Source organism: Silene latifolia, chromosome 3 (assembly GCF_048544455.1).
Source record: "Silene latifolia isolate original U9 population chromosome 3, ASM4854445v1, whole genome shotgun sequence".
NCBI classification, from domain to species: domain Eukaryota; kingdom Viridiplantae; phylum Streptophyta; class Magnoliopsida; order Caryophyllales; family Caryophyllaceae; genus Silene; species Silene latifolia.
Window position 1 is genome coordinate 147,199,472 of NC_133528.1, and position 72,089 is coordinate 147,271,560.

Consider the following 72,089-nt stretch of genomic DNA (forward strand, 5'->3'; position numbering starts at 1 on the left):
ATTAATATGCTCTCATGTCGTTAACTTGTTATCGAACAAGCGTTCGTGAAACGGAAAAAAAATCTTAAAAGGTATGCGGTAGGCGGTAGCAGCCGTTGAACCTTGTAATTAATTTGCGGCATAGGCAGGAGAGTCGTAATTTTGTACATAGTAATATACATGTGACACGTGATTTTATCGTTGTAAAGGTTGGTCAAAGCTTCTTTGATATCTTTTAAAAGAAAAATACTTTGTATCAAGTGGGAGGGTCGTAATTTTGCACGGAGTAATTACATAATGCGCATCTTTTTTCGGAATCACTTTTTTCATATACGGACTTTATTTTTTCACATATACTTTTTCATAAATATTCTGTCATACCCTTTTATCTAAAACAGAATCAAATCAACTCAAATTTATACTATCTTTTTCTCTAAAATCGAATCTAATTACTCTACAAACTTGAACAATTAGGGAAATTATTAGATTTATCAATAAGTGAAATTAATAAAATAAAATTAATTTGTTTTGTGTGCAGAATCATTTGCACAATGGAATCTGACTTTGGTCTATGCCTGCGTTGCCAAACTTTCTCATAATTTGAAAAATCATTTCCTTTGTCAATAAACTCCCCATTGCATCTGACGGATTCGTCGGATTTGTCTTTCTTGTTATGGGACAGCGGGATTGGGCGGTGTGATTAGGTGTGCGACAGTTTGAGTGGGTGGCGTTTAGGAGTCGGGACGGCTGGAGGATGGAGTGGGTGCGAGTGAGTTGTCACTTTGTCGGCTGCGAAGGGTTGGTGGTGGTTAGGTGGTGGTGGTGGTGAAGGGAGATGAGGGGAGGGAGAAAAAAAAATAATTGGGTGAGGGGATGAATAAAATGACAAGGGCAAAACTGTAAAAAGCCTATATAAAAGAGTAAAATCCGTATGTGAAAAAGTACGTCACTTATTTTGGCCACTATTAGCAACCTAATAACCGGCAATACCTTAGATAGGGTCATAGGTTGTGTACCGGTTTAAAATCGGATCGACCGGACCTAATCCGGTTTGGAACGGATCAGAATCAACAAAAATTCCGGATCGGGACCAGGCCGAACTACAAAAATTCCGGAAATAGTCTGGACCGAAAAAAAATCCGGTCATAAGACCAAAATTTGTAATTATATGCCCAAATTTTCAAAATCCAGTGCAAAGAATCCGGTCCTTTAGACCGGATTAAAATATAATTCTAAGAAAAAAAATCAAATAATAATAATTTCGTCTTCTCCGGTCCAAACTGGAAAAACCCGTCCTGGTCCGTAAACCGAATTCTTAAAAAACGTTGGACCACGGGGTGAATTCCATTTCCGATCAGTAGATTCCGGTGCGTTCTATAACAACTCGATCTGCCGCGACCGCCTTGTCTGCCTATGGTTCGAATGTGGTTGTGTGTTCTTAGTTCAATAATGTGTGCTTTAGCTTAATGATAAACATTGTGGTTATCTCTAAAATTACACTCATAATTGAGAAAGTACGCGATACTCCCTTCGTCGTATTCACTTTTTTTACCACTTTTTCTATTCTTTATAAATTATATTTTAGTGAAAGGTAAACAAAAGAGATAGGGTTATGCGCAATCATGAACATGATTTACTCAATCATGGACATAATTGACCATTTTACCCCCACTCAACATCCTTTTTTTTGTTTTCAATTTTCACAACTCTTCCTCCACTTTTTAACCATCGCCCGCCTCTATTACCACCCAACCACCACCGCGCCACCCTCACCCACCGCCTCTACCCCTATCCGCCCAGATTACCCATACTCAGTGCCCCTCCACCTTCCCTACATGTGCAACCATAATCCGACCTCCTTTACCACTTTCCCTCCCTCCCTTGACCACCGTGACACACTCTGACCACGCCCCCTCCCTCGACCACCCTGCCACCCCACCCCTTGCACGACACGACCACAGATAACTACGTTATCACCTCTTATTTGTGTCGAAAATCCTTGCTTTAGTCCTAATTTTGGTGCATCTAATTGATAATTACTCGAGTTTATGATTAATTTGCCTAAATGAGCTTCACCGGATAGTTTGCTAAGCTTTTTGTAGTGTTGTACGCTTTTCCATGCAAAACCGATCACCATTTGGAAGCTAAGGAACAAGATAACTCTAGCTTGTGTATCTCTCAAGCTCATCCACTGCATTGTGATCAAGAATGGTGTAACTATAGCCTAGCCGGTGTAACTCATTTGCTCTTGTCTGTGTATGTCCTTGCTCTAGCCGGTGCATTGTGATAAGGAATGATGTAACTTTGGCCAGCCGGTGCTTCTCCCATGCTCTGTCGGTGTAACTTTCTCCAGCCGGTGTAACTTTACACCGGTCGGCCTTGGGTTACACCGGCTGGAGTACTGTTGGGCATATTTTCGTATTTTTGAGTTACACCAGCGATTGAAGATTAATGATAACAAAGAGCAATCAAGAGAGAAAGAATTAAAAGGAAACAAAGATTAAGATTAAGATAAAAGAAAGGAATACCGATTACAAAATTCGATCCAAGCCAAAAGTTCTAGAGTAGGGTATAAGAGAGTAGAGAGGAAGACAACCTCCTTGTCTTCGAGATGATGAAGAAGAAGTAGTATCACGTACTACTTAACCTAATAAAGCTAATTACAAAGCCCAACTCGAATTAAAGCAAAAACACGCGTACAAAGGTAAAACCTCTCGATCGAGTAGATTGAAACCACTCGATCGAGGACAAAGCTAGAAATTCCTCTCGATCGAACAGACAAACCATTCGATCGAGGACCTCTTATATCAGCTATCTGGATCGAGCTTCAAAACAACTCGATCGAGTGAATCTTCAGTAGATAATGCATTCGATCGACTAGAAAAGTGGTCGATCGAGCTATATTAGCACGTAGAATTCCTTTGGCACCTTCCGAAGTCAGTTCACGCGTCTTTTAAGTGATAGATTCCGAACTCCAATTCCATATTCTCCACCAATGCATGCAAATGGGACAAGTTTAGGCTTGATTTATCTTCTTTCTGGTCCATACCTGCAATTTACTCAAGACAAACCAAAGTAGACTATTTGGGGGTATTTGTAGCTTGACGCCACATAATTAGTACAGAAATGCGTGTAAAAATGAGGTAAAAAACTTATATAAAATACACGCATGATATATATATATATATATATATATATATATATATATATATATATATATATATATATATATATATATATATATATATATATATATATACCCAAACATCCAATTTTTGTACACACTTCACATTAGACTTTGTTTAGATCAAAATTTAGGGTTTAAGCATTTGGTAGAGAGAATGGGATCCAACCTTATTCTTCAATTTTTCTCAAGCAATTAATGAAGTATTCTTATTTCCTTCATCTTTTGTTGGTAAATTTTCTTTTCCTTCTTTTAATTCCTTATTTTGTTTGTCAATTTAATTTCCTTAGTTATTGTTGTCTTAAATTTGAATTGTTTACACTTCTTACTTGTAGTTAAAGTTACCACCTTTGAGTTGAATTTCTTTTTAATTATTGTTTAATTAGTCACTTTTCGTCATCCAAGTTATTAATTGCATGATTAGTTGCAGTAATCAATTTCATAACATGTCACTTGCCAAAGTGCAACCTTTACCCGCGACCATTTGTTTTGACTTAATAGACATGATTAACCCCAACATGAGTGGTTTATTTGATTGATTCCTATAAAAATAGTTGTTGGGGAGGATTAATAAGGGTAGGCTAGAGGATTGATATGATGAATTGGTCAATTGTGGGTAATGTTGGTTTGTGACCCTTGTCCATCAACGAAAGTTGGGTAGGTCGGGAATCGGGTATCCAAAATTAGACCTTTTGCTAACCTAGGTTGAGACCGAAAGGGAGAATCAAGGGAGGGCACTTCCAGACTAGCATTTGAATTCGACCTTCGAGAGAAGGAGTTGGATGACCCGGAAAATGTTGAGGGCTTAATGGACTTAGGCCCTGTTCTTTCTGGCTTTTTAGAGCCGAATCGAATCGAATCGAATCGAATGGAGCCGAATCGAATCGAATCGAGCCGAATCGAATCGAATGGAGCCTGAATCGAATCGAATCGAATCGAATGGAGTGAGCTGGATCTGAATGAATCGAATAGAGAAATTGAATCGAATCGAATCGAATAATCAATTGAATTGAAAATCGAATCGAAATAATCATATTAATTAATAATAATAATAATAATATTTAATATTATTGTTATTATCAACTATAATAATAATAATAATAATAATAATAATAATAATAATAATAATAATAATAATAATAATAATAATAATCATAGTATAATACTATTTATACTAAAATTAATATTTTTAAGAAAAAATTATAATATTATACTCCCTCTGTCTCGGTAATTTGTTGTCCTATTCCATTTTGGGGTGTCTCATTCAGTTATTGTCCTTTCTATTTTGAGAATGAACTTGATGAACAATTTGATCATTCACACTCAATTTGGTCCGCTTGTCATTTTATAATTGGCCACTCCTCTTTCCTTGGTCTTTGTGCCAAAACCAAAGGACAACAATTGACCGGGATAGAGGGAGGAGTATATGAATAATCATAAATTATAATAATGAAAAAATAGTAATTTTTTACTAATAATATTCCTAATAACAATAATAAATAATAATGTCAATATTAATAATGATATTAGTAAAAATAATTGTTTCGAATAAAAACACTCAAGTAAGCGTTGCTCGAATCCGGGTCGGGTCAACGCGCTCCTCTCAGACGATGACACCTCGAACCTATGCTTGCTCTCTCTGGATGGATATTTCACGCGTAACAAATAGGGCCTCAGAGGGTTCGCAATAGGTCCTTCTCTGATGCCTTACAGATCTTGTTGGATAGTTGGGACCTTGCTTGAAGCTAAGGTTTCCGTGCCCTCTCATAGTAGCTCGAATAGTCTTACTTCCAGAGAGAGGAAGTTGTTGGTGAGAAGTATTTTACCATTGATGGGTGAATAACGAGGTATTTATAGATTTCTATGTGTACCTCAAATGATGGCTGGCAAGCATAGTTACCATATTCGCTATGAATACGCCTTATCGATTCGCGATTCGCTTATAGAAAATGTGTTATATGTATTTTTGTGTAATCAGTTGATATAATTCGCTTTTAACAATTCGTGATTCGTAGAGTATTAAGCTTAATCAGTAACCATGTTGGCAAGCGTGTTGACTTGTATCGATCCCGTATTGGCTCTTTGGGTCAAGTCGGTTGGGCGTTCCCCATCAATAATATTAATAGTAAATGTTATTAATTTTAATAATAATAATACCAATAATTATAACAACAACAACAATACTACTAATAATAATAATAACAACAATAATAATAAATAATATTTATTAACATTATTAACATTATTATTCATTTTAACAACAACAACAACAACAATATTATTCATTTTAATAATAATATTCATAATAATAATAATAATAAATAAATTATTAATAACATTATTATTAACACTATTATTAAATATAATAAATATAATAATAATAATAATAATAAAGAATAATATTAAAAAAATAGTATTATTGATAACAAAATTAATAATAACTTTTAAATTTAAGATGAGTAAGGCTGAAATGAATGAAATGAATGGAGTGAATCAATCGAATGGAGCCAGAGAATGAATCGAATCGAATGGAATGAGAATCGAATCGAATCGAATCGAATCGAATGGAGTGAATCGAATCGAATCGAATCGTAATCTGAATCGAATCGAATGAATCGAATCAAGTAGGTGAAAATAAGCCAGAAAGAACAGGGCCTTAGGCTACTTACGAAAGTGCACATTTCTAGGTTAGTAGGGTTTCAACCTTAGGATTCGGCCTCCGAGACCGAAAGTGCAATGGAATTGGAAGCACACACTACCTTGGAATTGCACGGTTTTGGAGCCTTTTTGTCTAGGGACTTTTGTCTTAGAGCATTTTTGTCTAGGGATTTTTGTCTTAGAAGGACACATATCAAGAGGTAAAGAGCAAACCAAAACCGAGGTCCACAATGCACAATTTTACAAGGGTAGCTCACAAGTCGTTTTCAAATTTTCTAAATTGTTCAAACCATCTCCAAGGACCCTTTTTGTTGCTCTATGGCTCTTATACTACTCATGGTCGGTCCCTTTGAAGCTCCCAAGAAGTCTCACCTATCACTAAATAAGGAGTCAAGGATGATTGTCTCAATAGTTTACTTTGTTTTGCTTTATGCTTTATGTCCTTGTCCAATTCAGTTTGTGTAAGCAATTGTAAGGCTTTTTCAGCCGTTTTTTTATTGTCCTCTTCCAGCCATTTTGTGACCCTTGGATGTAATATTTGATGTATGACTAGGATTAGATTGGAGTCTCTATATAAGGAGCTCTAAACTTGTGTAAAAATCAGATTATGTTGAGTTAAAATTAACTGAGTTTTCTACTTCTTTTCTTCTTGCTTAGTGCGGAAAACCCCTCATTATTTAGTGTTTGAGGAGTAATTTAGTTCATGCTTAGTGATCTTGAACGAGATTCCGAGTCTTGAGCCTGCTTAGTGATCTAGCTCAATTCATATCTTTGTTTACTTTCATTGTTTTCGTGTTCATTTTAGTCACAAATACAACCCATTTTTGAGTATAATTCTGTCCAAAATTGAGTCCTTGACGTTTTACTCTAAATTGGTTATCAGAGCAAGATTATAACCGAATTGGCCCAACCCGAAGCCGGGCCCGTTGACCCGATTTGGCAGGTGTAGTTATCGTTATGAATTTCTCGTAAATAGTTGTAATTCCATGGGCTCGTTTTGCTGTTTAAGTCCAGTGTTATTATATGTACACCAGGTATACCATTTCATCATACACTGAACCAAATCATGAGAATATTGGATTTGAGAGCGTTTTTTGTAATTAACTATGAAGAATCTACATATACCAAAAAAAAAAGAGAGAGACATCTAATTCGTCAAGTGTACCACATTACATTACATTCGCTGTACCTAAGAATTTTTCAAATGTACATAGCTAAATTATGAGTTGTACTACAATACTATGTATTGAGGGATATAACATATGATGAGGGTATTGGACCGTTGTATGTATACAAAGGTGTCGTATAAGTTTTAGTAACATACGGTGAGAAATTTTTTCGGTTATTGTCTGATGGCCGACTGATTTTGGTCTATTGATGTGTATATTATGTTTATTTACGAAATTTTATTTAAGTTTATACATTATGTCACCATGATTCTTTATGTTTAAGTGAAATAATGTTCCTCATATAATTTTTAAAAATCTGAAGAACTAGATGAGATAGAGAGAATAACATTTAGTATGATTGTATGTAAATCTTGTTTTTGTTCCCTCTCTGTTAGACTTTAGCATTTGTGGTTGAAATCAAATCTCATGAAATCGGTCTAGACGGCGTGTAGCTTAGTACTTAGTATTAGATAGTTTTACTAAGACTAGAAATTAAAACAGGATTATATAGGAGAAATGAAAATTACAAATTACTAAAAAAAATAAAATTTAAAAGTACAACAAACTAGTTCATCCCTGGATCAAATCCGGGATCAAAACCAAACCCGTCTTGAGAATTGAAAGGAGGAAATGAAGGATTTGAGCTGCCCTCACCTATTGACAAGTTTCTGAAAGTCTGGTAATCACCTGGTATAGGGTTGTTTCCCATGTACCCGCCTTGAGGATTTAAGGGAGGGGCCGAAATTAACAAGTTTTGGAATGTCTGGTAATCACCTGGTATAGGGTCGCTTCCCGTGTACCTGCCTTGAGGATTGATGGGAGGAGCTGGAGAATTTGAGCTTCCCTCGCCTGTTAACAAGCTTGTGAATGTCTGTCCTCGTATAGGGTTCCATCCCATGTCTGCTAGCATGTTATTTTGGCCGTCTAATGAGCCCGGGATAAGGTTAGTAGGCTCTTGAAAAGATGGTTGTATGTTTGAATTAGTGAATCCCGCATTCATGAGATTAATCATGGGAGTCGGGATCATTGCCATGGGAGTGATAAGAGATGGGTCTCCGAAAGTCGGAGGGGTGTGGCCGTGGACAAGGGTGGGATTAGGGGTATAATATTGTCCTACCAACAAGTTTTGGCCATGTAATATTGATGGCCTGGGATTCGGGGTAAGGTTTAGATTTGGTTGAGCCTGAACTAGATTATGACAATTAGTGTTGCTTGAATTTGTTTAAGCTCTGATAAGGTAAATATTTCAGCCGGACCTAAGAATTTTTGAGCCTCTTCGCTCAATAATTTCCTCTCCTTAAGGAGTTCTTCACCACGCTTCTTTTCAACGTCGATTTGATCCTTCAAGAGTGAAACCTCCTTATTGGATCTCAAGAGAGTCTCATTTTGAAAAGGTTTTGTAGAGACTCGATTATCTTGAGGCAAATTGTTATCCTCAAGCAAGAATCGATTGATAATGGCCTCCACCGAGGGATGGCCAAAAGCAAAGGTCTTCTTCGCAGGGGAGAAAACTATGCATAAAGCTTGCACACCGCAAAGGGTGCACAACTCGCTCGCTTTCTTAAACACGCCACCCCGACGCTTAGAGAATGTAACCAACCTATTGCTCTTCTTTTCCATGCGTTTCAAGGCGACCTTTTGTCTTCCTCTACTTTTCCTAGCAAGAGTGGCCATGGTTAACTTGATTTTTTTTTAATTATTTTTTTTTTTGACAATTATTTAGAAGTTTTAATGAGTAATAGAATGTTTTTTTTCTTTTTTTTTTGGCAAGAGAGAAGAGTAATTGTCTTAGTTATATACAAGACTTGGGCTGTATTTATATAGAATAAAATGAAAATTTGAAAATTTCGAGATAATTTTGTTAATTTTTTAGACTGGAAAATGTAGGTTATTCTTTGGTGTACACCCTAATTTTTTACCTAGTTTATTCTTTTGTATTATTTTCCTTATTATGATTTAAAGTTTTTTCGGGATATTTTCGTTAATTAGTTGTTACGGTAATAACACGTATTCGTGACGGGTGTAGGCTTTCACATATATAGGTTTTTGAGTAACAACAGCTACTTCTATTTACAAACAAATACTTCTAAATGTGGTTATTAAACCCAAAAAATGTCAACGGTGTAGCTAACTTTTATGTTTTAACAGTCTAGACTCTTATTATATTGACATTTACTAATAAATAATAGCTTTCATAAGAGATAGTCTCTTATTAAGTTATTTACAAATAAATCATAGGATTCTGACTCCATTATTCACATAAGGAAAAAAATGGTTCCAATTTGATATTATAATTGAAAAAAATCTTTGCGATTTTTAACTAAACTTATATTCCGTATTTTCAATATTCGTGTTAGATATACATTTCATCTTCTAGTTTCACCTACGCAAAAACTTGAACTCTTAAGGATATTAATCACTCTGGACTATTGGATCCTTATTGTTCTTAATTTTTGATACTTTGTACTTCGTACTAAATTTGTTAAAGAGATGATTTTGCATGAATTAATACACTCATGTCGATAACTTGCTATCGAACCATGCATGTTCGTTTCATGAAAAAAAAAATCTTAAAAGTGCACGGTAGGCGGTAGCACCCAACGAACCTTGCTAATTTGTGGCATAGGCGGGAGAGTTGTAAATTTCAACGTAGTAATACACTCACGTCGTTAACTTGTGGACTTGGTAGGCCAGGCACGGAGTTAGCCGTGGACCTGCAAACCCACGCGTGGCGTGAGGTAGTCGGGTTGTGTACGCGTACGACGTGGGGTTAGTGTGTAGGTTCCTTTGTTGTTGCTTTTTATGTTGCAGGTGTTGTGGATAATATGTTTAGTATTGTTCCCTCCAAAAAAAAAATATATTTAGTATTGTTTTGTTATTCCTACCCGGCTTTTTGGTTGACATGTTTGTGTCTTGTGTCAATTGTAAACCAACTTTTTACTATCGGTGACCTAATACGATCCATTTGATGATTTCTGATCGAATGGGGAGTAGATAAAATTACTTAGTTAATCAGACTTAACATTTAAATGTTTAATTTATATTGTATTAGTCTTACATTTATTTAAGACAGGTTGAATTGTAATAAATGCCACTTAAGTTATTACTTAAGTTATTTACTTTAAGTACCTTTATATTGTTATCATTGTTATTTACTACCTCGGGCAACCAAGATGATAACAATTATATTTATCTGGGAATACCTTGCTAAAGACTCCTGGATAAATGGGGTTGTTACAGTCCGAGATTCGTTTATCGCGTACCAGCACCTTCAAATAAATGTCCTCTGTTACTTCCCGAAATTAGTGTGGTTGCTTTATCTGACCGGATGAACCATCCGTAGGATTTACATACATGTTATTTCCGACCCTGAAATCCCGAAAAAACTGTATTATATACACATAAATTGGAGCCATTTAAGAGGTCGTACCGGGTCATGTTTATTTTTCTACCACGTGTCTGGGCAATTCATGAGTTACCGTATTCGTTTTTCAGTCTTAAACAACAAGTATTGATCTATTTTTAAGGAATACCCGATTTTCGTCCGAGACTCGTTTATCGTGTACCCGCACCCTCAAATGTCCTCTATTGCTTCTCAAAATTTATGTAGTTGCTTTATCTGACCCGAGAAATCATCCCTTACGGACATTTTTGTTCCGGGAACCTAAAATCCCGAAAACCGTGTATTATACACTAAAATTTGATCCGTTTGGAAGTCATAACGGGTAATGCTTATTTTCCACCAAGTTTTACTACCATGTGTTAGGGGCCGTTTCATGAGTTACCGTATTTGATTTTAAACCCTAATTAAGAAATATTCATCTATTTTTAAGAAATACCCGATTTTCGTCCGAGACTGGTTTACCGCGTACCGGTTCCCTCAAATGTCCTCTGTTGCTTCTCAAATGTTGTGTGCCTACTTTATTTGACCTAAGGAACCGTCCGTATGATTTACAGACATTTTTGTTTCATGATCCTGAAATCCCAAAAACCGTGTATTATAGATTTAAATTTGAGCCATTTGAAAGTCGTAACAGGTCATGTTTTGTTACCTCCCAAATTTTCTATCACGTGTCAGGAGTCGTTTCATGAGTTAACGTATTCGATTTCATCTCTAAATAACAAGTATTCATCTATTTTAATTAAAGAGTTTCCGATTTTCGTCCGAGACTCGTTTATCATGTACCGACACCCTCAAATGTCTTCTGTTACTTTTCAAAATTTGTGGGGATGCTTTATCTGACATGAGAAAACTATCCGTATGATTTACGAACATTTTTTTTTCTGGATCCCTGAATTCCCGAAAGCCGTGTTTTATAAACATAAATTTGAGTCGTTTTGTAGTCGTACCTAGACCTGGCAAACGGATCAACCGGTTCGGGTTTGGGTCGCGCCAGTTTGGGTCGGCTCAAGTCAGTTTAGGTCTTCCAGTGATTTTGGGTTAATTCGGGTCGGGCAAGGTCATTTCGGTTTTCTGGTCTGTTTCAGGTTTGTTGGCCGGGTCGATTTCTCGTCAAGCGGGTCTGGTAATTTCGTGTATGGTCATTTTCGGGTCAATGATTAGGAGAGGAAAAGTGATTTGAAGTCATTAAGGTTCAATTAGACTTTTTTTTTGTTGGGTCATTTTCGGGTTGGATGGTTTTAGATCGGGTCACTTTTGGGTTGGGTCAGTTACGGTTTAATGAAGCTCGAATCATGTACGGGTCAAGTCGGGTCAATTCTGGTTTTCGAGTTACATTCTGGTGATGTAGTTCGGGTCAATTTCGGATCTCGAGTCAGCCATTATGAGCAGGGTCAATCGAGTCGGGTCGCTTTTGCCAGGCCTAGTCGTAACCGTTATGTTTCTTTTTTCTCCTAACTTTCTACCACGTGTTGGAGGTTGATTTATGAGCTATCGTATTCGATTTCAGTCTTAAATAACAAGTATTTATCTATTTTTAAGGAGTACCCATTTTTCATGAGAGACTAGTTTACCGGCACCCTCAAATGTCCTCTGTTGTTTTTAAAAATTTGTGTGGCTACTTTATCCGAAATGATGAACCGCCCATATGATTAAAGACATTTTTCGTTATGGGACCCTGAAATCCAGAAAATCGTGTATTAGTGGTATCTAGACCTGGCAAAACGGGTCAACGGGTCGGGTTCGGGTCGGGCCAATTCGGGTCGGGTCAATTCGGGTTTCTCGTTGAGTTCGGGTTAATTCGGGTCGGGACGGGTCTTTTCGGGTTTCGGGTCTATTTCGGGTTTGTTGTCGGGTCTGTTTCGGGTCAAGCGGGTCGGGTCATTTTGGGTCGGGTCATTTTCGGGTCAATGAATAATAGAGAAATAGTCATTTCAAGTCTTTTCGGTTCAATTAGAGTATTATTTTATCGGTCATTTTCGGGTTTAGTGGTTCTGGATCGGGTCATTTTCGGGTCGGGCCAGTACGGGTCAAGGAAGCTCGGGTCATGTTCGGGTCGGGTCGGGTCAATTCGGGTTTTCGGGTCACATTCGGGTGATGTAGTTCGGGTCACTTCGGGTCTCGGGTCAGCTTTTTCGGGTCGGGTCAATCGGGTCGGGTTGCTTTTGCCAGGTCTAGTGGTATCAGGTCATGTTTCTTTTTCGCCCAGTTTTGTACCACATGTCTGGGCCTTAGGGGTAGCTTCATAAGTTACCGTATTCGATTTCAACCCTAAATAACAAGTGTTCATCTATTTTTAAGGAGTATCTGATTTTCGCGAGAGACTAGTTTACCGGCACACTAAAATGTCCTATATTGCTTCTCAGAATTTGTGTAACAGTTTTATTTGATCCGAGGAACATTATGGATGATTTACAGATATTATTGTTCCAGGTCCCTGAAATCCCAATAGCTGTGTATTATACATTTAAATTTGAGCGGTTTGGGAGGTCGTACCGGATCATGTTTGTTTTCCTCCCAATTAGTTTACCTCGTGTCAGGGTGTTTTCATGAGTTATCGATTTACCGTATTCAATTTTCAACCTTTATTAAAAAGAATCCATCTAGCTTTAAGTAGACAAGGCAAAATGGGTCAAGGGGTCGGGCCAATTCAAGTCTCTCATTGATTTCGGGTTAATTCGGGTTGGGACGGGTCATTTCGGGTTTCAGATTTGTTGGTCGGGTCTGTTTCGGGTCAAGTAGGTCAGGTCATTTTCGGGTCAATGAATAATAGAGAAATAGCCATTTCAAGTCTTTTCGGTTCAATTAGAATTATATTTTGTCGGGTCATTTTCGGGTTTGGTGGTTTCGATCGGGTCATTTTCGGATCGGGTGAGTTACGGGTGAAAAAAGCTCGGGTCGGGTCGGGTCAATTCGGGTTTTCGGGTCACATTCGGGTGATGTAATTCGGGCCAGTTCAGGTCTCGGGTCAGTCTTTTCTGGTCGGATCAATCGGGTCGGGTTGCTTTGGCCAGGTCTAGTTTTACGGATTACCTGATTTTTGTCCGAACAATTATCACGTACTGGCACCCTCAAATGTGTTCAAATGTTTCTCAAAATTTGTGTGGCTGCTTTATGTGACCCAAGAAACCATCCTTACGATTTACGGAGATTTTTGTTCCGGGACCCTAAAATCTGGAAAACCATGTAATATAAATTATACACTTCAATTTGAGCCGCTTGGATGGTCGTATCGGGTCATGTTTCTTTTTCTCCGAGTTTTTATTCAATGTCTGAGAGGTCGCTTTATGAGTAGACCTGGCAAAATCAACCCGACCGGATTTACCCGACCCGAAAATGTTGACCTGAAACCCGAAATCGATCCGAACTGCCGCACCTGAATGACACCTGAAACCCGAATTAACCCAACCCGACCCAAAATGACTCGAGATTTAATGGACCCGTAACAGATCTGACCCGAAATGCCTGACCTGAAACCACTCAACCCAAAAATGACCCAACAAAATATAACTCTAATTGACCCCAAAAGACTTGAAATGCCTTTTTCTCTCTTAATCATTGACCCGAAAATGACCCGACCCAAAATAACCCGACCCGCTTCATCCGAAACTGACCCGGAATCCAAAATAACCCGGCAAGACCCGATCTAACCCGAAAATTTGAGAAACCCGAAATAGGCCAACTCGAACCCGACCCGTTAACCCAATTTGCAAGGTCTATGAGTTACCATATTCGATTTTAATCCGAATTAAGAAGTATTCATTTTTTTTAATGAATACCTAATTTTCGTCCGAGACTCGTTTATCGCTTATCGACATCCTCCATAGCAAAATTGACCCGACCCCAACAACCGAACTCAAGACCCAAACATGGCCGGATCCGAAGAACCCGACCCGAATGTTTAGTTGCAAATTGATTATTATCCACAAATAACTTAATAATAGCTAACCCGAACCCGAAACGGCCCGACCCGACCCAAATCCGAATGACATGTACTCTACAAACCCGAAATAAACCGACCCAAAATTAACCCGACCTGAAACCGACTCGTTTGACCCGTTTACCAGATCTACTCAAATGACCTCTGTTAATTCTCAAAATTTGTGTGTCTACTTTATATACAGACATTTTGTTTCATTACCCTGAAATCCAGAAAACCGTGTATTATACACTTTAATTTGAGCGGTTTGGGAAGCCGTACCCAGTCTTGTTTTTTTTCCTCCAGTTTTTCTACCACGTGTTTGGGGTCGCTTCATGAGTTAATGTATTCGATTTTCAACCTTAATTAATAAGTATTCATCTAATTTTAAGTCAAGAAAAAATGTTCCACTAGCCGCACTTAAAAGAAAGTTGGAGAAACGATCGATCGATGAGAATTCCGACGACAGTGAAAAATCGAAGCATATTGATGAAAAATTCGCGCTCGATGATGATGCTGCCAGCTTATAAATGGACTCTCTTTCCGCCGAACAAATCTAGCAGATGATCGAAGGGCGTGTCAAGTCTAAATTTGGTGGAATACCAAATGACAATCACATTTACATGAAGCCGTATATAAGACGAGTTGATGAACTCAAAACGCCTCTTGGATATAAGCCACCAAAGTTCCAGCAGTTTAATGGAAAAGGCAATCCAAAGCAGCACATCGCTCAATTCGTTGAAACATCTAGCAACGCGAGTAGAGAGGACGACCTTTTGGTGAAGAAATTCGTTCGTAGTCTCAAAGAAAGGGCGTTCGACTGGTGCGCCGACTTGGGTCATGAATTCCACGACAGTTGGGAACAAATGAAAGCAGAATTTCTCAACAGCTTTTACAGCACCCGTCGCGTGGTTAGCATGGTCGAGTATCTAGTTAACAAGCACCAAGCAAAAAGAAGGAGAGCTCGTCATTGATTTCATAAACCATTGGCGTTCACTAAGCTTAGAATGCAAGGATCGCCTCTCCGAAGTTTCAGCAGTGGAGATGTGCATCCAAGGCATGAACTTGGACTTGGTTTATATTCTTCAAAAAATTAAACCAAGGACATTTCAAGAATTGGCATGCTCGATGGGACAATTTTTGCTCTTCGTCTCCATTCTCCAAGGGTCAAGTTTAGTAGCACGTTTCAGGACAAAGTTGCAACTTACATCAAGTCTCTACAACCAGTCAAATTTTATATATTTTTGTATTTATTTATTATATGACATCTAGGATATTTAGTAATAATTATCAATAATCATTGTGATAATATATTAGATATTTTAAAAATCTTTATATTAAATTGCCCTCTAAGCCAACTACAACTATAAATATAACTATTGGTTTTAGGTTAGGGAGAGCAGATGGATTAAGTCAAATAACTTCGTCTCCCTACTATCATATTGTAGGTAGGATGGAATATGTAAAAAAGAGGACCACATCATCTTTCTACGAGATTAAGTCGATAACACCCTCGCAACACTATCAAAACCTTAAATCCCTTAGAGATGAAAACAAGAGAGTTACGGAAATTTTAACCTTCAATCTTTCAATAATAAAACTCTTATTTTGCGTATTATTTTTGTGCCTATTTATTTATTATTACAGGTTCAATTTTTATGGTTTACATTCGCCTTAAAATCTCTAACTATGAACTAAAAGGATCATGTGGCTGTTGTTTTGCTGTACCCTCTAATTTTTTTTCCTTTTATGTTCTTTTGTATTACTTTCCTTAATATAATTATTTCATTTTTGTATATTTTCATTATTTCGTTGTTAGGATAATAACACGTATTGGTGAAAAATTATACGAGCTCGGGTGTAGGTTGTGTCACTTATATTATTATAGAAGTTGCGAAAATCAAATTTGTAAGTGCATGCGGTTGTTATATATGTCCCGATTTTATATCATGTTTTTTTAGCAACACAATGGTCGCTCCTATTTTCAAACAAAAAGCTTCTAAATGCAGTTATTAAATTAAACGTAAAAAAAAAATGTGGAGATACAACTAACTTTTTTGTTTAAATTGTTAGACTCTTATAATATTGTTGTTTACGAAAATACTAGCTTTTCTAAGAGACCGTTTTTAATTAAGTTAATTAAAAAATAAAATCACTGGATTCTGACAACAATACAATATTCATGTTGAAAATATTGGTTCCGAATTGGCGTTAAAATTGAAAGAAATCATGGCTTCAAGATTCCAAGGGATTATCTATCGGAATTGTGATTTTTAATTAAAATCGCGGCTGTATTGTATGTATATTCCGATTTTCCATTATTCGTCTCAAATATACAAATAATAAATCCATGTTATTTTCCGATTTCACCAACCCAAAATACATGATAGGTAAGAGAGCATGATTGTGATTTTTAACTATAAATGAACATGTACATGAACTCTTAAGGCATACACTTAGTCTCCTTTATGACAAAAGTATTTGTCTTAACTTTATAACAAATGAAATATCATCATACTTAAATATATAAGACAAATCTATTATTTTCTCTTATATATTCTGCTTTTGTCTTATATACTATGTGAACCGTCTTAAAATTAAGACGAATACACTCATCTTAAATAATAATTTGGTATATGGATATTGATGAAATTTGATTTTATTGGATATTTATTGTTTTAAATTTAATACTTAGTTAATTACCAATTAGACCATATTGATATTACGTACACTTTACCCGTGAAAGTGACATCAGCTGTAAGTCATGTGACCCAAGACTAATTCGTGTAATTTATACGATTTGGCAAATGCTAGTTTGTGTATGACACACGAATGGGCCAAGTCGAAATTTTTTCGCTTCTCAATTCATTAAGGGGTTAATTTTTTCCGATTATTTGACTAATTGGCGTTTTTATTCACTGATCAAGGTGGTGGCATACATTTGATGACATAACAACCTTAATTAGGCTTATTTTAAAAGATGATGCGATAGTTTTATTTCCAATGTATTAAAGACGTTAGAATGCGATTTTGGTTCATTAAACAATGTTATATCGTGTTATTGGTTGATTACCGATGTTAAAATGAGACGGCAAACTGATGAAATGTGGTATTTAGTATCAAGGATTGTTAATAAATCGTCTTGGAAAGTTGTGTAGAGCATTCTAGTCAGAAGTAATTTGAGAATGTAACGTTTAGTATCGAAAGAGTTTTTTGCATGATCCTTTTAGTTCATAGTTAGAGATTTTAAGGTGAGTGTAAACCATAAAAATTGAACCTACAATAATAAATAAAGTGGCACAATAATAATACGCAAAACAAGAGTATTATAATTGAAAGATTAAAGGTTAAAATTTCCGTAACTCTCTTGTTTCCATCTTTAAGGGATTTATGGTTTTGAAAGAGTTGCGAGGGTCTTATCGACTTAATCTCGTAGAAAGATGATGTGGTCTTTTTTTACTTATTCCATCCTACCTATAATTTGGTAGTAGGAAGACGAAGTCATTTGACTTAATCCATCTGCTCTCCCAAACCCTAAAATCAATAGTTATATTTACAGTTGTAGCTAGCTTAGAGGGCAATATAAAGATTTTTAAAATATCTAAGATATTATCACAATGATTATTAATAATTATTACTAAATATCCTAGATGTCATATAATAAATAAATAAATAAATATATAAATTTTTGGTGTCTACAAATGCCCCCTCGAAACTGGTTGTAGAGACTTGATGTCGGTTGCAACTTTGTCTCGAAACTTGCTACTAAACTTGACGCTTGGAGAATGGAGATGAAGAGCGACAATTGTCCCACTAAGCGTGCCAATTCTTGATATATTCTTGGTTTAATTCTTGAAGAATATAAACCAAGTCCAAGTTCATGCCTTGGATGCACATCTCCACTGCTGAAACTTCGGAGAGGCGATCCTTGCATTCTAAGCTTAATGCACGCCAATGGTTTATGAAATCAATGACGATCTTTCCTTCTTTTTGCTTGGTGCATGTTAACTAGATACTCGACCATGCTAACCACGCGACGGGCGCTGTAAAAGTGGTTGAGAAATTCTGCTTCCATTTGTTCCCAACTGTCGTTGAGTTCATGACCCAAGTCGGCGCACCAGTCGAACGCCCTTTCTTTGAGACTACGAACGAATTTCTTCACCAAAAGGTCGTCCTCTTTACCCGCGTTGCTAGATGTTTCAACGAATTGAGCGATGTGCTACTTTGGATTGCCTTTTCCATTAAACTGCTGGAACTTTGGTGGCTTATATCCAAAAGGCATTTTGAGTTCATCAACTCGTCTTATATACGGCTTCATGTAAATGTGATTGTCATTTGGTATTCCACCAAATTTAGACTTGACAAGCCCTTCGATCATCTCCTGGATTTGTTCGGCAGAAGGAGAGTCGATTTATAAGCTGGCAGCATCATCATCGTGCGCGATGTTTTCATCATAATACTTCGATTTTGCACTGTCGTCGGAAATCTCGTTTATCGATCATTTCTCCAACTTTCTTTTAAGTGCGACGAGTGGAACATTTTTTCCTTGGCTATCCTTCTGAAGTTCTTCAATGGCCAACTTCATTTTTGCCAATTCTTTCTTCGGTTGAGATTACTCCAATCACCATCACGGAAACGATAATGTTGATTTGCGTCGCCAAGGGCTCTTTACTTGAGTCAATGAGTAGATCACCAAAGTTGTCATCAAGGGCCGTAGATATTTCGTCACCAGATTTGAATGTCACGACCTTTATCTTTTTGGCGGAATTCTCCATTGAAGCCATTGAAACAAACTTTGACGGTTTTTTATATGGAGAAAGAGATGAGCAATAGAGATGGTCCCACTAGGCGTGCGAATTTGTAAACCATAAAAATCGAACCTTCCATAATAAATAAAGAGGCACAAAGCTTTTTATTATTGAAAGATTGAAGGTTACAATTTCCGTAACTATCTTGATTCCATCTCTAAGGGATTTAAGGTTTTGATAGTGTTGCGAGGGTCTTATCGACTAAATCTCATAAGGAGATGATCTTTTTTTGACTTATTTTATCCTGCCTACAATTTTTTAGTAGCAAGACGAAGTCATTTGACTTAATCCATCTGCTCTTTCTAACCCTAAACCAATAGTTATATTTATAGTTGTAGCTGGCTTAGAGGGCAAGATAAAGATTTTAAAAATATCTAAGATATTATCACAATGATTATTGATAATTATCTCCAAATTAAATATCCTAGATGTCATATAATAAATAAATAATAAAATATATAAAACTTCGGTGTCTACAGAGATAATGTAATTGTTAATATATGAGGAGGAACAAATACTTTTATCGATTATTTGTTTGTTTCGGTAAATAATTGTATTCCAAACACATTAAAACAGTACTGTGAAATATAAATTTACATTTTGAGTAATAAAATATCTTGTTTTCACATTTAATTATCCTGATAAGACGTATGTGTGCTTCAAAAACTGAAATTTGAATTTTCAAAGTTGGCACCAAGCCATGAAAGGTAAAAAACTGAATTTCGAGCATTGGCGCGCCAACTCGAAAAATGAATATTCCTCTTGAAAACATGTTTATAATTGAAAGTTTGTCTTGGCGCCAAATCTAATTTTAAAATATTAATATTAGTTTTCATTTTCTATTTTTTAATTGTCATTTTCGCGCACGATTTCATGAATAACATTTTATTTACTTAAAAATTGGATACTTTTGATTTTTTTTTTAAAAGGTCACATATTATTAAACTTATTTTTAAAGTAATTTACAGAAGTAGAGAAAAATGAAAAAAAATTGTTGAAGTGGTTAAAAAATGGAACACGAGGTACAAAAATGACGGGAAAATATTTTTTTTATTTTATTCTTGTCACTACACCAAATAAGACCTTCAATAACGGTCAAACAATGCAATTACCGTTTTTAAATAGAAACACGGGACCGTTATTGTAATACTACGGTTTTATGAGTCTATGGGTACTCTATTGAGTGGGGCTTACTCTGTCGAGTAAGTAGTTTTTAACGCAAAACAGTAGTCTGCCCGTAGGGTACTCGATCGAGTAAGTTGGGTACTCGATCGAGTAGGGGGCACTCGATCGAGTAAGTGCCTTACTCGATCGAGTAAGTGTGTTTTACGGGTTTTTTTTTGACGGGTTTTGCTAATAACGCGAGATTAGTATAAAAGGCTTCTGTCATTTTCTTGAATCACTTTTCACCTCTCTAAACCTTTCAAAAGAAAAAGAAGTTACGTAGTTCTCTCTCGTCGCGTTGTTGGCAAATCCTAATGGCTAGAGTCATCGGATCGTTAAGTTCTTTACGCCGTTGAGACCGTTGTGTTATAGGTAAGATCCTTGTACCATTTTTATATTGTTTCATTGAGTTTGGTTAAAACCCTAATTAGGTAGATTTGGGGATTTTTGGGGTTTTATGATTGTATGATTAAGGTAGTATTTGTATGAATGTATGTGTAGAAAGAGGGTTCGTAGAAGAGAGGTTTTGAGACAGCTGTTGAGATCGTCTGCTTGTGTCTACATTCCAGGTAAGGTTTCCCTACTCAGTATTAGTCACATAATGTGGTTTGTTGTTGATTGTGATTGTTGTAAAGTATCATATTCGTATTGTGACGGTTGTTGGATTTGGTTATTGTTGATTGTTGTTGATTGTATCTGTCTGTGTTCTTCGGGGTACGTCCTTGGCTGAGAGGAGTCACTTGCGGGAGTGGCTTTACGCCCATTATTCGCCTTCTGTGGAACCCGCCACAGAAGGGATGTGCACATTAATGAATTTGGGTTTATCGCTCGACGGAGATGAGCGGGGCTTAGGTGGGAACGGCTGCGGTCCCCCACTGGCGGCGAGGAGTAACCTATTGCGATGGGTACTCTGGCAGGGCTACACACTTTAGTGTGTAGTCAGTATTGAGGAGTTGGTGATGGAGTTCGGGTTGATGTAACGATTGAGCTGTGTTGATTTCAGTCTTATTGTGATTATATAATTGTGTGATTAGTACTGACCCCGTCTTTGTTTTGTAAAACTGTGGTGATCCATTCGGGGATGGTGAGCAGTTGTTGAGCAGGTTTGATATGGTGCTTACGGGCTAGTTGGGACGAGTCGTGACTTGCAGTTAGAAGAGTCTTCTGCTGTTGTCAGACATTGTTGTTTAGTTATTAGACTTTTTTAGAACACGTATTATACTTTTATCAGTTTGGATTTGGACTGTAATCACTTTAACCTTTATACAATTTAAATAATGTTTCGTTATTGTCATTTGATTATCATTGCCTCGGGAAACCGAGATGGTAACATTTCTATACCTGAGTGGTCCTGGTAAGGCACTTGGAGTATGGGGGTGTCATAAAGTGGTATCAGAGAGACGATCCTGAAACCTGTAACCAATGAATCTAATGAACATAGGGAGTCAATTAAAATGAACCCGGAGAAGAAGTTGTAGGAGCTAATGCAAAGGCTTGGGAGACGTCCTAAAGTCGCGAAACTCGCCCTACAATTTTGAACCGGTCACATGGGTTATGAGTCGGGATCGCTATGTGTTTACCTTCTGTGTTGTGTATCTATATAGTAAGGTGTTGTATGAATCGATGGATGCATGCATGTGGAGGATGTGAGATGTGTAGTGAAGAATAATGATGATATGATTATATTTGTCGTTGATTGAATGCATGAATTGCATGATAGTTGGTTTACAATGTGTTTTGAATTGGTTTAAAAGTACATGAGAATGATGAATGATGTGGTGGAAAAAGGAAGTAGTTCATATATGATAATATATGATGAATAATGACGTTGCAGGATGAATGATTTATAATGTGTCTATGATGAATAATGACGTTGCAGGATGAATGATTTATAATGTGTCTATACTAGTAACATGTGATTAGGGGATTTGATATGATTTTACATAATTTTGTTTGCGTAAAGTTATATAATAAGTTCATATAATTGTCTACTGAAAAATCATATGCACTTGTTAGATGGAGAATGTGATTGAACTAGGTGAATTGATTGGAAAAGATGAAGTAGCAATTGCATAAGAATATGAATTTCGTGATTATGAATACACGTTTAGGTGACAAAGTGGATTTGTAATATATAGGAGAAATGGAAATTTCAAATTATTTTAAAAAATAAAATTAAAAAGTACAACAAACTAGTTCATCCCTGGACCAAATCCGGGATAAAAACCAAACCCGTCTTGAGAAATAAAAGGAGGAAAGGAAGGGTTTGAGCTGCCCTCACCCATTAACAAGTTTCTGAAAGTCTGGTAATCACCTGGTATAGGGTTGTTTCCCATGTACCCGCCTTGAGGATTTAAGGGAGGGGTTGAAATTAACAAGTTTTGGAATGTCTGGTAATCACGTGGTATAGGGTCGCTTCCCATGTACCCGCCTTGAGGATTGATGGGAGGAGCGGGAGAATTTGAGCTTCCCTCGCCTGTTAACAAGCTTGTGAATGTATGTCCTCGTATAGGATTATTCCATCCCATGTGTGTTAGCATGTTCTTTTGGCCGTCAAATGAGCCCGAGATAAGGTTAGTAGGTTCTTGAAAAGATGGTGGTATGTTTGAATTAGTGAATCCCGCATTCATGAGATTACTCATGGGAGTCGGGATCATTGCCATGGGAGTGATAAGAGATGGGTCTCCGAAAGTCGGAGGGGTGTGGCCGTGGACAAGGGTAGGATTAGGGGTATAATATTATCCTACCAACATGTTTGGTCGGTTCAAGAATGGATTTTGTTCTAATAAGTTTTGGCTATGTAATATCGATGGCCTTGGGTTCGGGGTAAGGTTCAGATTTGGTTGAGCCTTAACTAGATTATGACCGTGTGTAAGTACATTATTTTTCAAAGCAATTAGTATTGCTTGAATTTGTTTAAGTTCCGATAAGGTAAATGTTTCAGCCGGAGCTAAGAATTTTTGAGCCTCTTCGCTCATTAATCTCCTCTCTTTAAGGAGTTCTTCACCACGCTTCTTTTCAACGTCGATTTGATCCTTGAGGAGTGTCACCTCCTTATTGGATCTCAAGAGAGTCTCATTTTGAAAAGGTTTTGTAGAGACTCCATTATCTTGAGGCAAATTGTTATCCTCAAGCAAGAATCGGTTGATAATGGCCTCCACCGAGGGATCGGATGGCCAAAAGCAAAGGTCTTCTTTGCAGGGGAGAAAACTATGCATAAAGCTTGCACACCGCAAAAGGGTGCACAACTCGCTCGCTTTCTTAAACACGCCTCCCCGACGCTTAGAGAATGTAACCAACCTATTGCTCTTCTTTTCCATGCGTTTCAAGGCGACCTTTTGTCTTCCTCTACTTTTCCTAGCAAGAGTGGCCATGGTTAACTTGATTTTGTTTAATTATATTTTTTTTTGACAATAATTTAGAAGTTTTAATGAGTAATTGAATAGTTTTTTTTTTTTGGTAAGAGAGAAGAGCAATTGTCTTAGTATATACAAGACTTAGGCTCTATTGATTTAGAATAAAATGAAAATTTGTAAATTTCGAGATAATTTTGTTAATTTTTTAGACTAGAAAATGTAGGTTGTTCTTTGGTGTACATCCTAATATTTTACCTAGTTTGTTCTTTTGTATTATTAATTTTCCTTATTATGATTAAAGTTTTTTCGGGATATTTTCGTTAATTAGTTGTTAAGATAATAATACGTATTCGTGACGGGTGTAGGCTTTCAGATGTATGTGTTTTTGATTAACAAAAGCTGCTTCTATTTTCAAACAAATACTTCTAAATGTGGTTATTAAACCAAAAAAATGTGTAGCTAACTTTTATTTTTTAACGTCTAGACTCTTATTATATTGACATTTACAATAAACAATAGCTTTCGTAGGTCTCTTATTAAGTTATTTACAAATAAATAGAATTCCGACTCCATTATTCACATTAGGAAAAAAATGGTTCCAATTTGAGGTTATAATTGAAAAAAATCATTGCGATTTTTAACTAAACTTATATTCCGTATTTTCAATATTCGTGTTAGATATACAAGTAAGGCAAAGTAATAATCTATTTCAACTTCTAGTTTCACCAACGCAAGATACATGATAGGTAAGAGAGCACGATTGTGATTTTAAACTATAAATGATCACATTCTTGAACTCTGAAGGATATTAATCACTCTGGACTATTGGATCCTTATTGTTCTTAATTTTTAATACTTTGTACTTCGTACTAAATTTGTTAAAGAGATGATTTTGCATGAATTAATACACTCATGTCGATAACTTGCTATCGAACCATGTTCGTTTCATGAAAAAAAATAATCTTAAAAGTGCACGGTAGGCGGTAGCACCCAACAAACCTTGCTAATTTGTGGCATAGGCGGGAGAGTTGTAATTTTCAACGTAGTAATACACTCACGTCGTTAACTTGTGGACTTGGTAGGCCAGGCACGGAGTTAGCCGTGGACCTGCAAACCCACGCGTGGCGTGAGGTAGTCGGGTTGTGTACGAGTACGACGTGGGGTTAGTGTGTAGGTTCCGTTGTTGTTGCTTTTTATGTTGCAGGTGTTGTGGATAATATGTTTAGTATTGTTTTGTTATTCCTACTCGGCCTTTTGGTTGACGTGTTTGTGTCTTGTGTCAGTTGTAAACCAACTTTTTTACTATCGGTGACACTGAAATCCCGAAAACCGTGTATTATCGATTTAAATTTGAGCCATTTGAAGGTCGTACCATGTCATGTCTCATTACCTCCCTATTTTTCTATCACGTGTCAGGGGTCGCTTCATGAGTTATCGTATTCGATTTCAGCCCTAAATAACAAGTATTTATCTATTTTTAATGAGTTCCCGATTTTCGTCCGAGACTCGTTTATCATGTACCGGCACCCTCAAATGTCTTCTATTACTTTTCAAAATTTGTGTGGATGCTTTATCTGACCCAGGAAAACCATCTGTATGATTTACGGACATTTTTTTTTCTGGATCCCTGAAATCTCGAAAACCGTGTTTTATAAACATAAATTTGAGTCGTTTTGTAGTCGTACCTAGACCTCGCAAACGGGTCAATCGGGTCGGGTTTGGGCCGCGCCAGTTCGGGTCGGCTCAAGTCAGTTTAGGTCTTTTAGTGATTTTGGGTTAATTCGGGTCAGGTCAGGTCATTTCGGTTTTCTGGTCTATTTCAGGTTTGTTGGCCGGGCCGATTTCTCATCAAGCGGGTCTAGTTATTTCCTGTCTGGTCATTTCAGGTCAATGATTAAGAGAAGAAAAGTCATTTGAAGTCTTTAAGGTTCAATTAGACTTATGTTTTGTTTGGTCATTTTCGGGTTTGGTGGTTTCAGAAGGGTCACTTTTGGATCGGGTTAGTTACAGTTCAATATAGCTCGAATCATGTTCGGATCGAGTCAAGTCCATTCTGGTTTTCGAGTTACATTCAGATGATGTAGTTCGGGTCAATTTCGGGTCTCGGGTCAGCCTTTTCGAGCTGGGTCAATCGAGTCAGGTCGCTTTTGCCAAGCCTAGTCGTACCGGGTTATGTTTCTTTTTTCTCCTAGCTTTCTACCACGTACATGAGGTGGATTTATGAGCTATCGTATTCGATTTCAGTCTTAAATAACAAGTATTTATCTATTTTTAAGGAGTACCCACTTTTCATGAGAGACTAGTTTACCGGCACCCTCAAATGTCCTCTGTTGTTTCTAAAATTTGTGTGGCTACTTTATCTGAACTGAGGAACCGCCCGTATGATTTACATACATTTTCGTTCTGGGACCGTAGAAATCCAGAAAACTGTGTATTAGTGGTATCAGGTTATGTTTTTTTTCCGCCCAGTTTTTGTACCACATGTATGGGTAGCTTCATGAGTTACCGTATTCGATTTCAACCGTAAATAACAAGTGTTCATCTATTTTTAAGGAGTACCCGATTTTCATGAGTGACTAGTTTACCGGCACAATAAAATGTCCTATATTGCTTCTCAAATTTGTGTAACAGTTTTATCTGATCTGAGGAACATTGTGGACAATTTACAGACATTATTATTTTGGGACTCTGAAATCCCGATAACCGTGTATTACAACATTTAAATTTGAAAGGTTTGGGAGGTTGTACCGGGTCATATTTATTTTCTTACCAATTAGTCTACCTCGTGTCAGGGTGTTTTCATGAGTTACCGATTTACCGTATTCAATTTTCAACCTTTATTAAAAAGAATTCATCTAGCTTTAAGTAGACCTGGCAAAACGGGTCAACGGGTTGGGCCAATTTGGGTCGGATCAGTTCAAATTTCTCATTTATTTCGGGTTGATTTGGGTCGGGACACGTCATTATGGGTTCCGGGTCTTTTCGGGTTTGCTGGTCGGGTTTGTTTCGGGTCAAGTGGGTCGGGTCATTTTCGGGTCAATGAATAATAGAGAAATAGAGTTATATCTTGTCGGGTTATTTTCGGGTTTGGTGGTTTCAGATCGGGTCATTTTCGGGTCGGGTGAGTTATGGGTCAAGAAAGCACGGGTCATGTTCGGGTCGGGTCGGGTCAATTTGGGTTTTCGGGTCACATTCGGGTTGTGTACTTCAGGCCAGTTCAGGTCTCGGGTCAGTCTTTTCGGGTCGGGTCGCTTTTGCCAGGTTTAGTTTTAAGGATTACCTAATTTTTGTTCGGAACAATTATCGCGTACCGGCACCCTCAAATGTGTTCAAATGTTTCTCAAAATTTGTGTGGCTGCTTTATGTGATCCGAGAAATCATCCGTACGATTTACGGAAATTTTTGTTCCGGGACCCTAAAATCTGGAAAACCGTGTAATAAAATTATACACTTAAATTTGAGCCTCTTTGTAACACCCCGGTTTATGAAGGAGCCTTTAGCAAGACATTCCCTAATAAACCGGACTGTTACCATCTCGGTTTCCCGAGGTAGTGAATAACAAATTAAACTCCAAGGCAAAAATTATATAATTACTTTAACTTAATCATTACAAAACCTCTTTTACGTCAAATTACAAAGAACTAACATAAATAAAAGTGAAAGTCTTCTAGATGATGATCTAGCTACTAAGTCTTCTGATCCAGTGTCTCACGCCCACCAAGCTCCCGTTCTATCTCTTAAACTGTCAAGTCGCTCGCCAATATTTGGGTCATCACGGTGTTCACGAATACATGTGGGGTCAACCACGAGGTTGAGTAGGGAAAACAATGAAACAACAAAAAAATATGATATGCATGCTCCTCCGTCACCTCCATCTCCATCTCAACTCATATCTCATAACAGTCTCATAACTCATTACCCGGAACGCTTGACCATACCGATCCCCGATAGACTATATATATCGACCGTAGCCGATCTCGCCAACTCGCATTTGAGGACACCAGGGCAAGTCTGCGAGAACCGGTGGGCCTTATCACAACATCATCATCACCACACCACATCACCACAACATCCTCCATCTCCAATGCATGTGAATGCTCAAAAGAAATTAATGCAACACAATATATATATATCATTGAACTGATAAATCTTAAAATCATGCCGGTTACCCGATGTTGTGATATCATACTCAATACGATCAATTCAGTCAATCACCTTCCCGTATATGAATCATAACGTAAATCAACAACCATGAATCAAGTCAACACAATTGCAACAACAACGATAATAAGTCAAGTGTATTTCCCTACCTCAAAGATAGCAGCAGACAGATAAGTAGATGCTCAATAATATTCCACAACAAATTCGCCCTCTGAAAGATAAATAATGATAAATGATTACTTAACTATTCCCGTTCCCAAAATATAAAGTTACTAAAAATAGAACTTCTTAAAATGAAACTTTCCCGATATAGTAGCTTTTCCATTTTAACAAACCCGACTCATAACCCGTTTCTAATTATTTCAAAAGACTCGGGAATAAATTATTTAAATGACTCGGGAATTAAATTAAATAACTAATATGATAAATTAAAAGATTCTAACGATTAAACTATGACAAAATCGTTTCAAAGCTAAAAACAACCGTCGTCAACCACCGTCCCCTTCACCCGCTCTCCCACGCGCCACCTCTCCACCGTGTCAGCCACCAGTCCAAACCCCCACTCTGACCCAGCCACCAACGACCACCCCCACTAGGGTCGACTGTCGCCGGCGAGTCAAACCAGGGCCGTCTTTTGGCCTGGTTCAACACCGAGCCTCACCAACCACCCCCTGTTCTCACCTTACCACCACCGCAGCCAACACCTATCCCCTGCCAAACCACCACAGTCCTGCTCGCCGTCAGCCCACGAACCCAGACACAGTGGCACCGCCGTTTCGACCTCCCCGAAGTCCACGGTGGCGCCACCCCAAACCTACCCATCTAAACTCGCCTGAAAACCCGTATCTTAACCCGTTTGCTACCCCCCGCCGCCGCCCTCTCCCCGCCAATATCACCACCTAAAACCACCCCAACAACCACCACGTCACTCGTCACACACCACCCTATTCCTATACCCCGTCAACAACCACCAGAAACGCCTCTATAAGACACGCAACCACCAACAAAACTGATAGAAATGCGAAAACAGAGGAGGAGGGTTGCTCTTACCTTTTTCTGCCACCACTACCGCCACCAGAGTCGCCTATAAACGTCGACAACCGCCCCTAGCTCTTCCCTGCTGTGCCGTCAACACCCACGACCACACACACTCTCTCTCTCTCTCTCTATGCGTGAAGGCTGAGATTGGTGTTGATCAAGAAGGGAGGCGGGTGAGGGAGTAAGAAATGAGGGAGGCGGGTTGGGGTAGGGTACTATTAGGGTTTAGGGTTAATTGGGCTGGACATGTTATTGGGCCAACTCAAATGGGTCGAGGGCAAATGGGTTAGCTCACATTTCGAATTCCGTAAAAACCCGTCTCAATTAACTTAGATCGATACAACGCGAGTTAAGTAAAATAATTAACGTAATTATCAACTCAACAATTAACCCGACTTAATAGTAATATAAAATGTATAATAACTAATATATAATAATATCCGTTTAATCGATTATATAAAATACGGGGTATTACAGTCTTACCCCCTTAAAATGAACTTCGTCCCGAAGTTCGCTCCCGTACTCAAACATCAGAAGGGTATTGTATATCTTACATACGGACGTCACGCATTTCTAACACAGTTAACACACACTTTTGACACATCAATTAAACATAACAGACACGAAATGTTACACGCTTAGATGGTCGTATCGAGTCATGTTTCTTTTCCTCCTAGTTTTTCTACCATGTGTGAGATGTCGCTTTATTAGTAGACCTGGCAAAATCAACCCGACCGGATTGACCCGCCCCGAAAAGGTTGACCCGAGACCCAAAATCGATCCGAACTGCCGCACCCGAATGACACCCGAAGCCTGAATTAACCCGACCCGAAAATGACCCGAGCTTTCATGGACCCGTAAAAGACCTGACCCGAAATGCCTGACTCGAAACCACTCAACCCGAAAATATAACTCTAATTGACCCCAAAAGACTTAAAATGCCTTTTTCTTTCTTAATCCTTGACCCGAAAATAATCCGACCCAAAATAACCCGACCCGCTTCACCCGAAACAGACCTAAAATAGACCTGGAATCCAAAATGACCCAGCAAGACCCAAGCTAACCCAAAAACTTGAGAAACCTGAAATGGCCCGACCCGAATTATTGGCCCATCTCGAACCCGACCCGTTAACCCGATTTGCTAGGTCTATGAGTTAACGTATTCGATTTTAACCCGAATTAAGAAGTATTCGTTTTTTTTAAGGAATACCAGATATTCGTCCGAGACTCATTTATCGCGTATTGACACCCTCAAATGTAGACTTAGCAAAATTGACCCGACCCCAACACCTGAACTCAAGACACGAACATGACCGGACCCGAAGAACCTGACCTCAATGTTTATTGTTGCAAATTGATTATTATCCACAAATAACTTAATAATAGCTAACCCGAACCTGAAACGACCCGACCCGACCCAAACCCGAATGACCCGTACTCCACAAAGCTGAAATAACCCTACTAGAAATTAACCCGACCTGAAACCGACTCGTTTGACCCGTTTACCAGGTCTACTCAAATGTCTTCTATTACTTCTCAAAATTTGTGTGGTTACTTTATTTACAGACATTTTGTTTCACTATCCTGAAATCCCGAAAACCGTGTATTGTACACTTAAATTTGAGCGGTTTGGGAGGTCATACCGAGTCTTGTTTCTTTTCCTCCAGCTTTTCTATCAAGTGACAGGGGTCATTTCATGAGTTAATGTATTCGATTTTAATTTCAACCTTAATTAAAAAGTATTCATCTAATTTTAAGTCAAGAAAAAAATGTTCCACTTGCCGCACTTAAAAGAAAGTTGGAGAAACGATCGATCGACGAGAATTCCGACAACCGAGAAATATCGAAGCATAATGATGAAAACTTCGCGCTCGATGATGATGCTGCCAGCTTATAAATGGACTCTCTTTCCGCCGAAGAAATCCAGTAGATGATCGAAGGGCTTGTCAAGTCTAAATTTGGTGGAATACCAAATGACAATCACCTTTACATGAAGCCGTATAAAAGACGAGTTGATGAACTCAAAATGCCTCTTGGATATAAGCCACCAAAGTTCCAGCAGTTTAATGGAAAAAGCAATCCAAATCAGCACATCGCTCACTTCGTTGAAACATGTAGCAACGCGTGTACAGAGGACGGCCTTTTGGTGAAGAAATTCGTTCGTAGTCTCAAAGGAATGGCGTTCGACTGGTGCGCCAACTTGGGTGATGAATTCAACGACAGTTGGGAACAAATGGAAGCAGGATTTCTCAACCACTTTTACAGCACCCGTTGCGTGGTTAGCATGGTCGAGTATTTAGTTAAAAAGCACCACGCAAAAAGAAGGAGAGCTCGTCATTGATTTCATAAACCGTTGGCGTGCACTAATTAAGCTTAGAATGCAAGGATCGCCTTTCTGAAGTTTCAGCAGTGGAGATGTGCATCCAAGGCATGAACTTAGACTTGATTTATATTCTTCAAGAAATTAAACCAAGGACATTTCAAGAATCGGTGGGACAATTTTCGCTCTCCATCTCCATTCTCCAAGGGTCAAGTTTAGTAGCAAGTTTCGAGACAAAGTTGCAACCGACATCAAATCTCTACAACCAGTCTCGAGGAGGAATTTGTAGACACCGAAATTTTATACATTTTTGTATTTGTTTATTATATGACATCTTGGATATTTAGTAATAATTATCAATAATCATTATGATAATACCTTAGATATTTTAAAAGTCATTATATTGCCCTCTAAGCCAACTACAACTATAAATATAACTATTTGTTTTAGGTTACGGAGAGCAGATGGATTAAGTCAAATGACTTCGTCTTCCTACTACCAAATTGTAGGTAGGATGGAATAAGTAAAAAAAGACCACATTATCTCTCTACGAGATTATGTCGATAAGACTCTCATAACACTATCAAAACCATAAATCCCTTAGAGATGGAAGCAAGAGAGTTATGGAATTTTAACCTTCAATCTTTCAAACTCTTGTTTTGCCTATTATTTTTGTGCCTCTTTATTTATTATTGCAGGTTCAATTTTTATGGTATACACTCTCCTTAAAATCTCTAACTATGAACTAAAAGGATCATGCACAAAAATTTCGATACTAAACGTTACATTCTCAAACTACTTCTAACTAGAATGCTCTACACAACCTTCCAAGACGAATTATTAACAATCCCCAATACTAAATATGGACAATTCACGTGGTATCCTCGAACTTTGCCATTTTGCACATGGTACCCAACTTTTTAAGTTTGTGTACATTATACTCTTCATGTTTGATTTTCATGCACAACATATCATTTTTGTCGCTTTACAAAAATTCAATTGCGCATAAATCCTAGATCAGAATCCAGAATCGGCCAATTTTTTTCGTTGAATGATTATCTCGTCATAATCTACAATTTGAGAAAAAAAATTGGCGACTGACATTTTATAGGTTTTTTTTAATGAAAATCTCAAATCAAACATATCTTCGATCATAAATTTCCGAATTACCAATTTCGTTTTATCAATTTATAGAACTAGAAGAGTTAATCAATTTGAAAAAAAAAATTATTCAGTTCCGATTTCTGCTCTATAATTTATGCTCAATTGGAAATTTTTAAAACGATAAAAAGGATACATTATGCTTGAAAATCAAATTTCAAGGATATCATGTGCACAAATAAACTTAAACAGTTGGGTACCACATGAAAAATGACAAAGTTCGAGGGTACCACGCGAATTTTCCGTACTAAATACTACATTTCATCAGTTTCCCGTCTCATTGTAACATCGGTAATCAACCAATAACACGATATAACATTGTTTAATGAGCAAAATCGCGTTCTAACGTCTTTAATACATTGGAAATAAAACTATCGCATCATCTTTTAAAATCAACCTTATTAAGGTTGTTATGTCATCAAATGTACGCCACTACATTGATCAGTGTATAAAAACACCAATTAGTAAATTAATCGGAAAAAATTAACCCCATAATGAGTTAAGAAGCGAAAAAATTCCGACTTGGCCCATTCGTGTGGCATACACAAACTAGCATTGGTCAATTCGTATAAATTACACGAATTAGTCTTGGGTCACAGGACTCACAGCTGATGTCACTTTCACGGGTAAAGTGTACGTAATATAAATATGGTCTAATTGGTAATTAACTAAGTATTAAATTTAAAACAATAAAGATCCAATAAAATCCAAATTCATTAATATCCATATTGATATACCAAATTCTTATATAAGGTGAGTGTATTCGTCTTAATTTTACATAGTATATAAGACCAAAGCATAATATATCAGAGAAAATAATAAATTTGTCTTATATATTTAAGTATGATGATACTCCCTCCATACCACACCAATGGTAACATTAACTTTTTCACACTTGTCGAGACACGTTTTGCAACGTGAATATCTTTAGTTACACATTATTAAAAATTATCAAAATTTGATATTCTTATATCATTCATGACGATAAATCAAACAAGATCTCACATGACTATATTTTGGATTATAGATTAAGAATAATATCGAAGATTTCCTACGATTATGAATAGTGTCAAGATTCTCAATGTTACCATTAGTGTGGTATGGAGGGAGTATTTGATTTGTTATAAAATTAAGACGAATATCTTTGTTATAAAGGAGACTAAATGTATGCCTTAAGAGTTCATGTACATATTCATTTATAGTTTAAAATCACAATCATGCTCTCTTACCTATCATGTATTTTTGGTTGGTGAAATCGGAAACTAACATGGATTTATTATTTGTATATTTGAGACGGATATTGGAAAATCGGAATATACATACAATACAGCCGCGATTTTAGTTAAAAATCACAATTCCGATAGATAATCCCTTAGAATCTTGACGCCATGATTTCTTTCAATTATAACACCAATTCGGAACCAATCTTTTCAACATGAATATTGTATTGTTGTCAGAATCCAGTGTTTTTATTTTTTAATTAACTTAATTAAAGACAGTCTCTTAGAAAAGCTAGTATTTTCTTAAACGTCAATATTATAAGAGTAACAATTTAAACAACAAAGTTAGCTCTATCTCGACATTTTTTTTTCGTTTAATTTAATAATTGGCATTTAGAAGCTTTTTGTTTGTAAATAGGAGCGACCGTTATGTTGCTAAAAAAACATGATATAAAATCGGGACATATAACAACCGCATGCACTTATAAATTTGATTTTCGCAACTTCTATAATAATACAAGTGACACAACCTACACCCGAGCTCGTATAATTTTTCACCAATACGTGTTATTATCCAAACAACGAAATAATGAAAATATACTAAAAAGAAATAATTATAATAAGGAAAATAATACAAAAGAATATTATAGGAAAAAAATTAGAGGGTACAGCAAAACAACAGCCACATTTTCCACCCACATATTTTTTTGTATAACTATAAATACACCCAGTCTTGTAGTCCATATAACTAAGACAACTACTCTTTGCTCTCTCTAAAAAAAAATATTCCATTGCTCAATAAAAATTGTATGTTATCCATGGCGACTCCTGTTCTGAAAAATAAAGGAACACAAAAGTTCACCATGCAACGCATGCAAAAGAAGAGCAATAAGCTGGTTACGTTCTCTAAACAAAGTGTGCATATATAGCTAGCGAGCTATATATGCACACTTTGCGGTGTACAAGCTCTATGCATAGTTTTATCCCCCGCAAACAAAGTCTTCGCTTTTGGCCATCCCTCGGCAAAGGCCATTATCATCCGCTTTTTACCCGAGGATAACAATTTGCCTCAAGATAATCGATTTTCTATTCATTTTGAAGAGGTTCAGTGGAGACTCGATTATCTTGAGGCAAATTGTTGTCCTCATGCAAGAAGCGGTTGATAATGGCCTCCACTGAGGGATGGCCAAAAGCCATGGGCTTATTAGCAGGGGAGAAAATTATACATAGAGCTTGTACACCGCAAAGGGTGCATAACTCGCTTGCCTTTTTTAGTATTCCCTGGCTACGCTTGGAGTACGTAACCAACCTATTGCTCTCCTTTTCCATGCGTTCCAGGGCAACCCTTTGTTGCCCTCTAGTTTGTCTACCAAGATTGGGCATGGTTAAGAATACAAGTTTTAATGAGTGATTGAATTTGTTATTTTTTTATTTATTTTTTAAGAGAGAAAGAGAGGGAAGAGTAGTTGTCTTGATTTTACACAAGCCTTGGGCTGTATTTATTCAGGAAAAAAAAATGAGTATTTAAAAAATTTTTAGTTTCCGGAAAATGTAGGCTGTTTTTTTTTTTGTCTACCCCTAATTTTTTACTTAGTTTGTAAATTTGTATTGTTTTCCTTTATGATCAATGTTTTTCGTTATATTTCATTAATCCGTTATTCCGTTGTTAGGATAACAACACAAATTGTCGTATTCATGAAAAGTATGCATACGGTTATTATATCTTCCGATTTCATGCATGTTTTTGAGTAACACTAACGGCCGCTCCTATTTCAAAACAAAAAACTTCTAAATGCACTTATTAATCCAAAAAAGAGTGCCAACAGTCAATGGTACATCTAACTTTTATATTTTAACCGTCTAGATTCTTATACTATTGACATTTAAGGAAATATATATATCTTGAGAGACGGTCTATAAGTAAGTTAAAAATAAATCCATATAATTTTCTACGTGCAATATTCACTTTAGAAAAAATCTTTCCGATTTGGTATTATAATTGGAAAAAATCACAACGGCACGATTCTAATGGATTGTATATTGGAATTGCGATTTTTAGCTAAATTAATTATTTTATTGTATATATTCTGAATTTCTGATATTTGTTTCCAGCTATACAAGTAAACTCATTTCATTATCTAATTTAACCAACCCAAAATACATGAGAGGTAACAGAGCACGATTATGATTTTAAACTATAAATTAAATTAAATGAACATGTACATGATCTCTTAAGGACATTAATCACTCTGTACATCATTGGATCTTTATTGCTCTTAAATGTGATACTTTGTACTTAGTATTCCCTCTATTTTTTTATATATGACTTTCTCACATTTCGAGACATTTCCTTCTCTCTTTAATATCTCTTAAAATATAAGATTAAATATTATGATATGTATACTCATATGAAATAGTTTTTCGTAAGGAATTTAATAGTACCATTTTTATATTTTTTGAACAAATATATTTTTGTAAATATTAAAGTCAAAGACTTACCTCAAAAACGCAAAACGTCATATATAAAAAAATGGAGGGAGTAGTAATTTTGTTAAAAGTAATGATTTTGCATGAATTAATATGCTCTAATGTCGTTAGCTTCTTATCGAACAGCGTTCGTGAAACAGAAAAAAAAAAAAATCTTAAGTGTGAACGGTAGGCGGTAGCAATTAGCTGCCGTTGAACCTTGTAACTAATTAGTGACATAGGGCAAGGAGCCGTACATTTAGCCGTAAAATCCCTGAAAATTGCGCGCGCGTTACTTTTATTTCGAACCCTTAGATTTTATATTTCCGCTTTTGTATTTTCATTTTCGTTTTCATTTTCGTTTTGTACTTCAAGATTACTTCCTGCATGTCGAATCTTGGAGCTAGATTCTTAGTTTAAGTTATGTTTTTAGGCGCTTAGATTTCATATCGCTATTCTGCACTTTCAATATATCCTGCTACGAGGACCAAAATATCAAATTTGCCTCTATGAGATGTGCTAGTCAATAAAAACCGCTTCTCATCTTTAAACTTGATATTGCTTATCTCTTGCTTACAAATAATCTTATTGCTTACTTTTACTGCATTCGTGTGCCAGACTTTAATAATCGTGACTAAGATTCCCGACACACACCCGAGTCCCGAGAAACGTGCTAGTGGGCGGTCCCTCACTAGTTCGAGACCCTTGTTGCTTGCATTCTTACCCTAAAGTTGGGCAAGTATGCGCACTATGATCCGGCGCATAGGCAGGAGAGTCGTAATTTTGTACATAGCAATATACATGTAACACACTAACACGTGATTTTACCGTTGTAAAGGCTGGTTAAGGCCTCTTTGATATCTTTTAAAAGAAAAATACTTTGTATTAAGGAAGTGGGAGGGTCGTAATTATGCACGGAGTAATTACGTAATGCGCATCTTTTTTCGGAATTATTTTTTTCATATACGGACTTTACTCTTTCACATATACTTTTTCATAAATATTCCATGGCATACCCTTTTATCTAAAACCTAATCAAATTAACTCAAATTTATACTACCTTTTCTTTAAAATCAAATCTAATTACTCTACAAACTTGAACAATAAATCTCTAATTAGTGAAATTATTGTGTTTATCAATAATTAATGAAATTAATAAAATTTATTTGTTTTGTGTGCACAATCATTTGCACAATGGAATCAGACTTTGGTCTATACCTGCGTTGCCAAACTTTCTCATTGTTTGAAAAATCATTTCCATTGTCAATAAACTCCGCAGAACATTTGACGGATTCGTTGGATTCGTCTTTCTTGTTATGTATATATGAAATTTCACATTCGTTTATGTCTTTGCTGTGTATATGGGACGGCTGGATTGGGCGGTGTGATTAGGTATGCAACGGTTAGAGTGGGTGGCGTTTAGGAGTCGGAAGTCGGAACTGATAGATGAACCAACTCAACCAAAACCCTAAGGTGATGATTGAGGCCCAACTATTATATATAATTATTCCTATTACGCTCCCTCACTCAAATGCCCATTGGGCTTGAAGAGTGGTTAGTTGTGCACCGGCTCCCCCGTACCGTGTGCTGGAATTCCACTGAGAGTTTTTGAGGAGTTTTGAGGTTGCCAGGATTCGAACCTGTGACCTTTTGATCACATTGGCTCTGATACCATGATAGATGAACCAACTCAACCAAAACCTTAAGGTGATGGTTGAGCCCCAACTATTATAATTATTCTTATTACGCTCCCTCACTCAAGGAAGCGAGACTTGTGAAGTGGTTTGGTAAGGGTGTGCAAGCTGGTGATTGCCATTTATGTGTTGTATGTGAATAGTGCCAAGACGAACTTGCTCTTTGACAAAATGGAAGGCAAAGGCGACATGCTAGCTTCATGCGAGAGTGGAAAACGGGGTTGGCTGAGTAGTGCGCTGCGCTTAGATTATCACAGTATATACTCGGTGCCGGAACATGAGTGACTCCAAGCTCGTGAAGAAGAGACTTGAGCCATAAAATTTCAGAGGTTGTGTCGGCTATAGCACGGAACTCAGCTTCTGTGGATGAACGAGACAAGGCTCATTTGCTTCTTTGAAGACCACGAAATGGGGTTATATCCCAAGTAAACAATGTAACCGATGAGTTGAGACATAGTCGGAGGGGTCGCCTCTTAAATCGCATCACAAAATGCATGGAGACGAAGAGGGGACGAGTTAAAGAGGTGTATACCGAGGTGAATGGTCCCTTGTAAGTATCGAAGTAGGCGTTTTAGGACAGTCCAGTGGGTGGAGGTTGGGTGAGTAAGAAACTGAGCTAGCTTGTTGACGGGAAAGGCGATGTCAGGTCTTGTCAAGGAGAGGTATTGAAGACTCTCGATTATAGCTCGATAGGTTGTTTCATCTTCAGATGGGTGAGTGGGTTCGGCAATAAGTGGAGAATAAGAAAGTATTGGAGTCGTTGCGGGTTTACAATCTTGAAAGTTGTGTTTGTGAAGGAGGTCGGATAGGTACTTAGTTTGGTTTAAGTGTAAGCCATTGGTGGTGGGCGTCACTTCAATACCAAGAAAATAGGATAGCGGGCCAAGGTCTTTGAGAGAGAACTTGTGAGAGAGTTGAGAGATGAAGGTCGTTATGCGGGTTGTGTTCGGACCTGTGACGATTATATCATCGACATAGACAAGAACATATAAGCGGTGTTGCGGTGTTATAAGAATAAAGAGAGAGGGATCAGAAATGGAATTTTGAAAACCGTAGTGGATGAGGTAGTTTTTAAGCTCGGTATACCAGGCTCTCGAGGCTTTTTTGACGCCATGGATCGCTTTGTGTAATTTGCAAACATGGCCGGGTTTTTCGAGGTCAATGAATCCTGGTGGTTGGGTCATAAAAACGGAGTCAGTGAGACGCCCTTGAAGAAAGGCGTTATTAATATCGAGTTGGTGGAGATGCCAATGTTGAGTGACAACAATGGTTAAGATGAGACGAATGGTTGTGAGTTTGATAACGTGGCTAAAAGTTTCCGAGTAGTCGATGCCGGGTCTTTGATGAAAACCTTTGGCAACAAGTCTCGCTTTATGTTGCTTTATACTGCCATCGAGATTGTATTTCACTCGATAAACCCATTTGCATCCAACAATATTTGGGGCTTGGTTACGAGGCACAAGAGTCCAAGTTTGGTTTCGTATAAGAGCTTCGTGCTCATCGGTCATGGCCCCTCTCCAACGAGGGTCAACAAGGGCGTGTTTGGTGGTGGTTGGGGTGGGATGAGATGAAGATAAGGTGACTGTTTGGGCATACTTTGGATTGGGTTTGACTATGTTATTGCATAGTCGGGTGACTGCACGACTGGTGGGTGGAGGAAGGGGTGGTGGTGGAGGTGAAGGTGAGCTGTGAGGAGTGGTGGAGACAGGAGTGGTGGTGGTTGAGGGTGGGCTTTGCGGAGTTGATGGTTGATGAGTAGCATTTTGGTCGCATTTTACCCCACATTTATACCTTATTTCGACTCGATTTTGCGTGCTTAGTTGTCTAATAAACTCATTTAATTACTAATTTATAATAATTAGCCGTCTTAGTCATATTTGATAATTAGTCGGTTTTGTGGAATATTAATAAAACTATTGTTTTGTTGTTTATAAATTTGTAGGTGAGACGGAATAACAAAGCTGAAATTTGAGATTGAGTCGATAAAGACGAAAAATAGAGAGGCTAATGAGCAAGACGGTTTTAAACAATCAAGTGAAGTAAATGAAGGAAAGTTGACAAAGTCAAAGTCAACCTTTGACCCGTCTCCTAAACCCACACCATTTCTCATCATCAATTCACTACCCTGCACACCACCATCAAGCTTCATCACCATTTTTGACATCACCATTGCTGATTCACCATACCCAGCAGCAACAACACCAACGAACCACTCCGCAACAACCGTAATTTCCTCCATCAATTCAACTCAAAATCAGACCACCATCACCTTCACATCTCGTCTCGCTTCCAGACCTGCACCACCATTGCCATCGTCTTCATTCATCAATCACCAACCAAATTCCGCGACACCACTCCAGCCACCGAGCACCACCACAAACTCAACTCCACCTCAACCCAGAAATCCTCCGTCCTCATCACCTGCATTACCAATCAACTTCATCACCACCAACTCACCATTATACATTCATTCAACCCCCACCAACACCATTAACCAGCTCATCCCGACATCAATACTCCCGCCACCTGCACCAAATCACCATCAACCGCCTTCGAGCACCGTCGCATGCCCATCTGCTCAACCAACAATTCGAGATAAACAAGGACCACCACCATGAATGACCACAACCCGAGGCCGAACGTGACAGTAGCCCGTAATCATCTCCACTGATGCGCATAATTCAATCACGGTTTCATTGTGATTTTTGTTTGAAGAACCCAGGTTATTAATTGGCTGAGTTTTGAGGAAAAGTAGAGAATAAGACAGAAGTAAGGAAAAGACGTCCGTGCCCTTTATTTTCATTTTATTTGAAACCTGCGTTTTGTTACAATGGGGATGTCGTTTCAATTATTTGGCTGCACCTACTATAAAAACAAATGGGTCAGCAACTTTTAGAACTCTAATAGTTTAGACGCAGCCTTCAGCCAATAGAATAGCAAAACCCATCTCATTTTTCCTCTCAATTTCTCCCTAATTAAAGTTGTAATCTTTCGTTTGTTCTTAGTATCCAAATTTCTCTCATTTTATTAGTTTACAATTAGTTTTGGGTTGTAATTTTGGAAGACAAGAAGACATTCATCCTCCATTTTTCAATCGAAGTTTGCTCCTTTAATTTAAATTGGTATATTTCTTATCTTAATTTCACTCTATTTCAATTATTTACATGTTTTTAATTTCATCTTATATTGTTTGTTTAATCTTGTTGCTAACCATGTTTGGCATGGTTAGTATTGGTGTAGTTGTATTGCTTGTGTTAACTATGTTTCAATAGAATTAGTCTAGGGTTAAAGGGAGGGTTTGGGTAAACATCAGGGATGATAATGAGTTGTTTACATTTGAATATGGGTTAAAAATCGAGTCTTTACGTACTTGCATTGAAGGTGTTCGATGAAATGGGTGAATGAAAGTTCATACCTTTCTTTGAATTTTGCTTAACATTTCTTTACATGAGAGTGAATAAGAGTGTTTGATAGCATGTATGTGATGAGTTTGACATAATATGAAAGTTTTATGGTGAGCTTAAAGTGACTAGGAAACTAGCTTCGATTCCTTGACCGAAACCGTGACCCAATTCTCGTAGACTTTTGCATCTCCCTCTCCTTACCTAGACAAACCCGAAAACCCTAGCTTTTTCCTCTCTTGTTTCCGTCTTTGTGTGTGTGTGTTTACCTATTGTTTTAGCCTAGTTTGTTAGCGTATTAATCATTCACATGTTTTGCATCCGACTAAACTAAAACTAAACAATAGACTTGTAGCCTAACCCCACCATCCTTGTGATCGACCTCGACTTACCAAACTTTACTAGTTAGGTATCGAGCTTTATAAATTTGTTTTTGATAAGGGTGTGACGACTTTACCCCCAGTATCAATGGTGAGGAGGGAGTAGTGGGTGATACGGGTTGAGATGTAGCCGGAGTAGGGGTGGGTTCAGGTTGGGTGGCAATGGTGGAGGCAGGGAGGTGGGAATAAGGATGGGAATTGGGAGATCACACCATTGGTCCTGAGAGGGTAGTTTGGAGATGGAGGTACGCGTGAGGGTGAGGTATGAAAATTCGGTTTCTATGCAGCGAACATAACGCGATGTGTACAATTTGTTCGTGGTTGGTTCGAAACAGAGGTAGGCACTTTGGATGGTGGAATAACCAACAAAGACACACGGTTGAGATTTGGGTTCAAGTTTGTGTTGGGTATATGGGCGAAGCCAAGGATAGCAAAGACACCCAAACGGTCGTAATTTGTGATAATTTGGATGGGTATTGAACATGATTTTGTAAGGTGATTGATTGTCAATGGTAGACGACGGAAGTCGGTTGATAAGATATGTGGCCGTTGAAAAAGCATATGGCCAAAAAGTGTTGGGCATTTGAGCTTGAGTGAGAAGAGCAAGTCCGGTTTCGACAATGTGACGATGCCTTCGCTCAGCAAATCCATTGTGCTCGGGTGTATGAGGTGGCGAAGTAAGGTGGGTAACACCGTCATTTAGGAGTGTATGGGTCAATTTTTTTGTACTCCCCCCATTGTCTGAATAAAATTGTTTTATTGGTTTTTGGAAGAATTTCTCAATGATGGCTTTAAAACGATTGAACGCGACTTCTGTATCAGATTTCTTTTTAAATGGGTAGAGTCAGAAATAGTGAGAATGATGATCCACAAAAATCACGTAATACTTATACGAGTCATAAGATGAGACGGGGGCGGTCCAAACATCAGAAAATATGAGATCAAGTGGGGCGTGGGATTTCAATGTTAAAATAGAAAAGGGAAGCTTGTGGCTTTTATTAACTAAACAAGCATTGCAATATTGAAAATCAGAGATGCGAAAATTGAAACTAGCGTTTAACAATTTTAAAGTTGCGGAAGAAGGGTGTCCTAGTCGTTTGTGCCACAAGTTGCTGGATAGTTTGGTCGTGTGTGCCGAGGGCCGAGGTGAGGGTGGATGCCACTCATATGAGCCATCATGGAATTGCTCGAGAAGACGGTTGTCCCCCGTTGTAGTTTCCTTAAAACAAAAAGAGGTTTGTGAGAATAAAGCGGTAGCACGGTTGTCTCTACAAAATTGAGAGACGGAAAGTAAATTACGACAAATGGTAGGAACAACAAGAACATTATTAAAGACGAGTGTATGAGTAGAAGTAGAGATAAAATAAGAACCAATATGGGTAATAGGGAGAGACAAACCATCACCAATGATAAGATCGTCGGGTCCTTAATATGGGGTGTGCATTGGTAGTGTGCTAAGATCATTAGTAATGTGGTGTGAAGCACCACTATAGATTAGATAGGAGGAGGTGGGGTTGGTGGCAACAATGGCGGTGTGGGCATAGGGTCTATTCTGACGACTAGGGAGTGGTGGGAATACGACATTAGGATAGTCTCGTTTGAAGTCGGGACAATCGCTAATGACGTGACCAGTAGAGCGACAATACTGGCATTTTCCTTTAAAGGGTTTAGGTTGTGAATTGTCGCTAATGTACATGTAATACACTAACACACGATTTTATCGTTGTACAGGCTGGTTGAGACCTTTTCGATTTCTTTTAGAAGAAAAATACTTTGTATTCAGGAAAGAGCGAGGGTCGTAATTTTGCACGGAGTAATAAATATGTAATGCGCGTTTTTTTTTTTTTTGGTAGATTAGTATTTAGCAATGACTTATTTTCCATTATAATAAATTTATTTTGAAGGCATGAGATCCTAAAATTGAAAGAAATATTTTTGCAACTTTTATTTTGGCTACTATTACCAACCTAATAACCGACAATATTTATAGATGATTTAACTATTTATTGGATAATGATAAGTGGAAGCCTATCTTTTTTTTTTTGGCTTTCGCTTCAATAGTATTAATGATTAATGATTGTCATCATCAGAGAACACCTTCCATGCTACGAACAAGCGTGTGTTACTGAAAGGGAGACTCTAGGAATGATTTCTTTTAAAGTGATCTTTCCGTTTCCAAGGCAATGGAAGATTGAGAATGATCATATGTAGCGTTTGCTATCAAAGATGTGTACTAGGCATTACTGTGAGTTGTGACCATATTTTGACATGATATCGGCCGCTTTTATGGCACAATGTTCAAAATTAGGCAGCGGTGACGAAGATCAAAACCGAAACCTAGAATTAGTACTTAATGTAATACCATAATTTGGGCTGAGGGTTCGTTGTTTTCTCTTTAGGTATTGTATGATACGAACGAGCGTGGATGTGAACTTAATCTTGTTTTTTTTTTTTTTTTTTTTTTTTTTTTTTTTTTTTTTTATATAATTTTTTTTTTCGTAGAATAATGAGAGAATCTTCAAGTCTGCCTATGCTAACGAGTATTAGTTTTGTGATTTTTACCATCTGTTGTATATGCTACTTGCCAATCACACTTTCACATTTAGTTTGTCATTTGAAAATCGCGACACATGAATAACTCTCTATTTTGTTTCCTTAAGTTTTCAATCATCTTATGTAAGACTAATCTGATGTAGATGGGTTAGTGACGTACCCTCACATATTTCGTCATGCACTGGTGTCACTCTTTCCTATTGAAGCTCTAGTTATCCATTTTTGGGGGTGCATATATGGCGTTTACAGTTTATTTATTAGGCAGACATGTTTTTTTTTGCAGTTTTGGGTTACTTTCGGAAACCGATCTAGGGTTTCTCGACATGTTTTCTGTGGATGCATTACATCGGTTCATTCATACATAAAAATTCCTTACTGATTTCTGTGGATGCATTACATCGTTCTCATTATCATTTCATTTCATTTCATATACCTTGTTTTTGTTCTCTTTATTAGTCTTTACTCTTTACCATTTGTGGTTGAAATCAAATCTCATTAAATCGTCTGTACGGCGTGAAGTCTAGTAGATAGTTTTACTAAGACTAGGAAAAATGAAAATTGCACATTATAATTTTTTTTTTTAAAGTACATCAAAGTGATAATCTTGGGTAGGGGTATACGAAAAAAATAAAGAAAAAACAGACAGACATGAAAAGTAAACTAAACTACTGAACTGTGTCGCCTTCTGGGTTACTAGTCAGGACACAACCCTAAAGAAAAAAGAAAAAGGAAAGAAGAAAGAAACACTAATGAAGACATTGGTAAGATGGACAAACTAGTTCATCCCAGGATCAAATCCGGGACCAAAACCAAACCCGCCTTGAGTGTTGAAAGGAGGATTGGAAGGATTCGAGCTACCCTCACCCATCAGGTTTCTGAAAGTTTGGTAATCACCGGGTATGGGGTTGCTTCCCATATACCCACCTTGAGGATTGGAGGGAGGAGCTGAAGAATTCAAGGTTCTGTCTACCATTAACAAGTTTTGGAACGTCTCATAATCACCGGGTATAGGGTTGCCTCCCATATACCTGCCTTGAGGATTGAAAGGAAAAGCTGGAGAATTCGAGCTGCCCTCGCCCATTAGCAAGTTCGTGAAAGTCTGCCTTGGCATAGGGTTCCAACCCATGTCAGCTAGCATACTATTTTGCCCGTCAAACGAGCCCGGGTTAAAGTTAGTAGGCCCTTGAAAAGCTTGCGGTATATTTGGATGAGTGAATCCCGTATTCATGAAATTTGATCTCATTGCCAATGTGGGGTCATTCAAGGTACCCATGGGGGTTGGGATCATCCCCATCAAAATGTTGTCATTAGGGTCTCTCACCAAGGGAGGTGGCACCATTGTCATTTGTGTTTGGTCTCCGAAAGTCGGAGTGGTTTGACTTTCAACAAGGGTAGGATTAAGGTTATAATTTTGACCTGCCAACATGTTAGATGGGTTCAAGAACGGATTTTGTTGTGGAGAGTTTTGGCCATCTAATGTCGAAGGACCTGGGATTTGAGTCGGGTTGAGGCTCATATTTGACTGAGCCTCTAGATTATGACCATGCGTGAGTACATTATTTTTCAACACTTGAAGTGTCGCTTGAATTTGTTTAAGTTCAGAGTAAGAGAACGTTTCAGGCGGGGATAAAAATTGCTGTGCTTCTTCGCTCATTTCCTTCCTCTCCTTAAGGATTTCTTCGGTACGCTTTTTTTCAACGTCTATTTGGTCTTTTAAAAGTGACACTTCCTTAAGGGATCTCAAGAGAGGTTCAGTGGAGACTCGATTATCATGAGACAAATTGTTGTCCCCATGCAAAAAGCGGTTGATAAGGGCCTCCACTGAGGGATGGCCAAAAGCCAATGGGCTTATTAGCGGGTGAGAAAATTATACAGAGAGCTTGTACACCGCAAAGGGTGCATAACTCGCTTGCCTTTTTTAGTATTCCTTGGCTACGCTTAGAGTACGTAACCAACCTATTGCTGTCCTTTTCCATGCGTTCTAGGGCAAGCCTTTGTCGCCCTCTAGTTTGTCTACCGGGATTGGCCATGGTTAACAAGAAGTTTTAATGAGTGATTTGAGTTTTTTTTAAAGAGAGAGAAAGAAAGAGAAGAGTAGTTGTCTTGATTTTACACCAGACTTGGGCTGTATTTATTCAGGAAAGAAATGAAAATTTGAAAATTTTAGTGGAAGGAAAATGTAGGCTGTTTTTTTGTCTACCCCTAATGTTTTACCTAGTTTGTAAATTTGTATTATTTTCCTTATTATGATCAAAGTTTTTCCGTTATATTTTCGTTAATCCGTTATTCCGTCGTTAGGATAACAACAGAAATTATCGTCGTTTTCTATGTGCAATATTCATATTTAGAAAAAAATAGTCCCGATTTGGTGTTATAATTGGAAAAAGTCACAGCGGCAGGATTCTAAAGGATTGTCCATCGGAATTGCGGTTTTTAACTAAAATTGATGACTATTTTATATATATCGAATTTCTGATATTTGTTCTCAGATATACAAGTAAATCCATTTCATTTTCTAATTTCACCAACCCAAAATACATGATAGGTAAGAGAGCACGATTATGATTATAAACTATGAATTAATTAATTGAACATGTACGTGAACTCTTAAGGACATTAATCAGTGTCGACATCATTGGATCTTTATTGCTCTTAAATGTGATACTTTGTACTTAGTAGTAATTTTGTTAAAAGTGTTTGCATGAATTAATATGATCTCATGTCGTTAACTTGTTATCGACCATCGTTTGTGAAACGGAAAAAAAAAAAAATCTTAAAAGTGCACGGTAGGCGGTAGTAGGCGTTGAACCTTGTAATTAATTTGCGGCATAGGCAGGAGAGTCGTAATTTTGTACATAGTAACTCCGCATAGCATCTGACGGATTCGTTGGATTCGTCTTTCTTGTTATGTATATATGAAATTTCACATCCGTTTATGTCTTTGCTGTGTATATGAGACGGCTGAATTGGGTGGTGTGATTAGGTGTGCGACGGCTGGAGTGGGTGGCGTTTAGTGAGTTGTTAGTTTGTCGGCTGTGAAGTGGTGGGAGGGAGAAAATAATAATTGGGCGAGGGGATGAATAAAATGACAAGGGTAAAACTGTAAAAAAACGTATGTAAAAGATTAAAATCCGTATGAAAAAGTACGTCCCTTATTTTAGCCACTGTTAGCAACCTAATAACCGACAATACCTTATCTATAAATAGGGTCATAGGTTGTGCATTGGTTTAAAATCGGATCGACGGACCTAATTCGGTTTGGTACGGAACCAGAATCAACAAAAATTCCGGATCGGGACCTCGCTGAATTACAAAAATTCCGGATTTACTTGGACCCAAAAAAATCTAGTCCTAAGACCGGACCGGAATTTGTAATTACATGCCCAATTTTTCATTGTACATCGAACCAATTCAATGAGAATATTGGATATGAGAGCATTTTTCGTAATTAACTATGAAGAATCTACATATACCAATAAAAGAGATACATCTAATTCGTCAAGTGTACCAAATTACATTACATTGGGTTGTACTGCGATACTATGTATCGTGGGATATAACATAAGATGAGAGTATTCGACCTTTGTATGTATACAAAGGTCTCGTATAAGTTTTGGTGACATACGATGAGAGAATTTTTCTGTTATTGTCTGATGGCCGACTGATTTTGGTCTATCGATGTGTATATTATGTTTATTTACGAGATTTTATAAGTTTATGCATTACTTCTGTCACCGTGATTTAAGTGAAATATTCCTCATAAATTTTTAAAAATTTGAAGAACTAGATGAGATGGAGCGAATAACATTTAGTTTGATTATATGCAAACCTTGTTTTTGTTCCTCTCTGTTAGACTTTAGCATTTGTGGTTGAAATCACATCTCATGAAATCGGTCCAGACGACTTGTAGTTTAGTACGTAGGAATTAAAACAGGATTATATAGGAGAATTGAAAATTTCAAATTATTTAAAAAAATAAAATTAAAAAGTACAACAAACTAGTTCATCCCTGGATCAAATCCGGGATCAAAACCAAACCCGTCTTGAGAATTGAAAGTAGGAAAGGAAGGGTTTGAGCTGCCCTCACCCATTGACAAGTTTCTGAAAGTCTGGTAATCACCTGGTATAGGGTTGTTTCCCATGTACCCGCCTTGAGGATTTAAGTGAGGAGTTGAAATTAACAAGTTTTGGAATGTCTGGTAATCACCTGGTATAGGGTCACTTCCCATGTACCCGCCTTGAGGATTGATGGGAGGAGCGGGAGAATTTGAGCTTCCCTCGCCTGTTAACAAGCTTGTGAATGTATGTCCTCGTATAGGGTTATTCCATCCCATGTGTGTTACCATGTTATTTTGGCCATCAAATGAGCCCGAGATAAGGTTAGTAGGCTCTTGAAAAGATGGTGGTATGTTATTCATGAGATTACTCATGGGAGTCGGGATCATTGCCATGGGAGTGATAAGAGATGGGTCTCCGAAAGTCGGAGGGGTGTGGCCGTGGACAAGGGTGGGATTAGGGGTATAATATTGTCCTACCAACAAGTTTTGGCCGTGTAATATCGATGGCCTTGGGTTCGGGGTAAGGTTTAGATTTGGTTGAGCTTGAACTAGATTATGACCGTGTGTAAGTACATTATTTTTCAAAGCAATTAGTGTTGCTTGAATTTGTTTAAGCTCCGATAAGGTAAATATTTCAGCCGGAGCTAAGAATTTTTGAGCCTCTTCGCTCATTAATTTCCTCTCCTTAAGGAGTTCTTCACCACGCTTCTTTTCCATGTCGATTTGATCCTTCAGGAGTGACACCTCCTTATTGGATCTCAAGAGAGTCTCATTTTGAAAAGGTTTAGTAGAGACTCGATTATCTTGAGGCAAATTGTTATCCTCAAGCATGAATCGGTTGATAATGGCATCCACCGAGGGATGGCCAAAAGCAAAGGTCTTCTTTGCAGGGGAGAAAACGATGCATAAAGCTTGCACACCGCAAAGGGTGCACAGCTCACTCGCTTTTTTAAACACACCTCCGCGGCGCTTAGAGAATGTAACTAACCTATTGCTCTTCTTTTCCATGCGTTTCAAGGCGACCTTTTGTCTTCCTCTACTTTTCCTAGCAAGAGTGGCCATGGTTAACTTGATTTTTTTTAATTATATTTTTTTTTACAATTATTTAGAAGTTTTAATGAGTAATAGAATAGTTTTTTTTTTTTTTTTTTTTTTTTGTTGGTAAGAGAGAAGAGCAATTGTCTTAGTTATATACAAGACTTAGGCTGTATTTATTTAGAATAAAATGAAAATTTGAAAATTTCGAGATAATTTTTTTAATTTTTTAGACTGGAAAATGTAGGTTGTTCTTTGGTGTACACCCTAATTTTTTACCTAGTTTGTTCTTTTGTATTATTTTCCTTATTATGATTTTTCGGGATATTTTCGTTAATCAGTTGTTACGATAATAACACGTATTCGTGACGGGTGTAGGCTTTCACATATATATGTTTTTGAGTAACAACAGCTACATCTATTTTCAAACAAATACTTCTAAATGTGGTTATTAAACCAAAAAAATGTCAACGGTGTAGCTAACTTTTATGTTTTAATGGTCTAGACTCTTATTTTATTGACATTTACTAATAAATAATAGCTTTCATAAGAGATAGTCTCTTATTAAGTTATGTACAAATAAATCATGGAATTCCAACTACGTTATTCACATAAGGAAAAAAATGGTTTCAATTTGATGTTATAATTTAAAAAAATCATTGCGATTTTTAACTAAACTTATATTCCGTATTTTCAATATTCGTGTTAGATAAACAAATAAGGCAAAGTAGTAATCCATTTCATCTTCTAGTTTCACCAACGCAAAATACATGATAGGTAAGAGAGCACGATTGTGATTTTGAACTATAAATGATCACATTCTTGAACTCTTAAGGATATTAATCACTCTGGACTATTGGATCCTTATTGTTCTTAATTTTTGATACTTTGTACTTCGTACTAATTTTGTTAAAGAGATGATTTTGCATGACTTAATACACTCATGTCGATAACTTGCTATCGAACCATGTTCGTTTCACGAAAAACAAATCTTAAAAGTGCACGGTAGGCGGTAGCACCCAACGAACCTTGCTAATTTGTGGCATAGGCGGGAGAGTTTTAATTTTCAACGTAGTAATACACTCACGTCGTTAACTTGTGGACTTGGTAGGCCAGGCACGGAGTTAGCCGTGGACCTGCAAACCCACGCATGGCGTGAGGTAGTCGGGTTGTGTACGAGTACGACGTGGGGTTAGTGTGTAGGTTCCTTTGTTGTTGCTTTTTATGTTGCAGGTGTTGTGGATAATATGTTTAGTATTGTTTTGTTATTCCTACTCGGCCTTTTGGTTGACGTGTTTGTGTCTTGTGTCAGTTGTAACCCAACTTTTTACTATCAGTGACACTAAAATCCGAAAATCGTGTATTATAAATTTAAATTTGAGCCATTTGAAGGTCGTACCAGGTCATGTCTCGTTACCTCCCAATTTTTCTATCACGTGTCAGGGGTCGCTTCATGAGTTACCGTATTCGATTTCAGCCCTAAATAACAAGTATTCATCTATTTTTAAAGAGTTCCCGATTTTCGTCCGAGACTCGTTTATCATGTACTGTCACCCTCAAAGGTCTTCTTTTACTTTTCAAAATTTGTGTGGATGCTTTATCTGACCCGGGAAAACCATCTGTATGATTTACGGACATTTTTTTTTCTGGGTCCCTGAAATCCCGAAAACCGTGTTTTATAAACATAAATTTGAGTCGTTTTGTAGTCGTACCTAGACCTCGCAAACGGGTCAATCGGGTCGGGTTTGGGCCGCGCCAGTTCGGGTCGGCTCAAGTCAGTTTAGGTCTTTTAGTGATTTTGGGTTAATTCGGGTCAGGTCAGGTCATTTCGGTTTTCTGGTCTATTTCAGGTTTGTTGGCCGAGCCGATTTCTCATCAAGCGGGTCTAGTTATTTCATGTCTGGTCATTTTGGGGTCAATGATTAAGAGAAGAAAAGTCATTTGAAGTCTTTAAGGTTCAATTAGACTTATGTTTTGTTTGGTTATTTTCGGGTTTGGTGGTTTCAGAAGGGTCACTTTTGGATCGGGTTAGTTACGGTTCAATATAGCTCGAATCATGTTCGGGTCGAGTCGAGTCCATTCTGGTTTTCGAGTTACATTCGGATGATGTAGTTCGGGTCAATTTCGGGTCTCGGGTCAGCCTTTTCGGGCTGGGTCAATCGAGTCAGGTCCCTTTTGCCAGGCCTAGTCGTACCGGGTTATGTTTCTTTTTTCTCCTAGCTTTCTACCACGTACATGAGGTGGATTTATGAGCTATCGTATTCGATTTCAGTCTTAAATAACAAGTATTTATCTATTTTTAAGGAGTACCCGCTTTTCATGAGAGACTAGTTTACCGACACCCTCAAATGTCCTCTGTTGTTTCTAAAATTTGTGTGGCTACTTTATCTGAACTGACTAACCGCCCGTATGATTTACAGACATTTTCGTTCTGGGACCGTAGAAATCCATAAAACTGTGTATTAGTGGTATCAGGTTATGTTTTTTTTTCCGCCCAGTTTTTGTACCACATGTATGGGGTAGCCTCATGAGTTACCGTATTCGATTTCAACCGTAAATAACAAGTGTTCATCTATTTTTAAGGAGTACCCGATTTTCATGAGAGACTAGTTTACCGGCACAATAAAATGTCCTATATTGCTTCTCAAATTTGTGTAACAGTTTTATCTAATCTGAGCAACATTGTGGACAATTTACAGACATTATTCTTTTGGGACCCTGAAATCCCGATAACCGTGTATTACAACATTTAAATTTGAAAGGTTTGGGAGGTTGTACCGGGTCATATTTATTTTCTTACCAATTAGTCTACCTCGTGTTAGGGTGTTTTCATGAGTTACCGATTTACCGTATTCAATTTTCAACCTTTATTAAAAAGAATTCATCTAGCTTTAAGTAGACATGGCAAAACGGGTCAACGGGTTGGGCCAATTTGGGTCGGATCAGTTCAAATTTCTCATTTATTTCGGGTTGATTTGGGTCGGGACACGTCATTATGGGTTCCGGGTCTTTTCGGGTTTGCTGGTCGGGTTTGTTTTGGGTCAAGTGGGTCGGGTCATTTTCAGGTCAATGAATAATAGAGAAATAGAGTTATATCTTGTCGGGTCATTTTCGGGTTTGGTGGTTTCAGATCGGGTCATTTTCGGGTCGGGTGAGTTACGGGTCAAGAAAGCTCGGGTCATGTTCGGGTCGGGTCGGGTCAATTTGGGTTTTCGGGTCACATTCGGGTGGTGTACTTCAGGCCAGTTCAGGTCTTGGCCCTCGGGTCAGTCTTTTCGGGTCGGGTTGCTTTTGCCAGGTTTAGTTTTAAGGATTACCTAATTTTTGTCCGGAATAATTATCGCGTACCGGCACCCTCAAATGTGTTCAAATGTTTCTCAAAATTTGTGTGGCTGCTTTATGTGATCCGAGAAACCATCCGTACGATTTACGAAAATTTTTGTTCCGGGACCCTAAAATCTGGAAAACCGTGTAATAAAATTATACACTTAAATTTGAGCCGCTTAGATGGTCGTATCGAGTCATGTTTCTTTTCCTCCTAGTTTTTCTACCATGTGTGAGATGTCGCTTTATTAGCAGACCTGGCAAAATCAACCAGCTGGATTGACCCACCCCGAAAAGGTTGACCCGAGACCCAAAATCGATCCGAACTGCCGCACCCGAATGACACCCGAAGCCTGAATTAACCCGACCCGAAAATGACCCGAGCTTTCATGGACCCGTAACAGACCCGACCCGAAATGCCTGACTCGAAACCACTCAACCCGAAAATATAACTCTAATGGACCCCAAAAGACTTAAAATGTCTTTTTCTTTCTTAATCATTGACCCGAAAATAATCCGACCCAAAATAACCCGACCCGCTTCACCCGAAACAGACCTAAAATAGGCCTGGAATCCAAAATGACCCGGCAAGACCCGAGCTAACCCAAAAACTTGAGAAACCTGAAGTGGCCCGACCCGAATTATTGGCCCATCTCGAACCCGACCCGTTAACCCGATTTGCTAGGTCTATGAGTTAACGTATTCGATTTTAACCCGAATTAAGAAGTATTCGTTTTTTTTAAGGAATACCTGATATTCGTCCGAGACTCATTTATCGCGTATTGACACCCTCAAATGTAGACTTGGCAAAATTGACCCGACCCCAACACCTGAACTCAAGACACGAACATGACCGGACCCGAAGAACCTGACCTCAATGTTTATTGTTGCAAATTGATTATTATCCACAAATAACTTAATAATAGCTAACCCGAACCTAAAACGACCCGACCCGACCCAAACCCGAATGACCCGTACTCCACAAAGTCGAAATAACCCGACTAGAAATTAACCCGACCTGAAACCGACTCGTTTGACCCGTTTACCAGGTCTACTCAAATGTCTTCTGTTACTTCTCAAAATTTGTGTGGTTACTTTATTTACAGACATTTTGTTTCACTATCCTGAAATCCCGAAAACCGTGTATTATACACTTAAATTTGAGCGGTTTGGGAGGTCGTACCGAGTCTTGTTTCTTTTCCTCCAGCTTTTCTACCAAGTGACAGGGGTCATTTCATAAGTTAATGTATTCGATTTTCAATCTTAATTAAAAAGTATTCATCTAATTTTAAGTCAAGAAAAAAAATGTTCCACTCGCCGCACTTAAAAGAAAGTTGGAGAAACGATCGATCGACGAGAATTCCGACGACCGAGAAATATCGAAGCATAACGATGAAAACTTCGCGCTCGATGATAATGCTTCCGGCTTATAAATGGACTCTCTTTCCGCCGAACAAATCCAGTAGATGATCGAAGGGCTTGTCAAGTCTAAATTTGGTGGAATACCAAATGACAATCACCTTTACATGAAGCCGTATAAAAGACGAGTTGATGAACTCAAAATGCCTCTTGGATATAAGCCACCAAAGTTCCAGCAGTTTAATGGAAAAAGCAATCCAAATCAGCACATCGCTCACTTCGTTGAAACATGTAGCAACGCGTGTACAGAGGACGACCTTTTGGTGAAGAAATTCGTTCGTAGTCTCAAAGGAATGGCGTTCGACTGGTGCGCCTGTTGGAGCTTGTGTCCTCCACAAATTAGTGTGATAACATTTGTAAATCTCTTACATGTTCACAAGGGTATACTTCGTATATTTAATCAGTTGATTAACGTTTACCTAATAACGGTTGGCTTGCTAGAAAGTTTGACGTTATTATCATACACATGGCGGTGATCAACTGGTCCCTAAAGGTCACACCTATATGATGTGTTTGAGAAATGTGGTTATAGAAATATAGTCACATTGATGCCAATATGACTAAAAAGTTAGTCAATGTGTTGATGAGATAATTATTTAATGAAAATTAAATAATATTAGTTGAGACGAATTAACTGTCAATTCGTAAATTAAATATAATAAGTTATATTTATTTAAATATATGTAATGTTAGCTTGGACGAATTAATCTGTTAATTCGTAATTAAATATAATCAGTTATATTTAATATCAACAAGATGAATGTGTCATAGTGGTAATAGTGAAGGTACACATACCAAGAGGTCTTGGGTTCGATCCTCACTAGATGACAATTCAACACACTTTATATATTTTTGGAAAGACCAAAAATAAGGAGAATATACTCCTTATTTCGGTCAGTTTGGCCGAAAATTAGGAAGGATTTTTCTTTCCTAATTGACTCCAAATTTGGTCTCGTATAAAAAGAAAGGGAGAGAATTATTTCTACCCTAATTCTTTTTCTTGACCTAGCCTCCTCTCTCATCAGAAAAAAACACAAAACAACTAAATTTTACAGAAAATTTTAGATCGATTTCTAGCATAATCAAAGGGAATATCTCATATCGTCTTGGGTGCAACTAATAGGCGAATATCAATTTTGATATTGTTCTTAGGTCAATTTTGCTAGGACCGAAGGTTAATTCTGAATCCTTTATACTTTGTTTATGTATTTTGTTTATGACCATTGATCATCATTGTTAAATTCGTTATAATCCTTCTAGTTTAAGGGAAGTATACAGATTATTTCCCACAAGTGGTATCAGAGCACTAGACCACGATTTTAATCTTGATGATTTTCATAAATTTGTATGTGAACAATGAGGATTTTAGAAAAATTTTAGGGTTTCGAAATTTTTTTGGTTCGGCAAATTTTTTTTTTTTTGCCGATTTGTTTTTTTTGTTTGTTTCTGCCGTTTTTTTTCTTTTAGTTTGATGATATTTTTCCATTTTATTTTTCATATTATTGTTTTTTAATCAGTTAAAATTATCATATGAAGAATTGGTAGTTTTTGATTTAATGCAGATTAAGTTAAAATTAAATGGAATCATCATGTTTATGATAAAAAGATTGTTTTTGCTATATAGTTTTTGGCATATAAATTAATCATGTTCATTATTTCATATGCTAATCATGTTCTAATAGCAAATGTAAACAATTTTGTCATCAAATCTTGTTTTAGGGCATTTTGCCGCAAAAGAAAGAAAAAAGGAGGACATTTTTTAGGGTTTGCCGTAAAAAAAAAAAATTTTTTTTTTTTTTTTGGTAAGCCGAGTAATAAAAAAAAAGGAAAGTTTTGTTTTCTTGTTTTTTTGCCTTATTGCCGAAAGAAAAAATATGGAAAGTTTTTCTTGTTTTTTTTCTAATTGCCGAATAAAAAAAAAAGGCTGTTTTTTTTCAGCCGTGTGGAACTGAAATTATAAAAAAAAATTTATTGTTTATTTTTTTTTTTAGCCGAGACCATATAGATTTTGGTTTTTGTTTTTTAATTTGGCCAATTAGTTATTGTGAATCGGTTCACAATTTAAAGATATCGAGTTATTTTAAAGCAGTTTAAAATTTTGACGGATAGAATTCATATTACAAGTTTAATATGGATTAAGAATGAAATTAATGTGATTAATTGCGGAATTGTCACTTAATTTAATTTAAATAGGTGGTTTGGATAAATTAATCAACATAATTAAGGAATTGTGTCATGTATGTTTAATTTATTTTTAGTTGATGCTTTTAATTTTGTTGAATGAATCGATTGAATGAAGTTTTATTTACGTATTTAATTTTGCAATCGGTTGTATATTGTAATACTTAGTGTGGCCTTAGTCAAAATTGTGTTTTCGTAATGAAGAAAACATGATTTTTTTATATAATTATGAGATCTCGAATCTCCCTTTATTTTAGTTTTGGGTTTTGAAATTAGAATGTAATAAATAGGTCAATTATGTAATTTTATGTATTGTAATTTCAAAGAAGACTAAAGATTAAGATTGGAGCTCACTCCCACTATATGGATCAAGATGGAACATCAAGACATGCTTCTCGGGTCCAAGGATGGATTCCAAACTTGTATTTATTGTTCATTTTGATAGGATAGGCCACACTAGGACTTTTACTGTTTTTACGTTTTTTCAATCTTATTGCTTTTCATTCACATGTTAGTTTATGCATCATATTCCGCCTAAAACCAAACCACCTACTACTAAAATGCATGAAAATTGACTCATATAGGTTGTATGTTAGTTTTCATGGACATGCGAGATGTCATGATCTTTAAGCCATCACCTTAGTTTATTCATTCTCGCATGCTAGATTATAGTTCACTTAAAATGAATTAATATAAAGTTGATGGGATCTTCCTCTAAAACGGAAATTGAGATTAGTCTTTATAAGGGCAAACATCTATGAATCCCTTCTTCGTCGGTAGGCCTAATATGACCCCTTCTACGTTGGGTAAGTAGTTGTGTTGACTTAGTTTACCTCAACATCATAGTCCGAAGAGTTTCTCGTGATTATGATGGACTATAGATAGAATTTACAGAAATTTATCGACCAAGAATTCTAACGGTAGAATTAGCTAAAAGGTTAGCTTATCAATTTACAGAGAATTGAGTCTTGGGGTCATTTATATAATTCTTGAGGGAGGTCAATTGTATAAATGTTTTTTGAGTCTTCGCGTTATGACATTAGTTCATTAGACTTAAAATTAAAACGATGCACATGCTTATTATTTTATTCTTCTTTCGCAGTGTAGAACACGTTTATTATCGATAATACTGTTACAACAAATGGCTGGAAATAACGCAATCCCAATGCCTAGTGCCACAATAGATCGTTCGTCCTGGCTAAAAATGTTCATGGACCAAATGAATCAGTCCACTCGACTGAAGAATGATGGGTCCAATTTTGCGGATTGGGAGGCGGCACTACGGAATGTCGCCCATCTGTGACGGTAAGCTCGGGTATTTAATCGAGCCAATACCGGTCACCCAGGCCCAAATGCAGGAGTCAACGAGTCACTCGCTTATAGTGATTTCGTTATGGAAGCGGGTGCGATAAAGAACGTACTCATCTTTGCAATGGAAACCAATTTGCAGAGACGCTTCATTGCCCAAGGTGCAAACAAGATTTTCACCACGCTCACTAAACGAGTTCTCAAAGGCACCGAGAATCGTTACATATGAGCATACCTGTCGCTTCTTTGATGCGAAACTCCAGAAGGGCCAACCGGTTAGCCCACACATTCTTCACATGATTGAGAATGTCGAGAAGCTGGAGGCACTGAATTGTAAAATCAGTGAGAGCATTGTCATTGACCGAATGCTTCATTCTCTTCACGATGGTTTTGCCCTTTTCAGGGCGAACTATTACATGAATGACTTGAAAAAGAGTCCTCATGAGCTACACTCCCTTCTCGTACAGACCGAGAAGGATATGAAATTGAGTGGGAGCATGAAGCAGGATGTTCTCATGATTTCAAACAAGGGTAAAGGTAAGGGCAAGGCTCATGGCAACCTAGCTGTAGGTAAGCCAAAGTTTAAAAAGCCAGGAAACGGTAAGAGTGCACCTGGTGAGACCAGTGGCTCACATGGCAAGGCAAAGAGCAAGGGCGGTGACGTAGAGTGACACCATTGTCATAAGACTGGACATTGGAGGAGGAACTGTCCCGTCTACCGTGAGGACATCAAAGCAGGCCGTGTCGCTCATGTTGGTATGTCATCTTATATTCATATGATTGAGATTAACCATGCAAGTTTCGGAACTTGGGTACTAGATACTGGTTGCGGTTCTCATCTGTGTAATCATTTGCAGGGCCTAAAGAACATCATACCTCTCGAAAAAGGTGATGTGGACCTGCGAGTCGGGAATGGAGCACGAGTTGCTGCTGCCTCGAAGGGGACATATGTAATCCAACTCCCTAGTGGTTTTGAGTTATCTTTAAATAAATGTTACTATGTACCCAATTTATCTAAGAACATTATTTCTGTTTCCGTACTTGCTAAAGACGGTTTTGCATTTTCAATAAAGGATAATAGCTGTATTTTCTCTTTTAATGAAATGATTTATGGCAAAGCAGTTTCCATGAATGGAATATATATCTTAGACCAAACCACGGAAGTATTACACATGAATAATAAGAAATTAAAGGTTGGTGACAAAGATCAAACCTATCTATGGCATTGTCGAATGGGACACATAAATGAGAAACACGTGAAGAAACTCGTCGATAATGGGACTATTCCCGCGTTCGATTTTTCTACATATGGCATGTGTGAATCATATCTCATTGTCAAGATGACTCGAATTTCCTTCAAAGGTGTTGGAATACGCGCTAGTGACTTATTAGGACTCATACATACGAACGTATGTGGACCTATGTCAATTACCGCTAGAGATGGCTATAGATATTTTATCACTTTCACGGACGATTTGAGTAGATACGGATATGTCTACTTAATGAAGCATAAAAGTGAGTCCTTTGAGAAATTCAAGGAATACCGAACAGGTACAGAACCAACTCGGGTAGAAAGGTTAAAGCACTCCGTTCGGATCGGTGTGGCGAATATCTTTCAAATGAGTTTGATCAACACCTTAAAGATCGTGCAATCGTTTCTACGATTAACTCCACCTGGAGCACCTCAATTAAATGGTGTGTCCGAACGGAGAAATCGAACCTTACTTGATATGGTTCGATCCATGATGAGTCACACCGTAGTGCCTGATTCATTATGGGGTTATGCTCTTTTGTCAGCTGCTCTTATACTTAACCGAAGTCCGTCTAAAGTTGTCGACAAGACTCCATATGAAATGTGGAAGGGAACGGTCCTTAACTTGTCCTTTATTCGGGTTTGGGGCTGCGAGGCTTATGTCAAGTGGAGACACGAGGATAAGCTCGGCCCACGATCGGTCAAGACATACTTTATAGGTTATCCAAAAGGAACATTTGGTCATTACTTCTATTCGCCTACCGAACATCGAGTTTTTGTTGCGGCTAGTGCGACGTTCTTAGAGAAAGAATTTCTCGAGAACAAGACGAGTAATAGAACCTTCGAGCTGTCGGAGATTCCAGAACCAACGACCGAGGAACGGATGGAGGAAGTGGTTCCTCCAACTGATGATACGGTTAACATTCCTGAGGAACCTAGGAGGTCGGGTAGAGACTCTCATCCTCCGGACAGATACATTGGTATGGTCGAGGAGAATGACGTTTTACTTCTAGAAAGTAATGAACCCGCAACCTATAAAGGTGTTATGGCCTGTTCCGACTCAAAGCTATGGCTTGAAGCCATGCAATCCGAGATGGACTCCATGTATGAGAATAACGTATGGGATCTAGTTGATTTACCTAATAAGGTAAAACCTCTACAGTGCAAATGGCTTTACAAAATAAAGCGTTCTGTAGACGCGCAACCAGATATCTATAAGGCACGACTTGTGGCAAAAGGTTTCACTCAAGTGCACGGATTGCATTATGATGAGATTTTTTGCACCTGTAGTCATGCTACGTTCAATTCGGATAATCTTAGCGATTGCCGCATTTCATGATTATGAGATTTGGCAAATGGATGTGAAAACCGCCTTCTTAAACGGTTATTTGGAGGAAGAGTTGTACATGGTGCAACCCGAAGGTTTCATAGATCCTGAACATCCTAAGAAAGTATGCAAGCTTAAGCGTTCCATTTATGGACTTAAGCAAGCTTCTCGGAGTTGGAATCATCGTTTCGACCAAGTGATAAAAGAGTATGGTTTCACTCGATCGGTCGAAGAACCATGCTTACATATCAAGTCGAGTGGGAGCAAGATTGTATTCTTGATATTGTATGTCGATGACATACTCTTGATTGGGAATGACATTCCTCTCCTATCTTCGGTTAAAGAATGGTTGAAGAACCATTTCCAGATGAAAGATTTGGGTGAGGCACAACGCATTTTGGGAATCCGTATCTAACGTGATAGATCACGACAGACGTTATCACTTAGTCAGGAGTCTTATTTGGATAAGGTTCTTGAAAGATTCAGCATGACCAACTCCAAGAAGGGGAACCTTCCTATGACGACTGGGATGCAGTTGAGTAAATCTCAGTCACCCACGACGCTTGAAGGGATTGAGCGCATGAGTCGTGTTCCTTATGCATCTCCAATAGGATCGATCATGTATGCCATGATATGCACACGTCCAGACGTGGCATATGCATTGAGTATGACGAGTCGGTACCAAAAGACTCGGTGAAACACCTTTGGATAGCGATCAAAAATATCCTCAAGTACCTACGGAGGACTAAGGATTGGGTATTGACTTATGGAGGCGATACTAAGCTATGCGCAACCGGTTACGCAGATGCTAGCTTCCAAACGGATCGAGATGATTCAAAATCTCAGTCCGGGTTCGTCTTCACTCTTAATGGTCTTTGCGGTCATTGAAAGAGTTCCAAACAGAGTGTTGTAGCAGATTCTACTACCGAATCCGAGTACTATGCCGCTTCGGAGGCAGCAAAAGGAAGCGATATGGATGCGTCAATTCTTACAAGGGCTTTCGGTAGTTCCTAGTTCGAATGACCCGATCACCATCTATTGTGACAATAGAGGTGCTATCTTCCAGGCTAAGGAGCCAAAGTCTAGCAACAAATCTAGACATGTACTTCGGAAAGCTCACCTGATCCGTGATTACGTGGAGTAAGAAGAGATAGTGATTGACAAGATTGCGACGGATGATAACATCGAGGATCCTCTCACCAAACCGTTGAATTATGATAAGCATGTAGGGCATGTTAATTCCATGGGAATTAAACATGCTCCTGAGTTGTAGTACTTGATTATGGATTTGATACATTATCTTTTTCATATACTATTTATAACTTCATCGTTTTATATATAATATTTTGTTTTTCATGTGGATTATCAGATCGACAACATTGAACGCCACAAAGTGAATCTGAATTACATTATATTTGTTTTGGTCCGTAATCGCCAATGTGAGTTGATAACTCCGGCTATTATATTGTGCAGTCGATTGATGGTGGGTTCAACGAGCCATAAGTCAAACGGTTGACTGATCGATCACAGATGCGAGATTATGACGATACCTCGTAGGACAACTTTTTGTGACAACGTAATGGAGTCCTAAATGTTTAATAACATTCGGTGCCAGGTCGTGGATAGGACATCCATTGTGTTCCTAGAGTCGATTCTTTTGACTATCGACTGTCTCTTGAGATTAAGGGCGTTTTTGGATGACTTTGGTTTCTTTCTCACGTCTGCCGTGAATCGGAGGCTAAGTAGATTTTTTGGGCCATTTCATATGCGTGCTTACATCTGCAGGATTCGAGTTGAGAAAAATATCCAACTCTTATCAGGTATAGTTATTTCTCCGGGCCACTCGAGGAGTTGTAACTGAAATGCATGGCCATGCTCGAATGTTGATTCGTTTATCAGTTAAGTTACTCTCTAGTCGGGGAAACCACTTTTGATAAAGATCGCTTGTAAAATACGACCTTTGTGAATTCGGGTTTGCAAATTGTTTTACATTGAGTGGGAGAAATTTTATAGGATATGAGAATCGATTATCGCACATACACTTGTGAGGACAAGTGGGAGTTTGTTGGAGCTTGTGTCCTCCACAAATTAGTGTGATAACATTTGTAAATCTCTTACAGGTTCACAAGGGTATACTTCGTATATTTAATCAGTTGATTAACGTTTACCTAATAACGGTTGGCTTGCTAGATAGTTTGACGTTATTATCATACAGATGGCGGTGATCAACTGGTTCCTAAAGGTCACACCTATAGGATGTGTTTGAGAAATGTGGTTATAGAAATATAGTCACATTGATGCCCAATATGACTAAAAAGTTAGTCAATGTGTTGATGAGATAATTATTTAATGAAAATTAAATAATATTAGTTGAGACGAATTAACTGTCAATTCGTAAATTAAATATAATAAGTTATATTTAATTAAATATATGTAATGTTAGTTTGGATGAATTAATCTGTTAATTCGTAATTAAATATAATCAGTTATATTTAATATCAACAAGATGAATGTGTCATAGTGGTAATAGTGAGGGTACACATACCAAGAGGTCTTGGGTTCGATCCTCACTAGATGATAATTCAACACACTTTATATATCTTTCCAGGAGAATATACTCTTTATTTCGGTCAGTTTGGCCGAAAATTAGGAAGGATTTTTCTTTCCTAATTGACTCCAAATTTCGGTCTGTATAAAAAGAAAGGGAGAGAATTATTTCTACCCTAATTCTTTTTCTTGACCTAGCCTCCTCTCTCATCAGAAAAAACACAAAACAACTAAATTTTACAGAAAATTTTAGATCGATTTCTAGCATAATCAAAGGGCATATCTCGTATCGTCTTGGGTACAACTAATATGCGAATATCAATTTTGATATTGTTCTTAGGCATATTTTGCTAGGACCGAAGGTTAATTCTGAATCCTTTATACTTTGTTTATGTATTTTGTTTATGACCATTGATCATCATTGTTAAATTCGTTATAATCCTTCTAGTTTAAGGGAAGTATACAGATTATTTCCCACAGCGCCAACTTGGGTGATGAATTCAACGACAGTTGGGAACAAATGGAAGCAGAATTTCTCAACCACTTTTACAGCACCCGTTGCGTGGTTAGCATGGTCGAGTTTCTAGTTAAAAAGCACCACGCAAAAAGAAGGAGAGCTCGTCATTGATTTCATAAACCGTTGGCGTGCACTAAGCTTAGAATGCAAGGATCGCCTTTCTGAAGTTTCAACAGTGGAGATGTGCATCCAAGGCATGAACTTAGACTTGATTTATATTCTTCAAGAAATTAAACCAAGGACATTTCAAGAATCGGTGGGACAATTTTCGCTCTCCATCTCCATTCTCCAAGGGTCAAGTTTAGTAGCAAGTTTCGAGACAAAGTTACAACCGACATCAAGTCTCTACAACCAGTCTCGAGGGGGAATTTGTAGACACCGAAATTTTATACATTTTTGTATTTGTTTATTATATGACATCTTGGATATTTAGTAATAATTATCAATAATCATTATGATAATACCTTAGATATTTTAAAAATCATTATATTGCCCTCTAAGCCAACTACAACTATAAATATAACTATTTGTTTTAGGTTACGGAGAGCAGATAGATTAAGTCAAATGACTTCGTCTTCCTACTACCAAATTGTAGGTAAGATTAGGGGTGAGCAAAACCGGATATCCGATCCGGATTTCAAAACCGGATCGGATATCCGAATTTAAAATTATCTTTTTTCGTGATCCAGATCCGATCCGAATAATTCGGATATCCGAAAATCTGGAATCCGAAAATTCGGAAATCCAGATTTCGGAAACCGGTTTCGATCCGGATTGAAAAGTATAGAAAAATTTTTAAGGCTGCTTTCTTCTTTGCACTAGTTGGGGAGCTAATTGATGTCCTCTTTTCAATTGAGGGCACAGTAGTTGTATTGAGACAAGGTAAACAATTGTGCGGAAGAATGCCACAATTATCAAATAATCCGTCGTCCTTGCCAGAGCTATCATCTAAAGAGGAGGATATTTCATCAAGGAATACAGGGTGTCTTGTTTCAGATGAATTTGGACCGAGATCACTCATAGAAGTTCGAGCAGAATTTACTTCATGTGAATTTCTACCCAGTGACGTTCGTTCGAGCCCATTTTGGGATAATAGATCTACACCATGAAAATCATATTCTCATATATGGGAAAAGAAAATAGCATTATCTCAGTCAAACTATGATGGATAAAAATGCATACCATCCTGCACACTTTGGAAATCTTCGTCACCATCAGACTCGACAGGTCTACTATAAAATACAAATTGCCATAAAGTTTTGTGGATCATGTTTTATACACAAGAAGTCAGACGGTATCATATTGAATAACATATACCCAATACAATCAAATGATAACAATTTATTGGTGTGAGAAATGAATTGCCTTAGTGATGAACTTATGATTGATGATGAGCGATTGTCGATTTGAGATGAGTGATTGATGATGAGATATTGAGATCTGAAAGAGAGTAGGAGAGGATAGAGATGGAGGCGTTACTTTGATTTTTAGGGTTTGTACTTTGTAGAAAATAGAAATGTGATAGAAAATTAGAAATCTTTGAGTGTATGAGTGGTTCTTTGTTTTGTACTTTGTACTCTTTTCAATTTTCATTTTTTACGTTTTTTTTTTTTTTTTTTTTTTTTTTTTAAATCCGGATCGGATCCGGATATCCGGTTTTAAGAAAATCACAATCCACATCCGATCCATTTTATTCGGAAAAAACCGGATCGGATATCCACTTTAAACGGTATCCATATATTCGGAATATTTTTTTCGGATTTCGGATCGGATTCGGAAAAAAAACCGGATCGGATACTTTTTGCTCAGCCCTAGGTAAGATGGAATAAGTAAAAAAAGACCACATTATCTCTCTACGAGATTATGTCGATAAGACTCTCATAACACTATCAAAACCATAAATCCCTTAGAGATGGAAGCAAGAGAGTTATGGAATTTTAACCTTCAATCTTTCAAACTCTTGTTTTGCCTATTATTTTTGTGCCTCTTTATTTATTATTGCAGGTTCAATTTTTATGGTATACACTCTCCTTAAAATCTCTAACTATGAACTAAAAGGATCATGCACAAAAATTTCGATACTAAACGTTACATTCTCAAACTACTTCTAACTAGAATGCTCTACACAACCTTCCAAGACGAATTATTAACAATCCCCAATACTAAATATGGACAATTCACGTGGTACCCTCGAACTTTGGCATTTTGCACACGGTACCCAACTTTTTAAGTTTGTGTACATTATACTCTTCATGTTTGATTTTCATGCACAGCTTATCATTTTTGTCGCTTTACAAAAATTCAATTGCGCATAACTCCTAGATCAGAATCCAGAATCGGCTAATTTTTTTCGCTGAATGATTATCTCGTCATAATCTACAATTTGAGAAAAACATTGGCGACTGACATTTTATAGGTTTTTTTAATGAAAATCTCAAATCAAACATATCTTCGATCATAAATTTCCGAATGACTAATTTCGTTTTATCAATTTATAGAACTAGAAGAGTTAATCAATTTGAAAAAAAAATTATTCAGTTCCGATTTCTGCTCTATAATTTATGCTCAATTGGAAATTTTAAAAACGATAAAAAGGATACGTTATGCTTGAAAATCAAATTTCAAGGATATCATGTGCACAAATAAACTTAAACTGTTGGGTACCACATGAAAAATGACAAAATTCGAGGGTACCACGTGAATTTTCCGTACTAAATACTACATTTCATCAGTTTCCCGTCTCATTGTAACATCGGTAATCAACCAATAACACGATATAACATTGTTTAAGGAGCAAAATCGCGTTCTAACGTCTTTAATACATTGGAAATAAAACTATCGCATCATCTTTTAAAATCAACCTTATTAAGGTTGTTATGTCATCAAATGTACGCCACCACATTGATCAGTGTATAAAAACACCAATTAGTAAAATAACCGGAAAAAATTAACCCCATAATGAGTTAAGAAGCAAAAAAATTCCGACTTGGCCCATTCGTGTGGCATACACAAACTAGCATTGGTCAATTCGTATAAATTACACGAATTAGTCTTGGGTCACAGGACTCACAGCTGATGTCACTTTCACCGGTAAAGTGTAGTAATATAAATATGGTCTAATTGGTAATTAACTAAGTATTAAATTTAAAACAATAAAATCCAAATTCATTAGTATCCATATTGATATACCAAATTCTTATATAAGGTGAGTGTATTCGTCTTAATTTTACATAGTATATAAGACCAAAGCATAATATATCAGAGAAAATAATAAATTTGTCTTATATATTTAAGTATGATGATATTTGATTTGTTATAAAATTAAGACGAATACCTTTGTTATAAAGGAGACTAAATGTATGCCTTAAGAGTTCATGTACATATTCATTTATAGTTTAAAATCACAATCACGCTCTCTTACCTATCATGTATTTTTGGTTGGTGAAATCGGAAACTAACATGGATTTATTATTTGTATATTTGAGACGGATATTGGAAAATCGGAATATACATACAATACGGCCGTGATTTTAGTTAAAAATCACAATTCCGATAGATAATCCCTTAGAATCTTGACGCCATGATTTCTTTCGATTATAACACCAATTCGGAACCAATCTTTTCAACATGAATATTGTATTGTTGTCAGAATCCACTGTTTTTATTTTTTAATTAACTTAATCAAAGACAGTCTTAGAAAAGCTAGTATTTTCTTAAACGTCAATATTATAAGAGTAACAATTTAAACAACAAAGTTAGCTCTATCTCGACATTTTTTTTCCGTTTAATTTAATAATTGGCATTTAGAAGCTTTTTGTTTGAAAATAGGAGCGACCGTTATGTTGCTCAAAAAACATGATATAAAATCGGGACATATAACAACCGCATGCACTTACAAATTTGATTTTCGCAACTTCAATAATAATACAAGTGACACAACCTACACCTGAGCTCGTATAATTTTTCACCAATACGTGTTATTATCCAAACAACGAAATAATGAAAATATACTAAAAAGAAATAATTATAATAAGGAAAATAATACAAATGAATATAATAGGAAAAAAATTAGAGGGTACAGCAAAACAACGAGAAAAAGGATCCTACATCGGATGTACTACATCCAACTTTTTTTATTTTTTGTGCATATAAGTATTTTTTTTGAGCTTATTACCTCAAACTTTATTTGTTTTCGAGCATATGTGTATTTTTTTGAGCATATTAAAGTTTTTATGTTAGATTTTAATATTTTTTCCGTCAAAACTAAAATTTAACTATATATTAATATGTAATATTTTTGAGTTTTATTGTAATTTTTTAGAGCTTAATATTTAAGTGAATAAATTCAGAAACTTCATAGTGAAACTCAAAAACTTTAAAACAAAACTTAAAAACTTTATTATAATGCTCAAAAACTATAGAATTGGAGGTAGTACATCAGATGTTTAATCCTCTTATTGCAAAACAACAGCCACATTTTCCACCCACATATTTTTTTGTATAACTATAAATACACCCAGTCTTGTAGTCCATATAACTAAGACAACTACTCTTTGCTCTCTCTAAAAAAAAAATACCCCATTGCCCAATAAAAATTGTATGTTATCCATGGTGACTCCTGTTCTGAAAAATAAAGGAACACAAAAGTTCACCATGCAACGCATGCAAAAGAAGAGCAATAAGTTGGTTACGTTCTCTAAGCACCGAGGAGGTGTATTTAAAAAAGCTAGCGAGCTATATATGCACACTTTGCGGTGTACAAGCTCTATGCATAGTTTTATCCCCCGCAAACAAAGTCTTCGCTTTTGGCCATCCCTCGGCAAAGGCCATTATCATCCGCTTTTTACCCGAGGATAACAATTTGCCTCAAGATAATCGATTTTCTACTCATTTTGAAGAGGTTCAGTGGAGACTCGATTATCTTGAGGCAAATTGTTGTCCTCATGCAAGAAGCGGTTGATAATGGCCTCCACTGAGGGATGGCCAAAAGCCATGGGCTTATTAGCAGGAGAGAAAATTATACATAGAGCTTGTACACCGCAAAGGGTGCATAACTCGCTTGCCTTTTTTAGTATTCCCTGGCTACGCTTGGAGTACGTAACCAACCTATTGCTCTCCTTTTCCATGCGTTCCAGGGCAACCCTTTGTCGCCCTCTAGTTTGTCTACCAAGATTGGCCATGGACCATGGTTAAGAATACAAGTTTTCATTAGTGATTGAGTTTGTTATTTTTTTATTTATTTTTTAAGAGAGAAAGAGAGGGAAGAGTAGTTGTCTTGATTTTACACAAGCTTTGGGCTGTATTTATTCAGGAAAAAAATGAGTATTTAAAAAATTTTAGTTTCCGGAAAATGTAGGCTGTTTTTTTTGTCTACCCCTAATTTTTTAATTAGTTTGTAAATTTGTATTATTTTCCTTTATGATCAATGTTTTTCGTTATATTTCGTTAATCCGTTATTCCGTTGTTAGGATAACAACACAAATTGTCGTATTCATGAAAAGTATGCATACGGTTATTATATCTTCCGATTTCATGCATGTTTTTGAGTAACACTAACGGCCGCTCCTATTTCAAAACAAAAAACTTCTAAATGCACTTATTAATCCAAAAAAGAGTGCCAACAGTCAATGGTACATCTAACTTTTATGTTTTAACCGTCTAGATTCTTATACTATTGACATTTAAGGAAATATATATATCTTGAGAGACGGTCTATAAGTAAGTTAAAAATAAACCCATAGAATTTTCTACGTGCAATATTCACTTTAGAAAAAATCTTTCCGATTTGGTATTATAATTGGAAAAAATCACAACGGCACGATTCTAATGGATTGTATATTGGAATTGCGATTTTTAGCTAAATTAATTATTTTATTGTATATATTCTGAATTTCTGATATTTGTTTCCAGATATACAAGTAAACTCATTTCATTATCTAATTTAACCAACCCAAAATACATGAGAGGTAAGAAAGCACGATTATGATTTTAAACTATAAATTAAATTAAATGAACATGTACATGATCTCTTAAGGACATTAATCACTCTGTACATCATTGGATCTTTATTGCTCTTAAATGTGATACTTTGTACTTAGTAGTAATTTTGTTAAAAGTAATGATTTTGCATGAATTAATATGCTCTAATGTCGTTAGCTTCTTATCGAACAACGTTCGTGAAACAGAAAAAAAAAAAAATCTTAAAACCGAACGGTAGGCGGTAGCAATTAGCTGCCGTTGAACCTTGTAACTAATTAGTGACATAGTGCAAGGAGCCGTACATTTAGCCGTAAAATTCCTGAAAATGCCGCGCGCGTTACTTTTATTTTGAACCCTTAGATTTTATATTTCCGCTTATGTATTTTCATTTTCGTTTTCATAGTCAAGTAGTACTTCAAAATTACTTCCTGCATGTCGAATCTTGGAGCTAGATTCTTAGTTTAAGTTATGTTTTTAGGCGCTTAGATTTCATATCGCTATTCTGCACTTTGATCAATATATCCTCCTACGAGGACCAAAATATCAAATTTGCCTCTATGAGATGTGCTAGTCAATAAAAACCGCTTCTCATCTTTAAACTTGATATTGCTTGTCTCTTGCTTACAATAATCGTATTGCTTACTTTTACTGCATTCGTGTGCCAGACTTTAATAATCGTGACTAAGATTCCCGACACACACCCGAGTCCCGAGAAACGTGCTAGTGGGCGGTCCCTCACTAGTTCGAGACCCTTGTTGCTTGCATTCTTACCCTAAAGTTGGGCAAGTATGCGCACTATGATCCGGCGCATAGGCAGGAGAGTCGTAATTTTTTACATAGCAATATACATGTAACACACTAACACGTGATTTTACCGTTGTAAAGGCTGGTTAAGGCCTCTTTGATATCTTTTAAAAGAAAAATACTTTGTATTAAGGAAGTGGGAGGGTCGTAATTATGCACGGAGTAATTACGGAATGCGCATCTTTTTTCGGAATTATTTTTTCATATACGGACTTTACTCTTTCACATATACTTTTTCATAAATATTCCATGGCATACCCTTTTATCTAAAACCTAATCAAATTAACTCAAATTTATACTACCTTTTCTTTAAAATCAAATCTAATTACTCTACAAACTTGAACAATAAATCTGTAATTAGTGAAATTATTGTGTTTATCAATAATTAATGAAATTAATAAAATTTATTTGTTTTATGTGCACAATCATTTGCACAATGGAATCAGACTTTGGTCTATACCTGCGTTGCCAAACTTTCTCATTGTTTGAAAAATCATTTCCATTGTCAATAAACTCCGCATAGCATCTGACGGATTCGTTGGATTCGTCTTTCTTGTTATGTATATATGAAATTTCACATTCGTTTATGTCTTTGCTGTGTATATGGGACGGCTGGATTGGGCGGTGTGATTAGGTATGCAACGGCTAGAGTGGGTGGCGTTTAGGAGTCGAAACTGATAGATGAACCAACTCAACCAAAACCCTAAGGTGATGATTGAGGCCCAACTATTATATATAATTATTCCTATTACGCTCCCTCACTCAAATGCCCATTGGGCTTGAAGAGTGGTTAGTTGTGCACCGGCTCCCCCGTACCGTGTGCTGGAATTCCACTGAGAGTTTTTGAGGAGTTTTGAGGTTGCCAGGATTCGAACCTGTGACCTTTTGATCACATTGGCTCTGATACCATGATAGATGAACCAACTCAACCAAAACCTTAAGGTGATGGTTGAGCCCCAACTATTATAATTATTCCTATTACGCTCCCTCACTCAAAGAAGCGAGACTTGTGAAGTGGTTTGGTGAGGGTGTCAGCAAGCTGGTCATTGCCATTTATGTGTTGTATGTGAATAGTGCCAAGACGAACTTGCTCTTTGACAAAATGGAAGGCAAAGGCGAGATGCTAGCTTCATGCAAGAGTGAAAAACGGGGTTGACCGAGTAGTGCGCTGCGCTTAGATTATCACAGTATATACTCGGTGCCGAAACATGAGTGATTCCAAGCTCGTGAAGAAGAGACTTGAGCCATAAAATTTCAGAGGTTGTGTCGGTTATAGCACGGAACTCAGCTTCTGTGGATGAATGAGACAAGGCTCGCTGCTTCTTTGAAGACCACGAAATGGGGTTATATCCCAAGTAAACAATGTAACCAGTAGTTGAGACATAGTCAGAGGGGTCGCCTCTTAAATCTGCATCACAAAATGCATGGAGACGAAGAGGGGACGAGTTAGAGAGGTGTATACCGAGGTGAATGGCCCCTTGTAAGTATCGAAGTAGGCGTTTTAGGACAGTCCAGTGGGTGGAGGTTGGGTGAGTAAGAAACTGAGCTAGCATGTTGACGGGAAAGGCGATGTCAGGTCTTGTCAAGGAGAGGTATTGAAGACTGCCAATTATAGCTCGATAGGTTGTTTCATCTTCAGATGGGTGGGTGGGTTCGGCAATAAGTGGAGAATAAGAAAGTATTGGAGTCGTTGCGGGTTTACAATCTTGAAAGTTGTGTTTGTGAAGGAGGTCGGATAGGTACTTAGTTTGGTTTAAGTGTAAGCCATTGGTGGTGGGTGTCACTTCAATACCAAGAAAATAGGATAGCGGGCCAAGGTCTTTGAGAGAGAACTTGTGAGAGAGTTGAGAGATGAAGGTCGTTATGCGGGTTGTGTTCGGACCTGTGACGATTATATTATCGACATAGACAAGAACATATAAGCGGTGTTGCGGTGTTATAAGAATAAAGAGAGAGGGATCCAAAATGGAATTTTGAAAACCGTAGTGGATGAGGTAGTTTTTAAGCTCGGTATACCAGGCTCTTGGGACTTTTTTGACGCCATGGATCGCTTTGTGTAATTTGCAAACATGGTCGGGTTTTTCGAGGTCAATGAATCCTGGTGGTTGGGTCATAAAAACGGAGTCAGTGAGACGCCCTTGAAGAAAGGCGTTATTAACATCGAGTTGGTGGAGATGCCAATGTTGAGTGACAACAATGGTTAAGATGAGACGAATGGTTGTGAGTTTGATAACAGGGCTAAAAGTTTCCGAGTAGTCGATGCCGGGTCTTTGATGAAAACCTTTGGCAACAAGTCTCGCTTTATGT

General features: G+C 37.4%; 2 protein-coding genes across 2 annotated transcripts; both read right to left on the reverse strand.

The window, feature by feature from the left end:
• Positions 1 to 8,178: 8,178 nt before the first annotated feature.
• Positions 8,179 to 8,664, reverse strand: LOC141649910 (agamous-like MADS-box protein AGL62). Its single transcript, XM_074458578.1, has one exon. It carries the CDS (start codon positions 8,662 to 8,664, stop codon positions 8,179 to 8,181), a length of 486 nt encoding a protein of 161 aa, XP_074314679.1.
• A 14,355-nt stretch (positions 8,665 to 23,019) lies between these two features.
• LOC141649911 (agamous-like MADS-box protein AGL62) lies at positions 23,020 to 23,655 on the reverse strand. Its single transcript, XM_074458579.1, has one exon. It carries the CDS (start codon positions 23,653 to 23,655, stop codon positions 23,020 to 23,022), a length of 636 nt encoding a protein of 211 aa, XP_074314680.1.
• Positions 23,656 to 72,089: the final 48,434 nt, after the last annotated feature.

Bases quoted from the DNA above. Each gene is read 5' to 3' on its own strand.
- LOC141649910 (XM_074458578.1), bottom strand. From the start codon at position 8,664: ATGGCCACTCTTGCTAGGAAAAGTAGAGGAAGACAAAAGGTCGCCTTG.
- LOC141649911 (XM_074458579.1), bottom strand. From the start codon at position 23,655: ATGGCCACTCTTGCTAGGAAAAGTAGAGGAAGACAAAAGGTCGCCTTG.